Raw genomic sequence first — 71344 nt, 5'->3', positions numbered from 1 at the left:
TTGAGGGCTTGTGAGACGGGAAGGATGGTAGTGCCATCAACAGAGATGGGAAAGTCAGGGAGAGGGCAGGGTTTGGGAGGGAAGACAAGGAGTTCAGTCTTGGACATGTTGAGTTTGAGGTGGCAGGCAGACATCCAGATGGAGATGTCCTGAAGGCAGGAGGAGATGCGAGCCTGGAGAGAGGGGGAGAGAGCAGGGGCAGAGATGTAGATCTGGGTGTCATCAGCGTAGAGATGATAGTTGAAGCCGTGGGGGCGAATGAGGTCACCAAGGGAGTGCGTGTAGATCGAGAACAGAAGGGGACCAAGCACTGAACCTTGGGGAACCCCCACAGTAAGGGGATGGGAGGGGGAGGAGGAGCCTGCAAAAGAGACTCTTCAACTCTTCCATCTTTCCCAGCAGTATCTCAAGAGGAGATCTCCCACCTCCTCTCAAATTCCACCCCCTCCACCTCCTCCGACAATTACTCTCCCTCCCTTCATAGCCTGAGAGCCCATCTCCTCCAAGAGGCCTTCCCTGACTAAGCTCTCCTTTCCTCCCCTCCCACTCCCTTCTGCGTCGCCCAGACTTGCTCCCTTTATTCATCCCCCCTCCCAGCCCCATAGCACTTTTGTCCATATCTGTCATTTACTTATTTATATTAATGTCTGTCTCCCTCTCTAGACTGTAAACTTGCTGTGGGCAGGGAATGTGTCTGTTTATTTTTATAGTGTACTCTCCCAAATGCCTAGTACAGTGCTTTGGACTAAGCCCTCCTTTCCTCTGACAGATTCACAATCTAAGAAGGAATCAGAGTAATCAAAGAAAGCAATTAAATGTCCCCTCTAGACTGCAAGCCCTTTGTGGGAAGGTAGAGAAGCACCATGATCTAGTGGAGAGAGCACGGGTCTGGGTTCTAATCCTGGCTCCCCACATACTTGCTGCTATGTACCTTGGTCAAGTCAATTAACTACCCTGTGCCTCAGTTCCCTCATCCATTATATGGGAATTAAGACTGTGTGCCCTATTATCTTGTATCTATTCCAGGACTTAGTACAGTGCCTGGCATGTAATAAGTGCTTTAAAAATGCCATATTATAGAAAGTAAGGGTGTCTACCAACTCTGTTGTATTGTACTCTCTCAAGTGCTGTTGCATCCCAATAGGCCCATTAGGACAAGGGACAAGGGACAAGGGCTTTCGTGACTCAGCTTTACCGAAGAAATAAATCACAATACTCGGTATCACAGTAAGAAAACAATTATTAGCACACAGAAAACATTAATAGTAAAGGATCCTGCTTCTATTAAGCCCTTAACCCAGGGACGATGAGATCTCTGACACTATTTAAGCCCTTAGCCTGGAAGCATTGAGAATTTCCTCCCATGGGATCCCATTGTTCAGAGCCTTAAGAGGCCACACCGGCATGGGCATTCCCTGGCCAAAAGGTCTTCCGCCCGGGCTGTCCCCCTGCCTTCCTTCCCTTCGGAGGACAGTGAGCAGCCAAGCAGGGGCCGCGATCAGCGTGGGCTTCCTCTCAGAAGGTTCTTTCTGCCCAGGGTGACTCAGTTGTCCTTTCCCGTAACAGCAAGTGGCAGCAGCAGACGTTTCCCCCCAGCCTTTATACTATGCTTCTTGACGGTTACAGGAGCTTCTTCCGCGTAATGGCCCTAATCTACCGATTTCGGTCCCGTCATCTTCTGCTCTTAGAAGACATCTGGCCCGGACCCTTGTGGGTGTGTGAACATTGGATCACTCGGAGACTATCCGTCTGGCTCACCTGTGGTCACAGGAAGCGATAGCCCTAAGGGCATTAAATTTAACACGGTGCTTATGCCAGCTGCAAACTGCACACTTCAAGCGCTTAGCCCAGTGCTCTACATCCATCAAGTGCTCAGTAATAATAATAATGGTATTGGTTAAGCACTTACTATGTGCCAAGCACTGTTCTAAGCACTGGGGTAGATTACAAGGTAATCAGGTGTCCCACGTGGGGCTCACAGTCTTAATCTCCATTTTACAGATGAGGTAACTGAGGCACAGAGAAGTTAAGTGGCTTGCCTAAGGTCACACAGCAGAAACGTGGTGGGGCCAGGATTAGGACCCATGTCCTCTGACTACGAGGCCCATGCTCTTTCCACTAAGCCAGGCTGCTTCAATAAATATGGTCAATTGATTGAATGTACAGTAAACAGATACACCATTTTACTGGAAGCAATTATTAGCTTTGCCTTTCCATCCTTTCAGGGGAGATATTTTCCCTGGCTCTCTTCTTTAGCCTAAGGCAATTGAAGGATGCTTTTGTTCTCTCTTGTGTCTCCTGAGATTCGAAATTGCCTTTCCAGTTTTCACATTCCAATTTTATCCCAACGAAATTGTACCATTCCTTTGTGCTCTTCTAAAGCCTGAGGACCTAATCCCAGTAGACCCTGGGAATTAAAACTGGGAGCCCCATAGATGACAGGGATTGTCACTATTTGTTGCTGAATTGTACTTTCCAAGCACTTAGTACAGTGCTCAGCACACAGTAAGCACTCAATAAATATGATTGAATGAATGCATGAATGAATGTGTCCAACGTGCTTATCTTGTAACTACCCCAGAGCTCAATACAGCGACTGACTTCCCAAACCCTGCCCTCTCCCTGACTTTCCCATCTCTGTTGACGGCACTACCATCCTTCCCATCTCACAAGCCTGCAACCTTGGTGTCATCCTCGACTCCGCTCTCTCATTCACCCCTCACATCCAAGCTGTCACCAAAACCTGCTGGTCTCAGCTCCGAAACATTGCCAAGATCTGCCCTTTCCTCTCCATCCAAACCGCTACCCTGCTCGTTCAAGCTCTCATCCTATCCCGTCTGGACTACTGCACCAGCCTTCTCTCTGATCTACCAACCTCGTGTCTCTCCCCACTTCAATCCATACTTCATGCTGCTGTCCGGATTGTCTTTGTCCAGAAATGCTCTGGGCATGTTAATCCCCTCCTCAAAAATCTCCAGTGGCTACCAATCAATCTGCGCATCAGGCAGAAACTCCTCACCCTCAGCTTCAAGGCTCTCCATCCCCTCGCCCCCTCCTACCTCACCTCCCGCCATCGACCCCCGGCCCACGTCATCCTCCGGGGCCTGGAATGCCCTCCCTCTGCCCATCCGCCAAGCTAGCTCTCTTCTTCCCTTCAAGGCCCTACTGAGAGCTCACCTCCTCCAGGAGGCCTTCCCAGACTGAGCCCCTTCCTTCCTCTCCCCCTCGTCCCCCTCTCCATCCCCCTTATTTTACCTCCTTCCCTTCCCCACAGCACCTGTATATATGTATATATGTTTGTACATATTTATTACTCTATTTATTTTACTTGTAGATATCTATTCTATTTATTTTATTTTGTTAGTATGTTTGGTTTTGTTCTCTGTCTCCCCCTTTTAGACTGTGAGCCCACTGTTGGGTAGGAACTGTCTGTATATGTTGCCAACTTGTACTTCCCAAACACTTAGTACAGTGCTCTGCACACAGTAAGCGCTCAATAAATACGATTGATTGATTGATTGATTGATTGATTGACTGACATGTTGGAAGCCCTTTATTCATTCAGTCATATTTATGGAGAGCTCACTGTATGCAAAGCATTGTATTAAGCGCTTGGGAGAGAATGATATAACAATAAACAGACACATTCCCTGCCCTGAGTCATTGTTCCCTTTGCTCTTCCCCCAACCCAGCCTCAAAGCACTTATGTACACATCTGTAATTTTATTTATCCCTCTCCTCTTCCCCTCTTCCAGTGGTAAAGCACTGATGTACACATCTGTAGTTTTATTTATTTGTATTGATGTCTGTCTCCCCAACTCTCGACTATGAGCTCGTTGTGGGCAGGAAATGTCACTGCTTATTGTTATACTGTACTTTCCCATGCACTTAGTACAGTGCTTTGCACATAGTAAGCGCTCAATAAATGTGATTGAATGAATAAATGAGTCCCAGGCCCAAACTCTATCCACCAGGCCATGCTGCTTTTTGACAGTTTGTCTCTAGAATGTAAGCTGGCTGTGGGAAGGGAATGTGTCCGTTAATCGGTCTATCGTACTCTCCTAAGCACTTAGTACAGTGCTCTGCACACAGTAAGTGCTCAATAAATCCGACAATGAAGGAATGAAACTTAGGTCAGTCTGTCGGGGAGTTAAATTCACACCAAAGCCACTTGGACCATTATCGGATTCAGAGTCCTGTTCACCTGCCCAAGAATCCAGACCCATTTGACTTCTGACTCATAGTGTACTTGGACAAGTCCTTCATCTTCCATTTCTTTGTGCAATCAGCAGAGAAAAGGGTCCGTATCGCAGTTGAATATGCACTTGGAAATGAGTCTGCCAGTAGGGGGCGCTTGTCCTCCATGCGCCCCCACAAAGCTGAGCTGTAGGCGGGCTCATGAAAATATCGGGGATCCTCTTGCTTTAATTCTATTTGTTCTGACGACTTGACACCTGTCCACATGTTTTGTTTTGTTGTCTGTCTCCCCTTTCTAGCCTGTGAGCCCATTGTTGGGTAGGGACCGTCTCTATATGTTGCCAACTTGTACTTCCCAAGCGCTTAGTACAGTGCTCTGCACACAGTAAGCGCTCAATAAATGTGATTGAATGAATGAATGAATGAATGAATGAATCCCACAGTGGTAACCTGCAGGGGAATTCCCCCACCCCTACCCCTAATAAGAATAATAATGATGATGATATTTGTTAAGAACTTACTATGCATCAGGCACTGTACTAAGTGCTGGGGTGGCTACAAACAAATGGGTTGGACGCAGGCCCTGTCCCATGTGGGGCTCACAGTCTCCACCCCCATTCTACAGATGTGGTAACTGAGGCCCAGAAGAAGGGAAGTGACTTATCCAAGGTCACACAGCCAAGTGGAAGAATCAGAATTAGAACCCACGACCTTCCAACTCTCAGGCCCTTGCCCTAACCCCACTCCACACAGCCCTGCAACTTGGACAATTCTGCTTCCTATTGACTTCTCCTGTCAAAAACCTTAGTTTGCCGAGGAAGATAAGAAGGTTCATTATTTTAATTTGGGGCAAGGGCATTCCATTCTCCGTGCATTGTAAAGGGGCCAGATCTAATAATATCTCCAAAGGCAAGGCACAGTAAAAGAGTGTTGGCTTACCTGAAAGGTCAGGGAACTGGGAGTCCAGAGGGCTAGGTTCTAATCCTGGCTCTGTCACTTGACCCCCCCAGACTAAGCCCCCCTTTTCTTCAGCTCCTTCTCCCCTCCGTGTCACCCTGACTAGGTCCCTGCTGTGTACATATCAATAATTCTATTTATTTATATTGATGCCTGTTAACTTGTTCTGCTGTCTGTCTCCCCCCTTCTAGACTGTAAGCCCGGTGTGGGCAGGGATTGTTTCTCTTTATCACTGAATTGTACTTTCCAAGCGCTTAATATAGTGCTCTGCACACAGTAAGCGCTCAATAAATATGATTGAATGAATGAATGAATTTGACTGCTGTGTGACCCTGGCCAACTCACTTAACTTCTCTGGGCCTCAGGTCCCTCATCTGGAAAATAGGAATAAAAGACCTGTTCTTCCTCTCTCTTAGATGGTGAGCCTTGAGTGGGAGGGGGGCTGGGTACCAAACTGATTATTTTGTTTCAACCCCAGCGCTTAGCACAGTGCTTGGCGCACATTATATAATAATAAATCCCTACTATGTGCTACTACTGGTTTAAACAGAATAATGAGAAGATGAGAAGCAGTGTAGTCTAGTGGACAGAACCTGGGCCTGGAAGTTCGAAGGACCTGGGTTCTAATCCCGGCTCTGCCACTTATCTTGGGTGAGTCGCTTCACTTCTCTGAGCCTCCGTTGCCTCATCTGTAAAATGGAGATTAAGAATGTGAGCCCCACGTGGGATGGGGTCTGTGTCCAACCTGATTACCTCGTATCTACCCCAGCACTTAAAACAGTGCCTGGCACATAGTAAGTGCTTAACAAATACCACAGTTATTATTATTATCACTCTGGAGAGACCCAAGATGGCAGACTGCCCAACCCCCATCTGAAAGGTCTGATTTTCTTTCTCTCCTCTGAGTGAGGGTACAGACCCTCAGCCCCCACCCCACCTTCACACACATGAGAAACAGTCGTGAAGCCCGTTGCTGGGTAGGGACCGTCTCTATATGTTGCCAACTTGTACTTCCCAAGCGCTTAGTACAGTGCTCTGCACACAAGTCAGCACTCAATAAATACGATTGTTTGAATGAATGAATGAAGAAGGTGGCAGCAATGACTATTATCCAGCTGGGCATATTTTATTGGGTGTTCAGTACACTCACTGAAATAATAATAATTGTGGTATTTGCTAAGCATTCACTATTTGCAAAGCACTGTGGTAGGTACAAGATAATCAGGTTGGACACTGTCCCCGTCCCAGAGGAGGCTCACAATCTAGGAGGGAGAACAGGCATTGAATCCACATTTTGCATAAAAGGAAACTGAGACACACAGAGGAGTAAAAGATTTGTCCAAGGTCACACAGGAGGCAAGTGGCAAGTCTGGGATTAGACTCCCAGGCCCGGGCTCTTTCCACTGTGCCACCCTACTCTCTCCCCTCTCCCTAGATATTTTTGGTAGGAGGCTTTGAGGGAAATAGGGAAGGTTTTTTCTCCCAGTCCAAACCTATCTGGGCTCAGGATGTGCCATGCCATTGATTATAATGTGTGTACCCATTTGGGCACTGCCAGAAAGGGTAAATGCGAGAGGTTGGGTTTTCCTGAAAGCCAAATTGACCCGAAGAAGGTGACCCTTGTGAAATAAGAGAACTGCCTGAGTTCACAGCACCTTGTCAGTAATCTTAAAACTTCCTTCCTAGTTCCTCTCATTTAAGGTGACTGAATCTGTGTGCTTTCAATGGGGTCAGGGTGGAAGGAGTGTTGGCAACAGAGAGGGACAGAGTGAGATGGGTAGGCAGGAAGGGGGGTGAGAGAGAAGACACAGGGTGGGGAGCCTCACTCTGGCTCCAGCCATAAGATGTAAGCTGTACTGGCCTTGGTGAAATGCTCCCCTGGGCCTCAGCTTGGGGCAGTTGAATGCAGTAGCAGAAGCTATTGTGGCTGCAGAGGAGGAGGAGGAGAAAGACTATAAGGAATCCTCCCATTCTCCCCATCCCATCCTCCCCCTCCTCCTCATCTCCTTTCCTCCTCCTCCTTCTTCCTTCTCCTCCTTCTCCTCCTCACTTTCCTCCTCCTCCTTTTTTTCTCCTCCTTCTTCTCCTCCTCATTTTCCTCCTCTTTCTCCTCCTCCTCCTCAATCAGTCAATCGTGTTGAGAAGCAGCATGGCCTAGTGGCCCAAGCACGGGCCTAGGAGTCAGAGGACCTGGGTTCTAATACCCGCTCCGCCACGTGCCTGCCATGTGACCTTGGGCAAGTCACTTCACCTCTCTGTGCCTCAGTTACCTCATCTGGAAAATGGGAACTGACTGTGAAATCCCTCTTAGGACATCGGCTGTTTCCAAACTGATTAGCTTGTATCAACCCCTGTGCTTGGTACAGTGCCTGGCACATAGTAAGCGTTTAACAAATACCATTTTAAAAAATCCAATCAGTCGTATTTGTTGAGCACTTTACTGTGTGCAGAAAACCGTATTATGTGCTTGGGAGAGTATGAAATAACAGCTTTGGTATACATTACCTTTACCTCCTCTTTTTCCTCATCTTTCTCCTCCTCCCTTCCTCCACCTCCCCTTCCTCCTGGTCTTTTTTTTACCACCACAGCCACATACCCCAGGCTTTTCCAAGAGACTAAACAGCTCCTCAAAATTCTTCTCATTCACACTTTGCCCCCTCACTCATAAGCTCCACCATCCCAGCCACTGAATCCCAGCTCAGAGCCCCTTCCCTGGGGGCTAGGCAGAAATCTCTGAGCGCCCAGACTCGGACCCAATCAGGCCTGGCTACATGGCTCCCCACCTGCCCATCTCCTGGGCATTTAACCCGACTGACACCCATCGTGGTATTTGTTCCGTGCTTTCCTTGGGTCGAGCACTGTGGGAGACATGGGATAGTCAGATTTGATGTAGATGTCCATGGCAGAGGGAGGACAGGTGTCTTCATCCCCATTTTACAGATGAGGAAACTGAGGCCCAGAAAAGTTAAGTTGCTTGCCCAAGGTCAAATGGCAGGCAGGGGCAAAGTCAGAATTAGAACGCAGGCCTTTCTGATTCCCAGGCCTGGGCTCTCTCCACTAGGTCACATTGCGTTGTCAAATACCACGATGAAGACACCAACTTATAGAGAAGCAGCGTGATCTAGTGAAAAGAGCACAGGCCTTGGAGTCAGAGGACCTGAGTTCTAATCCCAGCTCTTTCCATTGCTCTGCCGATTGTTTGCTGTCTGACCTTGGGCAAGTCACTTCACTTCTCTGGGCCCCGTTTTCCTCAACTGTAAAATGGGGATTCAATACCTGTCTCCTTCCTTCTGTGAGCTCCATAATAATAATAATAATAATTTTGGTACTTGTTAAGCGCTTACTATGTGCAAAGCACTGTTCTAAGTGCTGGGGAGGATACAGGTGATCAGGGTGTCCCATGTGGGGTTCACAATCTTAGTCCCCAATTTACAGATGAGGGAACTGAGGCACAGAGAAGTGAAGTGACTTGCCCAAGGTCACACAGCAGACAAATGGAGGAGCTGGGATGTGAGATCGAGACTGTGTCTGTCCTAAATGACTTGGCCCTATTGCAGCGCTTAGGGTTTGACACATAGTAATGCTTAACAACTACCATAAAACAAACAAAATGGAGCCTATTGTTTTTTATCTATATTAATGTCTGTCTCACCCTCTAATAATAATAATAATAATGACATTTATTAAGCGCTAAGTGCAAAGCACTGTTCTAAGCACTGGGGAGGTTACAAGGTGATCAGGTTGTCCCACGGGGGTGGCTCACAGTCTTAATCCTCATTTTACTGATGTGGGAATTGAGGCGAAGAGGTTAAGTGACTTGCCCAAAGTCACACAGCTGGCAATTGGCAGAGCCGGGATTTGAACCCATGACCTCTAGACTGTAAGCTTGAAGTGGGCAGGGCATGTGTCTGTTTATTGCTATTTTGTCCTCTCCCAAGTGCTTAGTACAGCAGTATGGTTTTCAGGGGAAGCAGGGGAAGCAGCGTGGCTCAGTGGAAAGAGCCAGGGCTTTGGAGGCAGAGGTCATCGGTTCAAATCCCGGTTCCGCCACTTGTCAGCTGTGTGACTTTGGGCAAGTCACTTCACTTCTCTGGGCCTCAGTTCCCTCATCTGTAAAATGGGGATTAAGACTGTGAGCCCCCTGTGGGACAACCTGATCATCTTGTAAACTCCCCAGCACTTAGAACAGTGCTTTGCACATAGTAAGCACTTAATAAATGCCATTATTATTATTATTATTACAGTGCTCTGCACACAGTAAGCACTCGATAATTATGATTGAACAAATGAATGAATCCCCTCCACTTTTCCTACTTTGGTGCTATCGTCTTCCTTCTGGACTAGGTGTGATAAGACGATTGGGGTTTTCAGGGCAGAATTCACAAGCGTCTTTTTTTCTGCATTCCCTCTGCAAAGTCCTCTAGCCTGTAAGGTCATCGTGGGCAGGAAACATGTCTGATAACTCTGTTCAATCCATCGGTTGATCGTATTTATTGAGCGCTTACTCTGTGCTGAGCACTTGGGAGAGCACAATGCAACACAGCTGGTAGACACCTTCCCTGCCCACAACAAGCTCACAGTCTAGAGGGGGAGACAGATGTTAATAGAAATAGATCAATGATGGATATGAACTTAAGTGCTGTGGGGCGGAGGGAGGGGTGAGGAAAGGGTGAAAATCCAAGTGCAAAGGCAACCCAGAAGGGAGTGGGAGAAGAGGAAAGGAGGGCTTAATCAGGGAAGGCCTCTTGGAGGAGATAGGCTTTTAAATACCATCATTATGATTATTATTAATAACAGAGATGTGCTCTGTTGTACTCTCCCAAGTGCTTAGTACACTGCTCTGCATATAGTAAGCGTTTTTGATAAATACCATGACATTACCTGCTCTCTGTTGCCAGAGACAGCCCCGAGGGCTTTGGGAGGGCTAAGAGGGATGGAGCTGAGATATTGGGAACATCTTGAGGGGTGTCTGCACCCTCACTCCCCAGAGAGGGGACCCCCCCACCCCCCCGCCAAAGGTTCATGATCGAGGACCTCTTGCCGGCTGAATCCGGGCTCGAGCTCCAGTCATTGTCGTTTTTGGTAAGCGCTCAGCCTGTGCCAAGCACTGTACTGAACTCCCGGGTAGGTCCAAGATCACCAGGTCCCACTTGGAGCTCACAGTCTAACTAAGAGAGAGAGAGCAGGTAGTGAAGCCCCATTTGACAGAGCCAGAGAAGTAAAGTGACTTGTCCAAGGTCATACAGCAGGTAGGTGATGGAGCCGGGATTTGAACCCAGGTCCTCTGATTCTCAGGCACACACTCTTTCCACCAGTCCATGCTGCTTCCCCGAAGAAAGGGAGGGAAGCAGATGTATAATAATAATAATGATGGCATTTGTTAAGCGCTTACTATGTGCAGAGCACTGTTCTAAGCGCTGGGGGGGATACAAGGTGAGCAAGTTGTCCCACGTGGGGCTCACAGTCTTAATCCCCATTTTACAGATGAGGGAACTGAGGCTCAGAGAAGTTAAGTGACTTGCCCAAGGTCACACAGCAGACATGTAGCCGAGCCAGGATTCGAACCCATGACCTCTGACTCCAAAGCCCGTGTTCTTTCCAATGAGCCACGCTGCTTCTCCACGCTGCTGAGATGTATCAGGCTCAGAGCGCTAGGCTAGACTAGGGAAGCAGTATAGCCTAGTGGAAAGAGCACAGGCCTGGGAGTCAGAGAACCAGGGTTCTAATCCCCACCCTACCACTTCTTTCATTTAAGCATTCATTCATTCAATCATATTTATTAAGTGCTTACTGTGTGCAGAGCACTGTACTGTTTGGGAGAGTTCAATATAACGATAAACAGACACATTCCCTGCCCGCAGTGAAGTTTACAGTCTAGAGGGTGATCGTCTGCTGTGTGACCTTGGACAAATCACTTCACTTCTCTGTGCCTCAGTTACCTCATCAGTAAAATGAGGTTTAAGACTGTAAGCCCCACGTGGGACCTGATTATCTTGCATCTGCCCCAGAGCTTAGTTCAGTGCATAATAATAATAATGTTGGTATTTGTTAAGTGCTTACTATGTGCAAAGCACTGTTTTAAGCGCTGGGGAGGATACAAGGTGATCAGGCTGTCCCACGGGGGGCTCACAGTCTTCATCCCCATTTTTTACAGATGAGGGAACTGAGGCCCATAGTAAGCCCTAAACAAATACCACGATCATTACTATCAGGGTCGTTCATTCATTCAGTCATATTTATTGAGTGCTTACTGTGTGCAAAACACTGTCCTAAGTGCTTGGGAGAGTACACTATAACAATAAACAAACACATTCCCTGCCCAGATCAAGCTCATTTCAACAAAAAATGTGGGACCATTGCCTATTTACTGATTTTATTTGCAGTTAATGAGCCCCCAATTTGTACCCTCTTCAGTCTGTATAAATCATTTTTGCCTTGGCCCCCCACCCCTTCCCGAGTGACTTACGTTCTCACCCCCAACCGAGCCCCCCTTCCCCCTCCCCCGACCAACGCTGAGGCTCACAGGGACGGAGCGGCGGGGAGGGTGGGCTTCGGAGCGCTGGAGGACGTGGGCTACCAGCAGGCTTAGGATGTGGGCAACAGGGGGTGAGGGGAGGGAAGGGGCGGGAGCCAAAGAGAGGGAAGGAGAGGGGGGCCGGTTCTGTGGCCTTCTCAAAGGTGCCCTCAACTTCCCCGTGCCCCACGTTTCTGCCATTCCTGATAGAACGGGCCTACCCAGGGGTCTGCCATCACAGACCCAGAAGTCTTTAGGGCTCGGGGTGTGTGTGTGTCATAGGACCCCTCCAGCCCCCGGGGCCCAGGCTCCCCAATCCAGGACTTTCCAATCACCCAACTTGCCCCTTGGGCTGGCCACTGGCTGGCTTCCAGCTTCCCACCTCTTGCTCTCTCTCTTTTGGCAAGGTGAGCACACGAAGAGTGAGGGAAGTTGAAGGACACGAGGGAGAAGTAGGGGTGGTGGGAGAGGGAGGACAAACCCGGGGCGATGATCCCCCTTCCCTTTGGCTCCCCTCCCCGCTGCTGGGACCCAGGGATGTCAAGGGCAACTGTGAGTTCTACAGAGGAGGATTCCTTGTTAGGAGGCTTCTTTCTCTCTCTGGGAACATCTGCTGAGCTTCATTTCTGTCAACTGGATGTACCGGATGACGTTGGTGTCTGCGGGGAGAGGAGAGAACTTGTGAGAAATGACCTAGAGGAGGGGGTGGGGAGGGACAGGGTGAGAAGGGGCTGGCGGCCGTGGATGCCTCTGATCTAATATGGGGTGGGATCCCCTAATCTCTAATCTTCCCTCTATCTGACTCCACCCTCCCCGAAACAACCCACTAGGGTCGGGTCGAGGCTCTGAGCCACTAGGCTACCAAATAATAATGGTGGTATTTGTTAAGCGTTTACTACATGCCAGGTACTGTATTCAGCGCTGGGATGGATATGAGATAATCGGGTCAGACACAGATCTGGTCCAACATGGGGCTCACAGTTTTCATCCTCAATTTACAGAGGAGGGAACTGAGGCATAGAGAAGCAAAGGGACTTGTCCGAGGTCGCACAGCAGACAAGTGTAAAGCAGCATGGCGTAGTGGATAGGGCACAGGCCTCAGAGTCAGAAGGTCATGAGTTCTAATGCCGGCTCTACCACTTTTCTGCTGGGTGGCCTTGGGCAAGTCACTTCACTTCTCTGAGCCTCAGTTCCCTCATCTGTAAAATGGGGATTGAGACTGTGAGCCCCGCATGGGACAGGGACTATGTCCAACCTGATTTGCTTGTATCCATCCCAGAGCTTAGTACAGGGCCTGGCACAGAGTAATCAATCAATCAATCAATCAATCAATCAATCGTATTTATTGAGCGCTTACTATGTGCAGAGCACTGTACTAAGCGCTTGGGAAGTACAAATTGGCATCACATAGAGACAGTCCCTACCCAACAGTGGGCTCACAGTCTAAAAGGGGGAGACAGAGAACAGAACCAAACATACCAACAAAATAAAATAAGTAGGATAGAAATGTACAAGTAAAATAAATAAATAAATAAATAAATAAATAGAGTAATAAATATGTACAACCATATATACATATATACAGGTGCTGTGGGGAAGGGAAGGAGGTAAGACGGGGGGATGGAGAGGGGGACGAGGGGGAGAGGAAAGAAGGGGCTCAGTCTGGGAAGGCCTCCTGGAGGAGGTGAGCTCTCAGCAGGGCCTTGAAGGGAGGAAGAGAGCTAGCTTGGCGGATGGGCAGAGGGAGGGCATTCCAGGCCCGGGGGATGACGTGGGCCGGGGGTCGATGGCGGGACAGGCGAGAGCGAGGTACAGTGAGGAGATTAGCGGTGGAGGAGCGGAGGGTGCGGGCTGGGCAGTAGAAGGAGAGAAGGGAGGTGAGGTAGGAGGGGGCGAGGTGATGGAGAGCCTTGAAGCCCAGGGTGAGGAGTTTCTGCCTGATGCGCAGATTGATCGGTAGCCATTGGAGGTTTTTGAGGAGGGGAGTAATATGTCCAGAGCGTTTCTGGACAAAGATAATCCGGGCAGCAGCATGAAGTATGGATTGAAGTGGAGAGAGACACGAGGATGGGAGATCAGAGAGAAGGCTAGTGCAGTAGTCCAGACGGGATAGGATGAGAGCTTGAATGAGCAGGGTAGCAGTTTGGATGGAGAGGAAAGGGCGGATCTTGGCAATGTTGCGGAGCTGAGACCGGCAGGTTTTGGTGACGGCTTGGATGTGAGGGGTGAATGAGAGACCAGAGTCGAGGATGACACCAAGGTTGCAGGCTTGTGAGACGGGAAGGATGGTAGTGCCGTCAACAGAGATGGGAAAGTCAGGGAGAGGACAAGGTTTGGGAGGGAAGACAAGGAGCTCAGTCTTCGACATGTTGAGCTTTAGGTGGCGGGCGGACATCCAGATGGAGATGTCCTGAAGGCAGGAGGAGATGCGAGCCTGGAGGGAGGGGGAGAGAGCGGGGGCAGAGATGTAGATCTGGGTGTCATCAGCGTAGAGATGATAGTTGAAGCCGTGGGAGCGAATGAGGTCACCAAGGGAGTGAGTGTATATTGAGAACAGAAGGGGACCAAGTACTGAACCTTGGGGAACCCCCACCGTAAGAGGATGGGAGGGGGAGGAGGAGCCTGCAAAAGAGACTGAGAAAGAACGACCGGAGAGATAAGAGGAGAACCAGGAGAGGACGGAGTCTGTGAAGCCAAGGTCAGATAACGTGTGGAGGAGAAGGGGGTGGTCCACAGTGTCAAAGGCAGCTGAGAGGTCGAGGAGGATTAGGACAGAGTATGAGCCGTTGGATTTGGCAAGCAGGAGGTCATTGGTGACCATTGAGAGCGCAGTTTCCGTGGAATGAAGGGGACGGAAGCCAGACTGGAGGGGGTCGAGGAGAGAGTTGTTGTTGAGGAATTCTAGGCAGCGCGTGTAGACAACTCGTTCAAGGAGTTTGGAAAGGAATGGTAGGAGGGATATGGGACGATAACTAGAAGGTGAGGTGGGGTCAAGAGAGGGTTTTTTTAGGATGGGAGAGACATGGGCATGTTTGAAGGCAGAGGGGAAGGAACCAGTGGAGAGTGAGCGGTTGAAGATGGAAGTTAAGGAGGGGAGAAGGGATGGAGCGAGAGATTTCATAAGATGAGAGGGAATGGGGTCAGAAGCACAGGTGGCCGGAGTAGCACTTGAGAGGAGGGAGGAGAGTTCCTCTGAGGATACCGCTGGGAAGGATGGGAGAGTAGCAGAGCGTGTTGAGAGCCGGGGGGGTTGGAGAAAGGGGGGAAGAGACTTTGGGGAGGTCGGACCTGATGGATTTAATTTTGTTAATGAAGTAGGAGGCCAGATCGTTGGGGGTGAGGGAAGGAGGAGGGGGAGGAACCGGGGGCCTGAGAAGGGAGTTGAATGTACGGAAGAGCTGGCGGGGGTGATGGGCATGGGTGTCAATAAGGGAGGAGAAATAGTTTTGTCTGGCAGAAGAGAGGGCTGAGTTAAGGCAGGAAAGGATAAACTTGAAGTGAACGAGGTTGGCATGGTGTTTAGACTTTCGCCAGCAGCGTTCGGCAGCTCGAGCATAAGAGCGAAGGAGGCGGACAGTGGCAGTGATCCAGGGCTGTGGGTTAGTGGTGCGAGAGCGGCGAAGGGAAAGGGGAGCGAGCGAGTCTAGCTGAGTAGAAAGGGTAGAGTTGAGAGCAGTAATCTGATCATCAAGACTGGGTAGAGAGGAGAGGGCGGCGAGGTGGGGTGTGAGGCGCTCCGAAAGATGGGTGGGGTCCAGAGAGCGGAGATCTCTGTGAGGGAGTAATACGGATTTACGGGGGAAAGATGTGTGAGTGAGGAGGCAGGTGAGAAGATTATGATCAGAGAGAGGGATCACAGAGTTGGTGAGGGTGGACACAGTGCAGCGGTAGGAGATGATGAGGTCTAGGGTATGACCAAGTTGGTGAGTGGGTGAGGTGGGGTGGAGGAAGAGGTTGGCAGCGTCAAGGAGAGATAGAAGGCGGGCGGCAGAGGAGTCGTTAGGGATATCCATGTGGATATTGAAGTCTCCGAGGATCAGAGTGGGCATGGAGAAGGAGAGAAGGAATGTGAGGAAGGGGTCACCTAGCAGCGTGGCTCAGTGGAAAGAGCCCGGGCTTTGGAGTCAGGGATCATGGGTTCAAATCCCGGCTCTGCCAATTGTCAGCTGTGTGATTTGGGGCAAGTCACTTCACTTCTCTGTGCTTCAGTTACCTCATCTGTAAAATGGGGATTAAGATTGTGAGCCCCCCGTGGGACAACCTGATCACCTTGTTACCTCCCCAGCGCTTAGAACAGTGCTTTGCACATAGTAAGCGCTTAATAAATGCCATCATTATTAAATACCAGAATTGTTAAGTATTAGTATTATTATTATAAGTGGCAGAACTGGGATTAGAAGCCAGGTCCTTCTGATTCCCAGGCCAGTGCTCCAGACACTAGTCCACACTGCCTCTCTACCTTGATCGCCGGTGAGGGGAGGGGAAGGGAGAAAGGAGGGGGCAGGGAGGAGGGCTGGGCCTTCTTTGAGGCAGGCGGCATCTCCCTTCAGCACTCGGGAATGATGCCAGTGAGACCTAGGCAGTTCTCGGGGACTGGCTCTGCCTGGGCATCTCCATGGCTCTGCCATGGCAACCAGGTGGCAATGTGGAAGGGGAGGAGGAGACCAGAGTTGGATGTGGAGAAGTCACATACTCGTGCCCAGTGCAGAGGAAAGAAGATGGAGCCAAAATAGGAAAAGTGGTCATTCTTAATGCTCACTAGAGAAGGAGTATGGCCTAGTGGATACAGCACAGGCCTGGCTGTCAGAAAAGACCTGGATTCTCATCCAGGCTCCACCACTTAATCTGCTGGGTGACTTTGGGCAAATCACTTCACTTCTCTGTGCCTTAGTTACTTCAGGGGTAAAAGGGGGATTAAGACTGTGAGCCCCAAAGTGGCGTGGTCTAGTGGTTAGAGCCCAGGCCTGGGAGTCTGAAAGACCTGGGTTCTAATTCTGGCACCACCACTTCGCTGTGTGACCTTGGGCAAATAACTTCATTTCCTCTGTGCCTCAGTGACTTCATCTGTAAAATGGGGTTAATTAAGACTGTGAGCCCTGTGTGGGACAGGGACTGCATCCAACCTGATTTACTTGTTTCAGATGACATAGTGGACAGAGCACGGGCCTGGGAGTCAAAAGGTCATGGCTTCTCATTCTGGCTCTGCCACTTGTCTGCTGTGTGGCCTTGGGCAAGTCATTTCACTTCTCTGGGCCTCGGTTTCCTCATCTTTTAAAATGGGGATTGAGACTGTGAGCCCCACTTGGGACAGGGACTGTGTCCAACCCAATTTGCTTGTATGTGCCCCAGCTCTTAGTACAGTGCCTGGCACATGATGATGATCATGATGATAGCATTTGTTAAGCGCTTACTATGTGCCAAGCACTGTTCTAAGCACTGGGGGAGATAGAAGTTAATCAGGGTGTCCCACACGGTGCTCACAGTCTCAATTCCCATTTTACAGATGAGGTAACTGAGGCACAGAGAAGTGAAGTGACTTGCCCAAAGTCACACAGCTGACAAGCGGCGGAGCTGGGATTAGAACCCACGACCTCTGACACCCAAGCCTGGGCTCTTTCCACTAAGCCATGCTGCACCTAGTAAGCACTTAACAAATACCACTTGTATCCACCCCAGCACGTAGTACAGTGCCTGGCATATAGTAAGCGCTTAACAAATGCCACAATTATAATTATCATTTTATTATTATTATTATTCACATGCACTCATTTATTCACATGGAACACATACATGCAAGTGTATGCACTTCTGTGTGTGTGTGTGTGTGTGTGTGTGTGTGTGTGTGTGTGTGTGTGTGTTCCTTGTGAATAAATGGTTTTGCCTGATGGTGTGTGACTTGTTTGTCTCTGTGGGTGACTTTATTTCCACTGGCCTCTTCCCCACATGCTCCATGGTCATAAGACTAAAGCCTCCAGGGATTCTCAGAAGTTTTCAAGAAAAATGAAGACCTAGGCACCTGAAGAATATGAACTTGAGAAAGGAATGCCAAGCAAGACCCCCACCCCCGCCTTCCCCAAGCCGCTGCCTCCCCTGACCCCCCAGCCAGGAACTCTGGCAGACGCAAGGATTAGAACAGGCTCTGTCAGTGCCTCAACCTCCTCACAGACCTCCCTGCCTCCAGCCTCTTCTCTCTCCAGTCCAACCTCCCCTCTTGGGACGGTTTGCTAAGAAATCGTTCCGGTCTAATGAAGGAGACATTGAAGGACACAGAGGGCTAGTCAGCGAGCACCTGTAGACATCACCACCATCAGACCACACTGGTCCAGGTGGGAGGAACTGTTGATCTAGGGGGGTCTCCAGCGTGTGTCTTGCATTCTCACCCCCTACTCAGGTCCCCAGATCCCAACTGCCCCCCCACTCCATCCCCTCCCCTGCAGAGCAACCCCAGAGATCCCAACAGGGTTGCAGAGATCAATAAAGCACAGAGGAACCCGACCAGGACAGAGCAAGGGGATACTCCAGAATCCCGGAAGGCCAGAGAGGTGCCATGAATCTCGTGGAGGTGCAGGACCGTGGCCAGGGAGACAGGGACACAACCAGCACATTGTGAATGGGGGAAAAAGGAGGAAGAAGGACACCCCACAATCGGTTGACCAAAACACTGCAGAGAGGCCCTTCTGCTTCCCAAAAAGTTGCCGGTCAAACTGGGAGAAGTCAACAGCTCTCAATTCTTTGGGCCTTTGTTTTGGAGAGCGGGGGAAGGGAAGGCAAGGCCAGTGTGGAAGCAGAATAGTCTGGGCCTAGGATTAGTCCCTTCTCATCCAAACGTCCGCTCTGAACTATTTTGTTTCTAGGCCCGTTAGATTGTCTCCTGATCCCCTTGTTTAAGTGAACAAGAGTAATTCCGGTGACTAGAGTCCTGGGAAGTGGTGGGATACCAAGAGATGGAAGGTGATGGGCCTTTGGGGCTGGACTCCATTTTGTCTGGCCAAGCCGCCATTTTCTCCAAGTGTGCACATCACATATCCTCCTCTCTAACAATAATAATAATGATGGCATTTGTTAAGCGCTTACTATGTGCCAAGCACTGTTCTAAGCGCTGGGGGGGGGGTACAAGGTAATCAGGTTTTCCCACCTGGGGCTCACAGTCTTAATCTCCATTTTACAGATGAGGTAACTGAGGCCCAGAGAAGTTAAGTGACTTGCCCAAAGTCACACAGCTGACAAGTGGAGGAGCCGGGATTAGAACCCATGACCTCTGACTCTAGGTATCTATCCTATCTAGGTATCTGTCTATCTGTTTACTGGGAAGTTTGGTTTGTCAAGGTCTTGAGACAGTTCAGGATTCCTAATCTGTTTATCAATAGTAATAATAATAGCACTTTATGTGCCAAGCACTGTTCTAAATGCTGGGGTAGATATAAGGTTCTCAGATTGGACCCAATCCCTGTCCCACCTGGGGCTCACAATCTTAATCCCCATTTTACAGATGCACAGAGGCACAGAGAAGTTAAGTGACTTGCCCAAGGTCACAAAGCAGACATATGGCAGAGCTAGGATTAGAACTCAGGTCCTTCTGACTCTCAGGCCTGAGATCTATCCACTACACCACTCTGCTTCTCACTATGCCATGTTTGCCCACCAGATCCTTATCATGGAGAGAACCAGGCAGGGCTAATAATTACCTCAAGTAGAATTTATTGCTGTTTTTATTAAGAAATATACAATGATTTGTGCTCTTTGATCACATGTGAAGCTAGGGTGCTGCACATGTAAAGAAACACTGTATTGCTTAAAGTTGAGTTGGTCTTGACTAATAATAATAACATCGGGGTATTCGGTAAGTGCTTACTATGTACCAGGCACTGTTGAAGCGCTGGAGTGTTTACAAGCAAACGGGGTTAGGTGCAGTCCCTGTCCCTCATGGGGCTCACAGTCTTACTCCCCATTTTCCAGATGAGGTAACTGAGGCCCAGAGAAGTAAAGTGACTTGTCCAAGGCCTCACAGCAGACAAGGGGCGGAGCCGGGATTAAAGCCCATGACCTTCTGACTCCCAGCGCCTTGTTCTATCGACTACACCATGCAAAACCCTGCCCATCAACCATCACTCCCTACTAGAGATAGAAAAGTGTTAGTAGTGATGAAGTTGTCTCTGACATACCGTTACTAACACAAAGTGTAGTCCGAGCAGTTTGCTTCCACACCAGCCATGGACTGACCAGATCCCAGCTACTGACCGCCTACCTGAATGCTCAGTCGGGCCAGGACTCTTTCTCAATCTCACACTGAGGCATTCCTGGGATCTAGAATTCCACTAGCTAGTGGGTTAGTCCCTCTAGACTGTAAGCTCACTGTGGGTGGGGAATGTGTCTGTTATATTGTTATATCGTACTCTCCCAAGCACTTAATACAGTGCTCTGCACACCAAAAGCGCTCAGTAAATACCACTGACTGGTCCTCCCATCTGCTGCGTATCCAAAGTGGACTGTATCCAAAGCGAAGTGTATCCAAATTGGGACTGGACATGGTGGACGACCATAACAATAATGGTGATAATAATAACAATAGGATTGTTAAGTGCATACTATGTGCTAAGCACTGGGGTAGACACAAGATAACTGAATGAGACACAGTCCCTTTCCCACATGGGGCTCACATTCTGAGTGGGAGGAAGAACAGATATCGAATCCCAATTTTGCAATGAGGAAATCGAAGCCCAAAGAAGTGAAGTTTGTTATGGTATTTGTTAAGCGCTTACTGTGTGCCAGGCAGTGTGCTAAACTTATTGAGCACTTACTGTGTGCAGGGCACTGTACTAAGTGCTTGGAAGAGTACAATACAACAGAGTTGGTAGATACGATCCCTGGCCACAATGAGCTTACAGTCAATCAATCAATAAATGGTATTTATTGAGCACTTACTATGTGCAGAGCACTGGACTAAGTGCTTGGGGGAGTACAATCCAACAATATAACAAACACATACCCTGCCCACAGAGAGCCTACAGTTTAGAGGGGACAGACAATAATATGAATAAATAATTAAAAATACACAACGTACAGATACGTACATAAGTGCTGTGAGGTTGGGCTTAAGATCCCAGGCAGCTCTATCCCACTTCCAAAAATTGTAATCAGTAAAGACATGTACACAAGTGCTGTGGGGCTGGAAGGGGGGATGAATAAAGGGAGCAAGTCAAGGCGATGCAGAAGGGAGTTAAAGAAAAGGAAAAGAGTAATTAGGGAAGGACTCTTGGAGGAGATGTGCTTCAGCAAGACTTTGAAGCAGGGGTGAGTAATTGTATGTCGGTTATGAGAAAGGAAGGCATTCCGGGCCAGAGGCAGGATGTGGGCGAGGGGTCGGCGGTGAGATAGTCAAGATCAAGACATAGTGAGAATGTTGGCATTAGTAGAGCAAAGTGTGCAGGCTGGGTTGTAGTAAGACAACAGGGAGGTGAGGTAGGAGAGGGCAAGGTGATGGACTGCTTTAAAGGCAATGGGGAGGAGTTTCTGTCTGACAAGGAAGTGGAGGGGCAAACACTAGAGTTTCTTGAGGTGTAGGGAAACATGGTCTGAACGTTTTTGTAGAAAAATGATCTGGAAGTACAGACTGGATTGGGGAGAGAGAGGAGGCAGGGAGGTCAGCTAGGAGGCTGATATAGTAATCAAAGCGGGATAGGATGAGTGCCTTGGATTAACATGGTAGCAATGTGGATGGAGAGGAAAGGGCCGATTTTAGCGATGTTGTGGAGGTAGAACCGACAGGATTTAGTTAAGAATGGAGTATGTGGATTGAATGAGAGAGAGGAGTCAAGGATAACGCCCAAGGTTATGGGATTGTGAGACAGGAGGGTTGGTGGTGCTGTCTACAGTGATGAATAAGTCAGGGGGACAGGGTTTGAGTGGAATAAGGATAAGGAGGTCTGTTTTAGATGTTAAGTTTGAGGCAGTGGGTGGATAATCAAGTAGAGATGGCTAGAAGGCAGAAGGAAATGCGCAACTGCAGAGGGGAAGAGAGATCAGGGCTGGAGATGGAGATTTGGGTGTCATCAGCATAGAGGTGGTAGTTGAAGCCATGGGAATGAATGAGTTCTCCAGGGGAATGACTGTAGATGGAGTATAGAAGGGATCCAGAACTGAACCTTGAGGGACCCCCACAGTTAGGGGGTGGGAAGCAGAGGAGCAGCCCGTGAAAGAGACTGAGAATGAGTGGCCAGAGAGAAGGGAGGAGAACCAGGAGAAGACAGTGTCAGTGAAGCTGAGGTTGGAAAATGTTTCCAGGAGAGGGGGGTAGTCGACAGTGTCGAAGGCAACTGAGAGGTCAAAGAGGATTAGGATAGAGTAGAGGCCGCTGGATTTGGCATGAAGGAGTTCATCGGTGACCTTTTAGAGGACGGTTTCTGTGGAGTGAAGGGGACGGAAGTCAGATTGGAGGGGGTCAAGGAGAGAATTGGAGGAGAGGAACTTGACAATTCGTGTAGACAACTAGTTTGAGGATTTTGGAGAGGAATGATAGGAGGGAGATGGAACAATAACTGGAGGGAGCCATGGGGTCAAGAGAGGGTTTTTTTAGGCTGGGGAGTCATGGCCATGTTTGAAAGCAGGGGGGAAGAAACCACCGGAGAGTGAACAGTTAAAGATGGCTGTCAAAGAGGGAAGAAAAAAGGGGGGCAAGTGTTTTGATAAGATGTGAAGGAATGGGGTCAGATTATGTATTTGTTGAGTGCTTTGTTATTATGTGCCAAGCACTGTTCTAAGCACTGAGGTAGATAAAAGTTAATCAAGTTGGGCACAGTCCCTGTCCCGCATGGGGCTTCCAGTATAAGTTGTTGTGTCCTACTATGTGCCTGGCACTGGGGTAGTTACAAGATAATCAGGTCAGACGGTTCCTGTGCCACCACAATCTAAGAGGGAGGGAGGCTAGTATTCAATCTCCACTTTGCAGATGAGGAAACTGAGGCCCGGAGAGGTGAAATCACTCCCCCAAGGTCCCACAGCAGGCATGTGACAGAGCCAGCATTAAAACCCAAGTCTCCTGATTTCCAGGCCCGTGCTCGCTCCACTAGGCCACGCTGCTTCCCAACTTCATGCCTATGATTCAGACTGTTGAATCCACTTTCTTAGGGCCAGGAGGGGTGGGGAGGCTGGAGTAAAAGAGGGTGAGGCCAGGAAAAAGGGTGAAGTCAGCATGGTCTAGTGGATAGAGCCCGGACCTAGGAGTCAGAAGGACCTGGGTTCTAATCTCAACTCCGCCACTTGTCTTCTGGGTGACTTGGGCAAGTTGCTTCACTTCTAGGGGCCTCAGTTACCTCATTTGTAAAATAGAGATGAAGATCGTGAGCCCCATGAGGGATATGGATTGGGTCCAACTTGATTAGCTTGGATCTACCCCAGCGCTACTTAGTACAGTATCTGGAACAAAGTAAGCGCTTAGCAAATACAAAATAAAAAAACAAAGCCAGAGGCAGTGGGAGAAGAGGAGGAAAAAGAGAGGCTAAGCAGGGAAGGGGAGAAGAGGGAGCGGTGTTGAGGAAGAAGAGAAAGGGGCATATAGTAAGGAGAGGGGGGAGAGCAGAAGATGAGGAAGAGGGGGGAGGGGTGGGATGTGGGGGGAGGGGAGACAGACACTTTCCTCCTCCACCCACTGCTTCCCCTCAGCAGCCTCCCAAGGTAGACAGAGCCCAGCCCCCCGCCAGGCCTCAGTGGTCAAAATTCCAAGGTCAACCCGAAAACCCAGGAGAGGCTCAATCTATCAATCAATCAATCGTATTTACTGAATGCTGACCATGAGCAGAGCCCCAAACTAAACGCTTAGTTCTAAGCGATGAATGAAATGGAGATGGCCAGTGAGAAGCCGAGCCTGGGCCAGGGCATTAGAGGACCTAGGTTTTAATCCTGGCTCCGCCACGTGTCTGCTGTGAAACCTGGGGTACATGACTTCACTGGGCCTCAGTTCCCTCATCTACCAAGTAGAGATTCAATCCCTGTTCTCCCTCTTACTCAGACTGTGAGCCGCACGTGGGACCTGACACAGAAAGTGCTGAACAAAGACCACGATTATTATTACTATTGTTACTATTATGATTATTTTGAGCTGCTTACCTGTGGGCTGCCGGTACCTGGCTTCCTTCAAGTAGTGGAGGGCCTTGTCGAAGTCACCAAGGTGGTAGAAAGCCACTCCGGACCGATAGAGCGCCTTGAAGTTCTCGCCTTCCTTCTTGAGGACTTTGAGGCAGTAATCTTTGACCCTCTCATAATTCACCAACTCAGCCTGGAGCAGGCAGGCTTTGGGGATAGGGAGGTAAGATGGGAAAGGGCAGTGAGCACCAAACGGGGAAGCCTGGCAGTGAACAGTCCCTTCCCTCTTCTCCCTCCTCCCGCTCCGATTAGGTGAAAAACCTACCCCAGGGACTGGATTTTGGGCCCCCCACTTCAAGGACACCCTTTTGGGGGAGACAGTGTAGCCTTATAGAGATAGTCAAAAGGACCAGGGTTCTAATCCCAGCTCCTCCACTTGTCCACTGAGTGACCTTAGGAAAGTCACTTCACTTCTCTGGGCCTCGGTTCCCTCATCTGGAAAACGGAGATGAAGACTGTGAGCCCGATGTGGGACATGGACTGTGTCCAACCTTATTAACTAGAATCTGCCCCAGTGTTTAGTACAGAGCCAGGCACATAGTAAGTGCTTAAAAAATACCCCCCAAAAAAGGTTACGGATTCTCTTCCATTCTTTATTCACGTTTTTCAACGGTACATATTGAGCACCTGTTGTGGGCAGAGCATGGTGCTGAGCACTTAATGGTGAGTGCACTGTACTAGCTGCTTGGGAGCACTCCATGAAAGTAAAAGACAAAGTCCTGGCTCTCCAGTTCCCTCATCTGAAAAATGGGGATGAAGACTGTGAGCCCCACATGGGCCTGGGACTGTGTCCAACCTGGCTAGCTTGTGTCTACCCCAGTGCTTAGTACGGTGCACGGCACATGGTAAGCGCTTAAATACCACAATTATGAATTATTATTATTAAGGGAAAGCCTTTAAGCAGGTGGGTGGCCTCTTGGCAGGAGGTAAGCCCAGATCAGGAGGCGAAGATCAGACACTGAGCCAGTTTTGCTGGCTCTTGCCCGTGAAGTTGGCAGCGCTGGGCAGAGGAGGCCAGGAATCACGAACTGGTGCCTATATATACCCTGCTCCTCTGACCACAAGTTACCCGCTTCCAGGCTCTAAAGGTGGGAGACAGAGAGAAAGCTCCTGCATCATGGGGCCGGGGGCATGGGGAAGATCCTATTTTTTTAATGACATTTATTAAGCACTTACTATGTGCCTGGCACTGTACCAAGCACTGGGATAGATGTGAGCTTCAAGGTTGGACACAGTCCATGTCCCACATGGGGCTCACAGTCTAATAATTCCCATTTTCCAGATCAGGGAAGTGAAGTTACTTGTCCAAGGTCACTTAGACAAGTTTGGTGGAGTGGCAATTAGAACTCAGGTCCTTCTGGCTCCCAGGCCCATGCTATATCGACTAGGCCATGCTGCTTCTATAAGTTAGGTTAGACATAGTCCCTGTCCACTTGGGGCTCACACTCTTCATGCCCATTTTACAGATGAGGTAACTGGGGTTCAGAGAAGTGAAGTGACTTGCCCAAGATCATACAGCAGACACATAGCAGAGACTGTAAACTTCTTGAGGACAGGGAACATGCCTACCAACTCTGTTATATTACACTCTCCCACGCACTTAGTAGAGTGCTCTGAACGTTGTTAGTGCTCAATAAATATCATTGATTGATAGGGACTCAAGCAGAGAGGTGACCCAGAGAGAGGGAAGAACAATGCTTGGCACATAGTAAGCGCTTAACAAATACCATTATTATTATTACCAGGTTGGGGAGATGAGAGGTTAGTCAGGGAAGACTTCCTGGAGGAAGAGTGATTTTAGTAGGGCTTTGGAGATGAGGCAAGAGGTGGTCCAGAGAAGTGAAGTGACTGGCCCAAGGTCACACGGCAGTCAGGTGGCAAAGCTAAGATGAGAACCCAGGTCCTTCTGACTCCCAGGTCCTTGCTGTATCTATTAGACCACACTTCCTGAAGCCAGGAGGAGTTATTTCAGAATTCCCTTCTCTGCCCTATTTACTGACAGTGAACTGGAAGTCAGGTGACCTTAAATTTTCTGTCAGATTCAACACGAGCTGAGCGGGAGACCTTGGACAAGTCACCTGACCTCTCTATACCTCAGTCTCTGCCCCTGGGAAATGGAGATGAAACTTTCCACCTCCCTTCCTTGCAGGACTGTGACGTGGGTGAAAGGCTCAATTCTTTGGGCTTTCCCACACAAAAGCCACATGAAACATTCCGAGCCATCGGTGCAAAAATCTTGGTGAGAAACGGCCCCCTACGGGGATTATGTTCATTTCCTTGGCTCCCAGTCATGACATACCCATTTTCCCTTCTGCCTCAAATGACAGGGGAAGCTTTGTTTAGGGTTAGCCAAAATGAGAGGGTCCATCTTGAGGTGGCTGATACTGCAGGTTATGAAAACACTGGTGAACCCGTCTCATGTATTTATTTTGTCAGACTTTCCTCCTCTCTCAGACTGGGCTGTCTCTTCTTGAGACATTAGCGAACGTCTGGGACATGAGGAATTGGCTGGACATGGGTGGGCCCGACCAGAAAACCCCCCTCCATAGATGCACGTGGGCTTGGCGGCATGGCGTCATGGATAGAGCCCAGGCCTGGGAGTCAGGAGGCCATGGGTTCCAATCCCGGCTCCATCACTCGTCTGCTGTGTGATCTTGGGCAAGTCACTTCACTTCTCGGGGCCTCAGTGACCTCATCTATAAAATGGGGATTGAGACTGTGAGCCCCACGTGGGACGGGGACTGTGTCCAATCTATTTTGCTTGTATCCACCCCGGTGACATTTTTTTTTTTTAAAAAAAGGACTAAAGTTTGAGGCTGGGGCTGGGAATTTGAGGGTCTTTCCCCTTCTTTTGGCCCGGACATTCAGCTGGGAACTCTTGTGGCATCTGGGGTAAAAGAGAAGCAACGCCCCTTTAAACAATTAATTGAGCACTTACTGTGTGCAGATCATGTACTAAGAGCTTGGGAGAGTACAATACAACAATAAACAGACATACTCCCTGCCCATAATGAGCTTACAGTCTGGGGGGTGGGGGGGGGGGGGGGGGGAGGGGAGACAGACCTTAATATAAATAAATTACGAATGTGCAATTTATCTGTAATTTACACTCATTGGTAATGGAGTGTGAAAGCTCTAAGCTTGTCAAATTCAAAGTTATTGTCCAAACGTGACTTCCAACACAATCTTCCATGGCCCTTTGACTCCTCCACTGAGAGTTACCAGATTCAGGAAAAGTTCACTGCTCTGTTCAGGGAATTTTCCACTCTGGGTGTCTTTTGGTTTGGTTATAGTAAAACCTCTTACCCTTTCCCTATATTCATTCATTCATTCAATCAATCAATCGTACTTATTGAGCGCCTACTCGGCACAGAGAGTATTGATTCCTTGGAGTCAAAGGCTGCTCTCCAGGGATTTTCCAAGCCACTTGATGCTTTCTCCTTCAAATCATTCCCATCCTAGCTATCCCTGGCGTATTCCACCAGAGTTTGACCCTAAGATAGTGTTCAGGGCTCTGAATTTTGTTCCTTATACTTAGTCATTCAGTCAGTCAATCAGAGTTGTTGAGCGCTTTCTGTGTGCAGAGCCCTGTACTAAGACTTGGGAGAGTGCAATATAACAATAAACAGACCTATTCCCTGTCCACAGTGAGCTACAGTCTGGGTGCAGCGGGGGAAGACAGATATCAATATAAATATGTTTTACTTATTACTTAATGTAAAAGCTCAAAGCCTAATACCTTAAGGCTGATCTCCCAAAACCGAGAGGAGGGGACGCAGCCTGGGTATTGTGACCCCTAGGTCGTCCCCCCCCCGGCTTGGCACGGATGCTCCCCAGGATGTGGGCAAAATCCTGTTTCATTTCTGAGGCCTGGTTTCCTGCTCAGTAAAGCGGGAAGAGCAATGTCAATCTTTCTCTAGGGAGGGCTCAAGAGTGAACGTGAGGAAAGTTGCTTTGAGATCCTTTATGAAAAGCAGCATGGCCTAGTGGATGGAGCGTGGGGCCTGGGAATCGGGGGACCTGGGTTCTAGTCCTGGCTCTGCCACTTGTCCGCTGTGTGACCTTGGGCGCTTCACTTCTCTGGGCCTCAGTTCTCTCATCTGTAAAATGGGGATTAAGCCTGTGAGCTCCATGTGGGACAGGGACTATGGCCAACCTGATTCCCCTGTATCTACCCCACTGTTTAGAACGTTGATTAAGCACTTAATAGATACCATAAAAAAAAGCTCTACAGGAATGTGAATCAATCAACTGAGTGCTTACTGTATGCAGAGCACTGTACTAAGTGCTTGGGAGAGTAGCAGAGTAAATAGACACATTCTCTGTCTTCAAGGGGTTTACAATCCAGCTAGAATTTAGAATCTAGGGGATAGACACCTATCCTGGTGTTCGGACAGCTTATTCCTCTGCCCAGGGTAGACTTCTAGGGGATAGATGCCTATCCTGGTGCTCGGACAACTTATTCCTCTGCCCAGGGTAGACTTCCTAGCTGAAAAATCATCGTGGAAATATCCAAGCACAAGGCTTGAAATCTGCACTCCAGGTGAGACATTTCAATCACCTCACACCGCTGCTTCTCCTTGCTCCTCGCCCACACTAGCCGGCTCCCATACTTAGCCCCTCTGTCAATCTACTCACTGGGTCTCTCTCTCATCTCTCTCTGTCTCTCTCATCCTCTTGCTCAAGGACACTCCCACCCCCTTTCCTGGAACTCTCTCCTTCTTCACATCTGACAGACGGCCACCCACCCTGTCTTCAAAGCCCTACTAAAATCACATTTCCTCAAGGAAACATTTCCTGACTAATCTTTCAGCTTCTCGCCCTATTTCCCACCCTACTGAGTCACTCTGAACTTGAGTCTGTACCCTGTAAGCACTTAAATACTCACCCCACCTCCTCAGCACATATATACATATATATACACACACATATACATGTATATATATAACATATCTATATGTATATATATATATATATTTATACATATCTTTTTATTCGGTAGCTTCCCCATCTGTAATTTATTTTAGTATCTGCCTTCCCCACTAGACTGAGCTTCTTGAGGGCAAAGCTTGAGTCTACCAACTCTGTTATGCTGTACTGTCCCAAACCTTAGTAATAATAATTATAATAATAATAATAATAATTGTGGTATTTGTTAAGCGCCATGTGCCAGGCACTAAACTAGGACCCAGGAGAGATACAAGAAAACCAGGCCAGACACAGTCCCTATCCCACATGGGCTCACAGTCTTAATCCCCATTTTACAGATGAGGCAACCAAGGCCCAGAGAATAATAATTAGGGTATTTGTTAAGTGCTTACTCTGTGCCAGGAACTGTACTAAGCTCAGTGGTGTGATACAAAGCAAATTGGCTTGGACACAGTCCCCGTCCCACAAGGAGCTCGAAGTCTTAATCCCCATTTTATAGATGAGGAAACAGAGGCCCAGAGAAGTGAAGTGACTTGCCCAAGGTCACACAAGCGGTGGAGCCAGGACAAGAACCCAGGTCCCTCCGGCCTCCAGGCCCGCATTCCAAACACTAGGCTGTGTTGCTTCTCGTGGGTAGGGATCACATGTATCAGCTCTATTCTACTGTACTTTCCCAAGTGCTTAGTACAGGGCCCTGCTCACAGTAAGCACTCAATAAATAGGACTGATTGATTGACATCAGCAAGAGGGAATCCAAATCTGGTAATTAATCAATCAATCAATCAATCTATCATATTTATTGAGCGCTTACTGTGTGCAGAGCACTGCACTAAGCTCTTGGAAAGTACAAGTTGGCAACATATAGAGACGGTCCCTACCCAACAGTGGGCTCACAGTCTAGAAGGGGGAGACAGAGAACAAAACCAAACATATTAACAAAATAAAATAAATAGAATAGATATGTACAAGTAAAATAAATGGAGTAATAAATACGTACAAACATATATACATATATACAGGTGCTGTGGGGAAGGGAAGGAGGTAAGGCGGGGGATGAAGAGGGGGAGGAGGGAGAGAGGAAGGAGGGGGTTCAGTCTGGGAAGGCCTCCTGGAGGAGGTGAGCTCTCAGTAGGGCCTTGAAGGGAGGAAGAAAGCTAGCTTGGTGGATGTGGGGAGGGAGGGCATTCCAGGCCTGGGGGATGATGTGGGCCGGGGGTCGATGGCGGGACAGGCGAGAACGAGGCACAGTGAGGAGATTAGCAGCAGAGGAGCGGAGGGTGCGGGCTGGGCTGTAGAAGGAGAGAAGGGAGGTGAGGTAGGAGGGGGCGAGGTGATGGAGAGCCTTGAAGCTGAGGGTGAGGAGTTTCTGCCTGATGCGTAGGTTGATTGGTAGCCACTGGAGATTTTTGAGGAGGGGAGTAACATGCCCAGAGCGTTTCTGGACAAAGGCAATCCAGGCAGCGGCATGAAGTATGGATTGAAGTGGGGAGAGACAAGAGGATGGGAGATCAGAGAGGAGGCTGATACAGTGGTCCAGACAGGATAGGATGAGAGCTTGAACGAGCAGGATAGCAGTTTGGATGGAGAGGAAAGGGCAGATCTTGGCAATGTTGCAGAGTTGAGACCGGCATGTTTTGGTGACGGCTTGGATGTGAGGGGTGAACGAGAGAGCGAAGTCGAGGATGACACCAAGTTTGCGGGCCTGCGAGACGGGAAGGATGGTAGTGCCGTCAACAGTGATGGGAAAGTCAGGGAGAGGGCAGGGTTTGGGAGGAAAGTCAAGGAGTTCAGTCTTGGACATGTTGAGTTTGAGGTGGCGGGCAGACATCCAGATGGAGATGTCCTGAAGGCAGGAGGAGATGCAAGCCTGGAGGAAGAGGGAGAGAGCAGGGCCAGAGATGTAGATTTGGGTGTCATCAGCGTAAAGATGATAGTTGAAGCCTTGGGAGCAAATGAGGTCACCAAGGGAGTGAGTGTAGATTGAGAACAGAAGGGGACCAAGAACTGAACCTTGAGGAACCCCCACAGTAAGAGGACGGGAGGGGGAGGAGGAGCCTGCAAAAGAGACTGAGAATGAACGACCGAAGAGATAAGAGGAGAACCAGGAGAGGACGGAGTCTGTGAAGCCAAGGTTGGATAGCATGTTGAGGAGAAGGGGGTGGTCCACAGTGTCAAAGGCAGCTGAGAGGTCGAGGAGGATTAGGATAGAGTATGAGCCGTTGGATTTGGCAAGCAGGAGGTCATTGGTGACCTCTGAGGGGCAGTTTCCATGGAATGTAGGGGACGGAAGCCAGATTGGAGGAGGTCGAGGAGAGAGTTGGTGTTGAGGAATTCGAGGCAGCACATGTAGATGACTCATTCAAGGAGTTCGGAAAGGAATGGTAGGAGGGAGATGGGGCGATAACTAGAAGGTGAGGTGGGGTCAAGAGAGGGTTTTTTTAGGATGGGAGAGACAAGGGCATGTTTGAAGGCAGAGGGGAAGGAGCTAGTGGAGAGTGAGCAGTTGAAGATGGAAGTTAAGGAGGGGAGAAGGGACGGAGCGAGAGATTTCATGAGATGAGAGGGAATGGGGTCAGAAGCACAGGTGGCTGGAGTAGTACTTGAGAGGAGGGAGGAGAGCTCCTTTGAGGATACTGCTGGGAAGGATGGGAGAGTAGTGGAGAGTGTTGAGAGCTGGGGGGTTGGAGAAGGGGGGGGAGTGACTTTGGGGAGGTCGGACCTGACGGATTTAATTTTATAAATGAAGTGGGAGGCCAGATCGTTGGGGGTGAGGGAAGGAGGAGGGGGAGGAACCGGGGGCCTGAGCAGGGAGTTGAATGTACGGAAGAGCTGACGGGGATGATGGGCATGGGTGTCAATAAGGGAGGAGAAATAGTTTTGTCTGGCAGAGGAGAGGGCTGAGTTAAGGCAGAAAAGGATAAACTTGAAGTGAACGAGGTTGTCATGGTGTTTAGACTTTCGCCAGCAGCGTTCAGCAGCTCGAGCATAAGAGCGAAAGAGGCAGACAGTGGCAGTGATCCAGGGCTGTGTGTTAGTGGTACAAGAGCGGCGAAGGGAAAGGGGAGCGAGTGAGTCTAGCTGAGTAGAAAGGATAGAGTTGAGAGCAGTAATCTGATCATCATGATTGGTTAGAAAGAAGAGGGAGGCGAGGTGGGGTGTGAGGCGCTCAGAAGGATGGAGGGGGTCAAGAGAGCAGAGATCTCTGTGAGGGAATAATATGGATTTTCAGGGGAAAGGAGTGTGAGTGAGGAGGCAGGTGAGAAGATTATGATCTGAGAGAGGGATTTCAGAGTTGGTGAGGGTGGATACAGTGCAGCAGTATGAGATGATGAGGTCGAGGGTATGACCAAGTTGGTGAGTGGGCGAGGTGGGGTGGAGCAAGAGGTTGTCAGCGTCAAGGAGAGATAGAAGGCGGGCGGCAGGGGAGTTACCAGGGATATCCATGTGGATGTTGAAGTCTCCGAGATCAGAGTGGGCATGGAAAAGGAAGGCAGAGGAAGGTGAGGAAGGGGTCAAAATCGTTAAAGAAGTTGGAGGTGGGGCCAGGGGGGCAGTAGATGACGGCTACAAGAATCTGGAGGGGGTGGTAGAGGCGAATAATGTGGGCTTCAAAGGAAGGGAAGGAAAGGGAATGGGGAGGTGGGATAGTGAGAAAGCGACATTGTAAGTCGCGAAAGTGAGTCGTTTTTCCTATCTTCGTCATCACCTTGGGTTCTCGAACCCTGCAGCCGATTTACACCCGTTAACTTATCTTTCCCCCTACTTGTCGATAACAGTTCATTGCTCTGCACACAGTAAGCTCTCAATAAATATGATTGATTGAATGAATGAACTGCAGGCTCGGGGGTCCCTGCTGCACATCCACCTTAACATCCTGGAAATGGAGAGTGAGGGGGCAGAGTGGGAGGGAGGGAGTAGGTGCAGGATCCCTGTGCTGGGCCCTTACAGGAGAAGATGCCAGGAGGATACTGGGAGTACCAGGGGTAGGCATGGAAGAGAGAGTCAGGGAGAGTCAGGGCCAAACCGGGGCTGGGCGGGCACACGTGACAGAGCGACCCCCTGTCTTAAGCACCCCTCCTCCAAGAGGAGGGGAGAAAATGCTCTGCACTGATTACGCCCTCATTTCCTCCTCTCCCACTCCCTTCTGCATCCCCCTTGCATGTGGATTTCCTACCTTTATTCAACCCCTCCCTCAGCTCCACGGCACTTGCATCACGGATTTATTTATATTCATGTCTGTCTCCCCTCTGTAAACTGTGAGCTCTTACCGACTCTGTTCTATTGTCCTCTCCCAAATGCCTAGTACAGTGTTCTGCACATAGTATGCACATACTAAATACCATGGATTGATTATTTCCCTGGAATTACTTTTGCTTCCAGTTAGGGCACATCTCAGAAATAAATCCTAGTACAACCAGTAATTTCTAGGCAGTGCATCAGAGGCAAGACCTTCTAGACTGTAAACCCGATGTGGGCAGGGATTGTCTCTTTTTATTGCTGAATTGTACTTTCCAAGAACTTAGTACAATGCTCTGCACAAGGTAAGCACTCAATAAATGCGATTGAATAAATGAATGAAGTCCTGGTACACAAGGACCACCTCGAAGCTTCTTCTACTTGAGTTTCACTAGTAATAGTAGTAGTGATAATATTTATTAAGTGCTTGCTGTGTGCAGAGCACTGTACTAAGCGCTTGGGAGAGCATAATATAACAGACACATTCTCTCCCTGCAACGAGCTTACAGTCTGGGGGGAGAGACAGACATGTCCTTGAGGAGGATTCAATGCCCCTCTTCTTTCACTGCAAAAGGAAATTTTCCTCTTGCCCTTCGGACTGTACCTTCAAGCCAGAGGATTTTTTTTTCTTATGATATTGGTTAAGTGCTTACTATGGGTCAAACACTATTCTAAGCACCGGGGTAGGTACAGGTTCTAATCCTGCCTTGGCCACTTGTCTGCTGTGTGACCTTGGGCAAGTCACTTCACTTCTCTGTACCTCAGTTACCTCGTCTGTAAATGAGGATGGAAACTGTGAGCCCCAAGTGGGACAGGGACAGTGTCCAACGCGATGAGCTTGTATCCACTCCAGCGCTTAGTACAGTGCCTGGCACATAGTAAGCACTTGACAAATACCATAATTATTAATTAGGTCGGATGCAATCCCTGTCCTGCATGGGGATGTTCCCAACTGCTCAGTCCCAGTACTCTGCACACAGGAGGCGCTCAATAAATACAACTGATTGATTGACTGGTCTGGATCCCAACAATGAGAGCAGCAACATGGCTTAGTGGATAACAGGATTGAAACTGGCATCCTTAAAGATGCCCTCCTTATCATCATAATTAATAATACTGATGGTATTTGTTAAGCACTTACTATGTGCCAAGAACTGTGCTAAGCGCTGGGGTAGATAGTAGTTCTTCATGTGAGACCCAGATTCTATACTACATGGAAGTCACAGTCTAAGTAGGAGGAAGAACAGGTATTGAATCCCCATTTTGCAGTTGGCGAAACTGAGAAGCAAAGGAAGGGAAGTTACTAGCCCGAGGTCATGCAGCAGGAAAATGGCAGAGGTGGGATTAGAACCCCGGGTCCTCTGACCCCCAGGCCTGGGCTCTTTCTACTAGGCCATGCTGCTACCCAATTCTCTACTCTGCCAGCAAGCCAGCCCACAGGCAGGAGTAACTGTGAACAGGGAATGTGTCTGTTTATTATTATATTAAACTCTCCCAAGCACTTAGTACAGTGCTTTGCACACAGTAAGTGCTCAGTAAATATGACTGACTGACTGAGTCACATTTTCAAGCAGGTTTCTGTTGTCCTCTAGTGGACTTGTCACTTCACTTCTCTTGGCCTGTTTCCTTATGTCCATTTGCTTTGTTTTGTTTTGTTGTCTGTTTCCTCCCTTCTAGACTGTGAGCCCATTGGATAGGGAGTATCTCTGTTGCCGAATTGTACTTTCCAAGCACTTGGTACACTGCTCTGCACACAGTAAGTGCTCAATAAGTATGACTGAATCTGTAAAATGGGGATTAAGACTGTGAGCCCCATTTGCTTGTATCCACCCCTGCACTTAATACAGTGCCTGGCACACATTAAGCACTTAAATACCAGAGTTATCATTATTATTATTAGGGGCCCTCACAGTCATTAACTTCTAGTCCCTGATTGGCTTAAAACCTCCACACCACCACTTCACAATCAGCTGACTGGATCTGAAAACCAAGCCACAAGAAAAGAAAAAGAACTGTGGAAAGAGCCTACAAAGACCTGGGCATCAGGATACTTGGACTCTGATCTCTGCTTCTCCACTTCCTGTGAGCAAGTTGCTTCACTTCTCTGTCCCTCAGTTTCCTTTTCGGTAAACAGGGGATTTAATACCTGCTCCCCCTCCCCCTTAGACTGTGAGCCCTATGAAGGACAGGTACTATGTCTGGTCGGCTTATCTCCTATTTATTTTCTATTTTTATGGTATTTGTTAAGCAATTACTATGCACCAGGGACATACAGGAAAACTAATCAGATTGGACACAGTCCATATCCTATATGGGGCCCACAGTCTTAATCCCTATTTTGCAGATGAGGTAACTGAGACACAGAGAAGCAGCATGGTGCAGTAGAGAGCGAGCACAGATCTGGGACTTAGAAGCAGCGTGGCTCAGTGGAAAGAGCCCAGGCTTGGGAGTCAGAGGACACGGGTTCTAATCCCAGCTCCGTCACTTGTCTGCTGTGTGACCTTGGGCAAGCCACTTAACTTCTCTGTGCCTCAGTTACCTCATCTGTAAAATGGGGATTAAGACTGTCAGCCCCACGGGGGACAACCTGATTACCTTGTATTCACCCCAGTGCTTAAAACAGTGCTTGGCACATAGAAAGCGCTTAACAAATACCATCATGATTAGAAGGTCATAGGTTCTAATCCCTGCTCCACTACTTGTCTACTGTGTGCTCTTGAGCAAGTCATTTCACTGCAATGGGCCTCAGTTCCCTCACCTGGAAAGTAAGGATTGAGACTGTGAGTCCCATGTGGGACAGGGACTGTATCCAACCTGATTTGCTTGTATCCACCCCAATGCTTAGTACCGTGCCTGAAACATAGTAACCACTTAATTAATGCCATTATTATTATCACATTATATTATGATAATATATTAGTAATAAGTAATGATGATATTTAAAAATAAAATTAATAATAATAATAATGACTTGACCAAGATCACCCAGCAGACAAGTGGTGGAGTCTTGCACTTTATCCTAGGGCTTAGTATACTGCTTGGCCCATAATGAATGCTTAACAAATACCATTATTATTATTATTATTATCATCATCTTCTTCTTCGGTACTCAGCCTTCCCCAGTTGTCCATGGCACTCATGCACACATCTTTATACTCAGTTTTTTCCCCTACCTATAATTTCTTTGTGTCTGTCTCCTCAACTCCCAAATGCCTAATACAATCCATCAGTGGTATCTATTAAGCACTTACTGTGTTTGCAGACCACTGGGTCAAGCTTTTGGGCCCTGCAATACAATAGAGTTGGTAGAGACATGATTCCCTGCCCTCCAGGACCTTGCAGTCTACATAAAAAATGCTCTGCACAGAGGAAGCATTCACTAAGGGCAACTGATGGATGGATTTGAGTGTTTAGTACAGTGCTCTGCACACAGTGAGCACTTAATAAATACAACTGAATGGATGATTGATGGATCCAGGCCACGTGAATAAAGGCGGAGGGCCCAGACCTAGCCCAAGCCTAACTCCATGTCTCAGCTTCAGGCAGGGATTCTCCGATGGCCCCTGAGATTTTTGTTTTTTAATGGTATTCATTAAGCATTTACTATGTGCCAGGGACTGTACTGAGTGCTGGGACAGAAAAAGCCCATGTTGGTCACTTCCACTCATGCTTTTGTTAATGGTATTAGTTAAGCGCTTGCTATGTGACCGGCACCGTACTAAGCGCTGGAGTAGAATACAAGTCCACAGTTACTTCCACTCATGCTTTTTTTAAAAATGGTATTTGTTAAGCACTTACTATGTGCCAGGCGCTGTACTAAGCTCTGGGGTAGAATACAAGCCCATAATCATTTACACGCACGCTTTTTTTTAAATGATATTTGTTAAGCCCATTACGGGGGTGGGGCAGAAGAACCTCCTTCTGAAGTTTTCCCTCCTCCTACCTTTTCTCCAGCTAGTCCTCTCACATTCCTACTGTATTGGACTCTCTTGGGTGCTTAGGACAGGGCTCTGCACATAGTAAGCGCTCAGTAAATATCCTTGATTGATTCATGTTGGTTATCCTGTACAATTTCTCTCCAGCTATTGTCTCCTTCTCACCCTCTCATTTCTCCTCCTCCACTATCCCCCCCATGTGTCTCTCTTCCCGTGTCTCTGTCTCTCTCTGTCACCCTCTTCCCCTCTCCTTCTCTCATTCACTGGTCTCTGTCTCTGGGCTTCTGGGAGCACAGGTGAGGATTGGGGCTGTGGATTCAGGGTTCCAGGGCTGGCCAGCCTGGGAGTGCCTTGTGCTCTGAGGCCAGAGATAATAATAATAATGATGATGATAATGGTATTTGTTAAGTGCTTACTATGTGCCTGGCACTGTAGTAAGCACTGGGGTGGATACAAGCAAATCGAGTTGGACACAGTCTCTGTCCCACATGGGACTCACAGTCTCAATCCCCATTTTCCAGAGGAGGTAACTGAGGCTCAGAGAAGTAAGGTGAATTGCCCAAGGTCACCCAGCGGACAAGTGGCGGAGCCGGAATTAGAACCCAGGTCCTTCCGACTTCCAGGCCCGGGCTCTAGCCACTAGGAAACTCTGCTTCTTTGGGGCCACTGGGCTCTGGGAGGAAGGGGGGAAGGAGGGGCAGGGGAAGCAGGGGACGGGCATTTCAGGGGGTGGAGGTGGCAATGCTAGGGAGGCCCTCCCACCTCCCAACACAGAGCGACCCAGCTCCCCCAGTGCCCACCAGCCCCTGAGCTGGGGGAGGGGGATGGGGCTTGACAAAGACCCCCATTCATTATTGTTATCAGGGGTTCCATTCCATCAGCCTTCCGCATGACATCATGGCACTGTATTGCACACACACACGCCAAGGAGCATAATGACCTCGTCGTGTCAAAGCAGGAGGGAGACAGGTATGGCCCAATTTTTCCCTGCCTTGAAAGGGAAAAATATCTGAAGCCGGCACCAATAATCATCGACAATAATAACAATTACAGCCTTTATCGAGTGCTTCCAATTGGCCGAGAGCTGTCCTAAGCACTGGGGTTGATATGAATAGTGTGGCTTAGTGGATAGAGCAGGGGCCTGGGAGTCAGAAGGACCTGAGCTCTAATCCCGGCTCCGCCACTTGTCTGCTGCATGACCTTGGGCGAGTCACTTGTCTCCTTGGGGGCCTCAGTTCCCTCATCTGGAAAATGGGGATTAAGAGCGTGAGCCCCATGTACAGTACAGTACCTGGCACATAGTAAGCACTTAACAAACACCATAAAAAAAGGCTTCCATGTCAGAGCTGAGCCTGGACCAGTCATTTGGCAGAGAGTTCTGCCAAAAGTCAAAAAGTCAACCAGCACATTGACCGAAACTCAGGTCAGTGTCTTTTGTATATGCCTCCCTCTGCATCAACGTGTCAGTGCTCTCCAGCTGATGGGGTGACCTCCCGTATCTGGCCTGAAACGCCCTCCCTCTTCATATCAGACAAACTACCACGCACTCCCTGGCTTCAGAGTCTTATTTCAGGCTCATCCCCCCAAAAAGGCCTTCCCTGACTAAGCCCTCCTTTCCTCTTCTCCCACTCCCTTCTGCATCACCCTGATTTGCTCTCTTTATTCACCCCGCACCTCAGCCCCACAGCGCTTTTGTCCATATTTGTTGTTTATTTATTTCTACTAATGTCTGTCTCTCTTTCTAGATTGTCAGCTTGTTGTGGGCTGGGAATGCATCTACCATTTCTGTAATGTTGTACTCTCCCAAGGGCTCAGTATCAACTATCACACAGAAACTCCTCACCATTGTCTTCAAAACACTCCATCACCTCGCCCCCTCCTACCTCACCTCCCTACTCTCCTACTCCAACCAAGCCCACACACTTCACTCCTCTAACGTCAACCATCTCACTATGCCTCGATCTCATCTATCTCTCCGCCAAACACTCACCCACATCCTGCCTCTGGCCTGAAATGCCCTCCCTCTGTGCCCAACCTGATTAACTCGTATCTGTTCCAGGGCTTAGAACAGTGCTTGGCACATAGTAAGCGCTTAACAAGTACCATTATTATTATTATTATTATTATTATTGTAGTGCTCTGCACACAGTAAGTGCTCAATAAATACCACTGATTGATTGATTCTAATGCTTCACTCTGATACAATCAGGCTGCCCCGTTCTTCCTCCTGCACCCATTCCTTGTAAACATTTTGTTTCTGTTGGTCTCCCCGGATGGATTAGCAGTGTTTTGAGGACACACAGGTTGTTTGCTTCTCCCAAACGCTTAGTACAGTTCTTCACATGCAATAGCCTTTCCATATTTTGCGACCAACCCTTTACCCACATCCTGCCTCTGGCCCTGAACTCCCTCCCCCTTCATATCTGTCAGAACATCGCTCTCTCCACCTTCCAAGCCTTTTTCAAATCACGTCTCCACCAAAAGGCAGCATGGCCTAGTGGACAGAGCATGGGCCTGGGAGTCAGAAGGACCTGGGTTCTAATCCCTGCTCTGCCGCTTGTCTGCTGTGTGACCTTGGGTCAGTCACTTCACTTCTCTGGGCCACAGTTACCTCATCTGTAAAATGAGGATTAAGGCTCTGAGCCCTATGTGAGACAGGAACTGTGTCCTACCAAATTAGCTTGATGTACCCTAATGCTTAGAAGAGTGTTTGACACATAGTAAGCACTAAACAAATACCATTATTATTATTATTATTATTATTTCTGGGAGCCTCAATTACTGTGTGTGTGTGTATGTATGTGTTTGGTAGGAGGGAGTAAGGCTGTGTGTGTGTTTTGCTTGTACTCTCCTCTAATAAGGGACTACTGGGACGCTAAGCTGAGGCTGCTGAAATACACCGAGAGCACATCAGAAAGCTCTGGCCTCAACCAGAATGCCCTCAAAATGTGTTTTGCATTTCTCGCTATTGCTGTAGCCATCTTTTTGGAGTGTCTGCATCGAGAAGCAGTGCAGCCTAACAGAAAAACAGCACCAGCCCGGGAGTCAGAAGACCTGAGTTCTAATCCTGGCTCTGCCACTTGTCTGCTGCTGTGTGACCTTGGGTGAGTCATTTTACTTCTCCATGCCTTGGTTCCCTCATCTGGAAAATGAGGATGAAGACTAGTAGCCTCATATGGGACAGGAACCGTAGTGCCCCAAGGGAGCAACGGGACTTGGGGCTTGCCTGGTGAACAGGGGAGAGGCAGAACATGCTGACCATGAGCATTAGCAGGTGGGAGGGTCTGCCCCGGGTCTCCCCCAAGGTGGTCTCATCTTCCCAGTGGGCTGAAGGAGGGACATGAACCTGAATTTGAGAAGACCCTCTCTGCTTCCATTAGGAAAGCCACCTTTTCCCATCAGCCCTCTCTCCAACTCAAGAGAGACTATGGTACACAGTAAGTTGACCCAGGGAAAAGAAGAAGTGTGGCCTGGGAGTCAGAGAAACCTGGGTTCTAATCCCAGCACTGCCCCTTGCCTGCTCTGTGACCTTGGGCAAGTCGCTTCACCTAATTGTTCACTTCTTTGAGTTTCAGTTTTGTCAACTGAAATGGGGATTAAACATCTTTCTCCCTCTCCTACTTAAACTGTGACCCCGACAGTTTCTTCATCTGCGAAATGGGGATTCAATTTAGATTGTGAGCTCCATGTGGGATGGGGACTCTGTCCAACCTGACTGTCTTCAATCTACCCCAGCTCTCACTACAGTGCTTTGCTCATAGTAAGCACTTACCACATACCATAGTTGTCATCGTAATCATCATGATGCCTATGTTTCCCTGGAGACTCTCAGGACTCTTGGACCCCAGGGAATAACCAATAACGTTTATTGAGAGCTTCCTCTAATCGCACTGTACTACACTGTACTGAACTAATCGCTTGGGAAAGTACAAAAGAGTTAGTTGTACTCTCTCCTGCTTAGACTGGGATCTCCATGTGGAACATGGGACCCATCATAATGATATGTAAGGGGAATTAGCTCAAATGGTAGAGTGCTCGCTTAGCACATGAGAGGTAGTGGAATCAATGCCCGCATTCTACAAAGTTAGAGAAGCAGTGAGGCTCAGTGGAAAGAGCCGGGCTTGGGAGTCAGAGGTCATGGGTTCTAATTCCAGCTCCGCCACTTGTCAGCTGTATGACTTCGGGCAAGTCACTTAACTTCTCTGAGCCTCAGTTATCTCATCTGTAAAATGGGGATTTGAGACCGTGAGCCCCACGTGGGACAACCTAATAATCTTGTATCTACCTCAGTGCTTAGGAAGGTGCTTGGCACATAGTAAGCACTTAACAAATACCATCATTATGAGAAGCAGCATGGCTCAGTGGAAAGAGCTTGGGTTTTGGAGTCAGAGGTTGTGGGTTCACATCCCGGCTCTGCCAATTGTCAGCTGTGTGACTTTGGGCAAGTCACTTAACTTCTCTGTGCCTCAGTTACCTCATCTGTAAAATGGGTTTTAAGACTGTGAGCCCCCCATGGGACAACCTGATAACCTTGTAACCTCCCCAGTGCTTAGAACAGTGCTTTGCACATAGTAAGCACTTAATAAATGTCATTATTATTATTATATGAATGGTTTGCCCCAGTGCTCAGTAAAATGCTTGGCATACAGTAAGTGCTTAACACAAATACCATAATTACTATTAGGAGTTGAGATGATCCCTGCTCTCAAGGTACTTATATTAAAGCAGTTTGTCCCTCTTTTCTGTTTTGTTGGTCTGTCTTACGATGACATATGTGTCATACGTTTCTTATTGATGCACCCCACTTCTCTCTAGTGAGGCTTTCTGGAAGTTTTTGTTTTTGTTTTAATTTTTGAGTGGTATTTATTAAGCGCTTACTGTGTCATGCACTGTTCTAAAAACTGGGGTAGATCAAATTGGCCACAGTCCCTGTCCCACATGGGGCTCACAGTCTAAGTCGAAGGGAGAACTGGTACTGAATCCCCATTTTACAGGTGAGGAAACTGAGGCCCAGAGAAGTGAAGTGACTTTCCCCAAGGTCACACAGCAGGCAGTTGGCGGAGTCAGGATTAGAAGCCAGGTCCTCTGACTCCCAAGCCCGTGCTCCATCCACCAGGCCCCTCTTGCTTCTCACTAAGTTGTTTGAAGACCAGAGCTGATAGGCCTTCAAGAAGTCATTTAACCTACATCCCCTGCCTCCAGCCCAACGTATACCTCTCCCACTTTCTAATAGAGTCCCATAAACGCTTAGACCTGTGCTTTGCACATAATAAGTGCTCAATAAATACCACTGAATGAATAAAAGCTACCCCGGGGCATTCAGTTCAGTATTTCACTAGCTTCCCTCACATGGACTGTAAGCTCATGTGGTCAGGGAATGTGTCTGCTGGTTCTCTCCCAAGCACTTAAGTCCAGTTTTCTGAACGTAGTAAGCGCTCAATGTGAATAAAGGTGACCCACCTGACCTTTCCTCATGTCATTAGGGGATATTTTTTTCTTCTCAACAGAGAAGAGCTGTGTCTTTTACAGAGCCCAGTGAGATGGGGGAGACCTATCCCAAGGTCATGCAGTGTCTGTACTCCACAGCCCCTCTGCTATCTTGGCTTTCACTTCGGATTTTCATCTCTCTATCTCATCTGAGAGCATTAACAAATCAATATTTTTTTTTTGAAAGGTTTGAGGCCTGCAAAGGCCCAGATCAACTGCAGTGTTACACCAGTGGGGTTTCAGTCTTGGCTGTTGCTGTTGATTCAGGTTTCAGCTGGGCTGATTGAAGCCCAGAGGAGGCCTGTTTTTTGGTATGTTTGTTTTTTTAATGGTATTTAAGTGCTTACTCTGTGCTAAGCATTGCGCTAGGAGGTGGGTCGATACAGTGCAGGCAGAGCTGACCGTCCCTGCCCCACCCAGGGCTCACAGTCTAAGTGGGAGGGGGACATACTTAATCCCCATTTTGCCGACGTCAAAACTGGGGCACAAAGGAGTGAAGTGACTTGCCCAAGGTCACAGAGTGGGCTCAGGGTGGAGCCTGGATTAGAACCCAGGTCCTCTGACTCCCTTTGGCTTCCTTGAGCCGGAGAAGGGGTTGATGGGACAAGATCCCTTTCCTAAGGGTAGCAGAGAGGGTCGTTTCAAATTCACGACCACCCCCTTCTCCTGGAAACATTAACCAACCTCGGCTTCACTGACACTGTCCTCTCCTGGTTTTCCTCCTATCTCTCTGGCCACTTATTCTCAGTCTCCTTCATGGGCTCCTCCTCTGCCTCCCACCCCTTAACTGTGGGGGTCCCTCAGGGTACAGTTCTGGGTCCCCTTCTAGTCTCCATCTACATCCAGTCCCTAGGAGAACTCATTCACTCCCACAACTTCAACTACCACCTCTAAGCAGATGATACCCCAGTCTCCATCTCCAGCCCTGCTCTCCCTCCCACTCTGCAGTCTTGCATTTCCTCCTGCCTTCAAGACATCTCTACTTAGTTATCCTCCTGTCACCTCAAACTTAGTAAGTCTAAAACAGAACATCTTATCTTCCCACTCAACCCCTGACCTCCCCCTGACTTTGAAGGCCCCACCATTCTTCCTGTCTCACGAGCCCGTAACCTTGGGTGTTATCCTTGACTCCTCTCTCTCATCCAACCCACATATTCAATCCATCAATAAATCCTTTCAGTTCTACCTTCAGAACATCGCTAAAGTCTGCCCTTTCCTCTCCCTCCAAACTGCTACCACATTAATTCAAGCACTTATCCTCTCCCGCCTTGATTACTGTATCAGCCTCCTTGCTGACCTCCCAGCCTCCTGTCTCTCCCCAGTCCAGTCCATACTTCACTCAGCTGCCTGGATCATTTTTCAACAAAAACATTCAGGCCATGTTTCCCCACGCCTCTAGAACCTCTGGATCCGCATCCAACAGAAACTCCTCACCATCAGCTTTAAGGCACTCAATCAGCTCGCCCCCCTCCTCAACCTCACCTCAGTGCTCTCCTAATACAACGCGGCCCACACGCTTTGCTCCTCTAATACCAACCTTCTCACTGTACCTCGATCTCGTCTATCTCGCCGCTCACCTCTTGCCCTCTTGCTTCTGGCCTGGAAGTCCTCCCTCTTCATATCCGGCAGACCACCCCTCTCCCCTCCTCCAAAGCTTTAGTGAAGGAACATTCCCTTCAAGAGGTTTTCCCTAAGCCCTCCTTTCCTCTTCTCCCATTCCCATTCTGCATCGCCCTCACTTGCTCCCTTTATTCATTCCCCTCTCCCAACTCCCAACCCCACAGCACTTATGTACAGATCTGTAACTCAATTACTTATATTAATGTCTGTTTACCCCTCCAGACTGTAAGCTCGTTGTGGTCCAGGAATGCCTCTGTTTATTACTGTATAACACTCTCCCAAGTACAGTGCTCTGCCCACAGTAAGTGCTCAATAAATACAACTGACTCCCTCCTTCAGCCTACTGGGAAGATGAGATGCCTCGGAGAAACCCAGGGAAGAGCACAAGGCAGAGGATAGACCATCCCACCTGCTGGACCCCTGGTGCCGGGGTAAGGCTCATGGTCAGCACGTCTGCCCCTCCCCTGTTCACCGACCCCTGGTCCACGTCCCGCTTTTGGCCTGGAACGCCCTCCCTCCCTCAAATCCGACAATTACTCTCCCCTGCTTCAAAGCCTTATTGAAGGCCCATCACCTCCTAGAGGCCTTCCCAGACTAAGCTGCACTTTTCCTCATTTGTCCCTTCTCCCTTCCCGCCCTCTCCCAATCCCACAGCACTTAAGGACATATCTGTAATTTTATTTATTTGTATTGATGTCTTTCTCCTCCGCTCTAGTCCGTGAGCTTGTTGTGGGCAGGGAATGTCACTATACTGTTGCATTGTACTTTCCCAAGTGCTTAGTACAGGGCTTTGCACACAGTAAGTGCTTAATAAATATGGTTGATTGAATGAATGAATGAATGAACGAACCAGGCAAGCCCCTGTGGCCCGCCCCGGGCCGGTTTCCAAACTAACATTCTTTCGCAGGTTTGCCCGGCCCCTTAGGTGGTCTCTCTGTGCCCCATCCTGGATAATAATAATAGTAGTAATAATAATAATAATAACAATATTTGTTAAGCGCTGACTATGTGCCAAGCACTGTTCGAATTTCTGGATGCTTGTGGTGATGCCCCGTTGGGGCTTCCAGTCTCAGCTCCCGATGGGCCAGGGATCGATTGTCTCAGTGATCCAGCCCCATCCCAGGGGCCTTCCCGGTTTCCACTCCCTCCTCAGCCTCCGCCTTGCCCTCCGCCCTTCACACACTGCCAGATGCCAGCCTGAGGCCGAGGGAGCTCAGACAATAATAATAATAATAATAATAATTGTGGTATTTGTTAAGCACTGAGGTATTGGGCTAAGCAGTGGGGTGGATACAAGCAAATCAGGTTGGATGCTATAGTCCCTGTCCCACATGGGGCTCCTAGTCTTAATCCCCATTTTCCAGTTGAGGGAACTGAGGCATGGAGAAATGAAGTGCCTCTCCCAAGGTCACACAGCAGCAGACAAGTGGCAGAGCCAGGATTAGAACCCAAGTTCTTCTGATGGGACACGCTGAGATCAGAGTGAGGCCATCCCCCTCTGTGACCAGCTCCATTCCCGGCTGGAGACCGATAGCGGCTCTTCACTTTTATCCATGGTCGCCCCAGCTCTCAACATTTTGGCGGATAAATGGGCAAACGGCGGGTTCCAGGAGACAAGTTACCGTGTCTGCACTGCCCATCTCCAGGAAGAATCACACTCCTCTTTCTGAGACTTGTGGCCACAGCTGTGAAAAGTGAGGCCAAGCGGTAGAAACCCTCTCTGGGCCAGGGTGGGGGACTAAGTCTCACAAGCAGAAACAATCCATTCTCCCAGTAACAGCTAACCTAATGGAGTCAAGGATGAACCTTGAGGGGAAACCCCCCAGGATGGACTCAAACAGCCCCCGAGGTGACTTGTGGTGCTGATGTATTCCGCGGCCCCACTCCTGTCCTCCTGGATAGGCTCTGGATCCAACTGCATTTCTCTGACCACAAAAATCTTTGCTTTCTTCCCTTTCTCTTGGGGGTCTGGGAGGTCCGGACCGGATAGTGAAATGGTCCGGCTTCTGATTGCTTTGTTCCCTTTTTAAAAAGAGGATCTGATTTCACTGATCCTGATAACTGGAACTCACAGGGAGGCGGTGGGTGGGAGGAAGCCTCAGGACTTCTGGGAAAATCCCCCTCCGGGAGTGTGGGCAAAAGCTGGGAATGTGGGGAGGGCAAGGGGGAGAGGAGGAGAGGAAGAGGAAGAGAAGCAGCATGGCCTGCTGGAGGAGAAGACCAAAGGCCTGGGAGTCAGGAAGACTTGGGTTCTAATCCCAGCTCTGCCGCGTGTTCGCTGGGTGACCTTGGGAAAGTGACTTCACTTCTCCGTGTCTCATCTCAGTTACCTCCTCTGTAAAATGGGGATCAAGACCGTGAAACCCATGTGGGACGGGGACCAGGTCCAACCCGATCATCTTGGAATTACCCCAGCGCTTAGTGCAGTGCCTGGTGCCTAGCAAACACTTAACAAATACCCTTAAAAAAACAAACAAAACAAAGGGTGGAGACTAGAGGTCCCTAATTCCTACTCACCCAAAGAATATTTGGGGGTGGGGTTGGAGAGGGGGAGAATAGAAGCTTCTAAAATGCAACCGTATCTGGGGTGAAGAAGCAAAAGCATCAGCCGCCTGGCAGGCAGCCTAATGGATCTGGGGGGAAAAAAAGACGCCGTTTGCTGATATTTCCAGCTTTTAGGAGGGGAAGACAGGCAGTCCTGACTCCTCCTCCTCCATGGCTTCTTTTTCTTTACTACTACGGCAGCCCTGGGCCCAAGATGTTTGCCGGAGAAAAGGAGAGACTCGTAGGGCCCTTGGGTGGGTTTAGAACTGTAGCCCACCCAGTGCGCTGTCAACAAGAAGGGGGGGACCCCTCTTCCCCCACCCTCGGGGATCTGGCCTGCTCAGAGCTGCTAGTTGGGGTGATCACCGGGGAGGGGCGGAGAGGGGGAGCCCCCTCTGCCAGGGTTCTGCCTGGAGGGACGGGGCAGTGCCTCACATTTTTTGGCAAGGAGCAGAAACAAAGAGAGCGCACGTGCTTGGAATACTCCACAGGCCACCATTATGCAGCCACACCAGTTCCCTCACACAGTCGCCCACACCCCAAGGCTCACACATTCCTCCCGCCCCCCCACCCCCCGATTCTGCCTCCCCTCGGCCATTCCCAAAGGTTAAGGGAATCTGCCACAACAGCAGATTGATTCTTCCAGGATCTCTCCCAGGTGGAGGTGGACCATGTTGACCCCGACATACCACTGCCTCCCTCTTGAAGGGACCCCAGGAATGGGCACCCTCTTTCCTTCTAACTAATAATAATAATAATAATAACATTGGTATTTGTTAAGTGCTTACTACGTGCCAGGCATGGTGTTAAGTTCTGGGGTGGATCTGAGCAAATCGGGTTGGATACATTTCCTGTCCCAGGTGGGGCTCACGGTCTCAATCGCCATCTGACAGATGAGGGAACAGAGGCCCACAGAAGTGAAGTGACTTTCCCAAGGTCACCCGGCAGACAAGTGGCAGGGCCGGAATTGGAATGCATGACCTTCTGATACTGAGGCCCTTGTTCGATCCACTACACCATGCTGCTTTTCTCTGTCGTATTGTAGTCTCCCAAGTGCTTAGTACGGTGCTCGGCACACAGTAAGCGCTCAATAAGTACGGTTGATTGATTGGCCTCCCACTGCCCGGGTTTGGGGGGGGGGGGGGTCTGTCCCTATTTCATCTTAAGGGCCACCCTCCTCCTAGGGCAGCAGCACGGCGAGAGCACAGGCCTGGGAGTTGGAAGGTCATGGATTCTAATCTCACCTCTTCCACTTGTCTGCTGGGTGACCTTGGGTGAGTCATTTCACTTCTCTGGGCCTCAGTTCCCCCATCTGTAAAATGGGGATTAAGACTGTGAGCCCCACATGGGACAAGGACTGTGTCCAACTTGATTTGCTTGTATCCACCCCAGCACTCAGTACAGTGCCTGGCACATAGTCAGTGCTTAACAAATATCATCATTATCATTATTATTATTATTAGAGTAGAGGGAGGATGCTGAGGTAGTGGGTAGTGGCTGCTTTCAGGTTCTCATTTTGGCATTTAGTCTAAGATACGATTTCCCCCACCTGCCTGGGTGAGCAGTATACCCTTCTCCAATCTCCTCCTAGATCCCTCTAGACTGTAGGCTTCTTGTGGGCAGGGAAAATGTCCGTTGGTTGTTGTATTGTACTCTCCAAGGCACTCAGTATGGTCTTTGTATAGAGTAAGTGCTCAATAAATACGATTGAATTGAATCCTTTCACCTCCAGTGTGGTTCGGTGTAAAGAGCACAGGCTAGGGAGTCAGAAGACGAGGGTTCTAATTCCGGCTCCGCCACTTGTCGGCTGTGTGACTTTGGGCAAGTCACTTCACTTCTCTGTGCCTCAGTTACCTCATCTGTAAAATGGGGCTTAAGATTGTGAGCCCCATGTGGGACAACCTATCTTGTCTCTACCTCAGTGCCTAGAACAGTGCTTGGCACATAATAAGTGCCTAATACCATGATCATCATTATAATAATAATAATATTTTTTTTTGGAGGGAACTCCCAGCCCCAAGAAGTAAACGTTTGACTTTGCTGAAAGACAGTAAGCTCATTGTGGGCAGGGAATGTATCTACCGACTCTGTTATACTGTCTTCTCCCTAGTGCTCAGGGACACTCTGATTACCTTATATCTACCCCAGAGCTTAGAACAGTGCCAAGCACATAGTAAGCGCTTAAAAATACCATTATTATTATTATCATTATTACAGTACACTGCCCATTTAAGTGCTCAATCAATACCCTTGATTGATTGATATTAATGTCTGTCTCCCCTTCTAGTCTGTAAGCCTGATTTGGGCAGGGAATGTGTCTACAAACTCTGCCCTATTGTCCTCTCCCAAGCGCTTATTACAGTGCTCTGCACATAGTAAGCACTCAATCAACGCCCCTGATTGATGGATCATGGGGAGAAACTCCAGCTTGAACCCTGATCCTTCAAATAGGAGGAGTCCCTGCATCAGCCAGGCGTCTCCAGGATGGGGAGAGGGGCTAGGACGGTTTGGGAAAAGGAGAGAGCAAAGCTGCCTTCTCCCCCCTGAGAAGGCTGGAACTTATCTGTGGTGTGACCTTGGGCAAGTCACTTCTACTTCTCTGGGCTTCAGTTCCCTCATCTGTCAAATGGGGATTGAGCCTCACGTGGGACAGGGGCTGGGTCCAACCCGATTTGCTCGCATCCACCCCAGCGCTTAGTACAGTGCCTGGTCCATCGTAAGCGTTTAACAAAAAAGGCAATTATTATTATTATTCCCAAAGGGCGGTTTGCCCTCTGCCTGAAGGAGAAGAACAAGCGGGGGAGGGGGAGGGGGGTCTTAGAGGGGTCGTCAGATGGGAGGGAGGCGTCGAGCCGCTGTGATCCACGGAGGCCGGTGGCCGCGGTGACCCTCCAGCCCGGAGGAGACCGGTCCAGTCCTGTCTGGGCCAGGCCGGGGATGCCCACCCACCTACCCCTCACGGGTGTACCGGTTGCCGCAGGGTGGGTCAGACCGGCCCATCCTCGCCCCTCCCAACCCCCACCTGCCCGCCCAAGTTATTTGGGGCGGGGGGAGGGCGAGGCCAGCCTCCATCACTTCCTCCATAACAATAATAATAATAATAATAGTATTTATTGAGTGCTTACTGTGTGCAGAGCACTGTACTAAGTGCAAAGCACTGTTCTAAGCGCTGCATCCACCCTGCCTCCACCCATCCATCCATCCCTCTTCTATCCATCCATCCCTCCTCTGTCCATCCCTCCATCCTTCCTCTATCCATCCCTCCATCCCTCTCTCCCTCCCGGGGTGAACAGGGAGGGTGCCGGTTTATTGTTCCACTGTCCTCTCCCAACCGCTTAGTCCCGGGGCCTGCCCGCAGTAAGCACTCCGTCGTCGATGCGACCGAATGAATGACTCCGTCCAGCGGGGGTACGTACTGAGCGCTTACCGGGGGCGGGCGCTGGCCCGGACGCCTGGGCGACGACCCCGGCGTGGGTGGCCCCGAACCCCGCCCCTGGAAGGGGGTGGCCCCCAGAGCTGGCGGGGGGGGGGGGGGCCCCCCAAGTCACCCTAAGGGGGCAAGGGCCCGTCCCCGGGCGGGCGGGGGGCTGACCTGCCAGGCTGTTGTAGCAGTCGACCTCTATGGCTTCGACGATCTGGGCCTGGCGGTGGGCGGGGGTGGCGGGGGTCCCGGGGGTCCGGGGGTGGTCGGGCAGCCCCTTGAGCTCCAGAAGGGCGCGGTGGTACTTGCCGATGGCCTCGCGGAATTTCTTGTCCTTGTAACACTGCGCCCCTTGGCTCTTGAAGTCCTGGGCGCGCTGGATCACCATGTCCCCGCCCGCGGACCCCGCCGCCCGGCCACGGCGCCCCGAAGCCCCCTCCCCCTCCTCCTCCTCCTCCCGCCCCTCCTCCTGCCCCTGCTGCACCTTCTGCTGCACGTCCTGCGGCCGGTCCTGCGGCCGGTCCTGGGGGCCCGCCGTCGCAGGGGATCTGGGGGCGGGGGCGGGGGGCAGCCTCCCCGAGGCCCGGCTTTTCCTCTCCATGTCCGGGGGTCCCTGGGGGGTCCCTGAGGGTCCCTGGGGGTCCGGCCGGGTTCAGCGCCGGCCCATCTGAGGACTGGCCGTCGCCCCCCTGGTCCACTGCCTGCCTCTGCCGCCCATTCTGCTCGCCAGTGGCCCGAGGCTGCTCCTGCCCACCCGCCTGCCCACCCTCCTCTCTCTCTCTCTCCCTCCTCCCTCTCCTCCTGTTCCCTCCGCCCCTCTTCCTCACCCTTTCCGCCTCCCGCCCTGCTTCCTCACTTCACCCTTCCACTTTTCCCTCCTCCCTCACCTGTTTCTCCCCTTCTCCTCCCCCTTTTCCCCTCTTCTCTCCCCCTCCTCCCTTCTTTCCCCCTCGCCGTTTTTCTCTTTCCCCCCTTTTCCCTCTTCCTCCTCCCTCTTCTTCACCCTTTTTCTCTTTGCCCCTCCCTTTCTTCCCTCTTTTCCTCTTCCCCCTCCGCCCTCCTCCTCCTGTTCCCTCCGCCCCTCTTCCTCACCCTTTCCTCCTCCCGCCCTACTTCCCCACTTCACCCTTCCACTTTTCCCTCCTCCTCCCTCACCTTTTTTCTCCTTCCTCTCCCCCTTTTTCCCTCTTCTCTCCCCCTCCTCCCTCGCCCTTTTTCTCTTTCCCCCTTTTTCCTCTTCCTCCTCCCTCTTCTTCCCCCCTTTTCTCTTCCCCCTCCCCCTTTTTTCTCTTTCTCCTCTCCCCCTTTTTTGCTCTTTCCCCCCTTTTCCCTTCTTCCTCCTCCCCTTCTTCTCCCCTCCCCCTTCCCTCTTTTCTTCCTTCCCCTCCTCCTTCTCCCCTCTTTCCCCTCTCCCCTTTTTTTTCCTCTTCCCCCCTTTTACCCTTTTCCTCCCTCCCCCAAGGCCTCCCTTCGTCCTCTCCGCCCTGCCCTTTCTGGCTAGGAATGAATGAATGAATGTATGTATGAATGAATGAATGGTCCGATCGCTCGAGGGGGTCGGGGGGGAGAGGTGTCTCCCCCGCCCCACCCCGGCTGCCGTTCATACAGTCGGCCTCTGGAACACGACAGGAAAACACCAAAGAAATCAACGTGAGGCCGGCCGGCCGCCACGCAACACAACACGACACACGACACTACTACACAACGTGAATCGGAGCAGGGGGAGAGGGGAAAGGCGACAAAAAAAGCCCCGCCACCTTCTTGCTATTTCAGTCCGGCACTTGGGGCCTTAAAGGAGCCGCCTGCCTTTTCAGGGCTCAGGGTGGGCTTTGGGAAGGGGGTAGGGGGGACTGTACTGAGCGCTTCTGCTGGGGTGTGCCCGTCACTAGGCGAGCAAGGTGCCGGGAGTTGTGTTTGTGGGGTCTGGAGGGAACCTGCAAGTCGGGTGTGTGGGTACGGAGTGGAGGAGAGGAGGTGCAAGACACAGGCAGAGTGTGCGTTCTCCTCTGAGTCATCAAACAAACAAAAAAAGAAAACACCTGTTCCACTTGGTCATCCAGTTCACCGGTTAACTCGTTAGAGGCAGAGCGCCTGTCTGCTCGTTCTGTTTTTAGTGTGCTCTCCCAACCGCTTAATACAGTGCTCTGCACTCAGTAAATGCTTAATAAATATTATTGGTTGATTGGTCCAGCTAATCAATCAATTAATGGCATTTATTGAGCCTTTATGGGGCGCAGAGCACTGTATTAAGCGCTCGGGAGAGCAGCTAAGACATAGCTATACCTTTAAAGTGTTATTCCCCGTTCTAAATTGCCTGTGCTCTCTGGAGACAGCTAATTGATCCTTATGAGACTAGCAGACAAATACGTAAGGGGCAGAAACAAAGTGTGTGTGGGGTGGGGGGCGGTAGAAAGTTGAAGTCTGCAAACTTGGCCGCTGTCTCAGCCTACTGTTGTCCTGTAAAGCGGGATGGGGGGCGGTCTCGGAATTTCAGCATGGGACCGGGGTCGAGGTTGGGGTTCTTGGCCCCTGGAAGACCCGGCCTTAGCCAAAGAAGGTCAGGATGAGGGCTCCTGGTGGCTTCCACTGGACTTTCCTCCATTTCTGTATTTTGGGGTAGGGGCTCTGAGGGAGTGGCGAGTGTGAGGTCCATTACCAGGTGGGCTACCCTTGCCCAGCGCCTAATAATAATCATTACTGTGGTATTTGCTAATCGCTTTCTGTGCACTAGGCACCGTTCTAAGCCCTGGGGTGGATACCTGCAAATCTGGTTGGACACAGTCCCCGTCTCAAGCCCCATTTTACAGATGAGGGAACTGAGGCACAGAGGAGTGAAGTGACTTGCCCAGGGGCACACAGGAGACAAGTGGCAGAGCAGGGATCAGAACCCATGACCTTCAGACTCCCAGGCCCATGTTCTAGCCACTGTGCCATGCTGCTTCCCTGTGCCACACTGCAGCCCACCTTGCAGCCTTGTCCATATTGGAGGTCGTATCTGTGTTTGTATTTTTTCAGATAGTATATAAGCTCTTACTCTGTGCCAGGCACTGTACTAAGCACTAGGGTAGATACAAGATAATAGGGTTGGACACTGACCCTGTCTCACAAAGGGCTCACAGTAGTCACCCTTGTTTTACATACGAGGTAACTGAGGCCAAAGTGACTTGACTTACCCAAGATCTAACAGCAGATAAGTGGTGGACCAGGGTTTAGAACCCAGGTCCTCTGACTCCCAGAGATGTGCTCTTTCCCCTAGGCCATGCTGCATTTCACTGAGCTCATTTTTATGTCCATCAGTGGTATTTACCGAGTACTTACTGTGTGCATGGGAGAGTACGTCATTCATTCATTCAATCGTATTTATTGAGCGCTTACTATGTGCAGAGCACTGTACTAAGTGCTTGGGAAGTACAAGTTGGCAACATATAGAGATGGTCCCTACCCAACAGTGGGCTGAGTACTTGGGAGAGTACAGTGCAACAGAATTGACAGTAACCTTCCCTGCCAACAATGAGCTTACAGTCTAAAGAGGGAGACGGATGTCAATATAGATAAATGAGTAATTTATACTATATAATTTAAATATGTGCACATCTTTATAGTTCACTTTAACACTGCCTCTGCCCTCTAGACCCTAAGCTCACTGTCTCCCCCTCTAGACTGTAAACTCATTATGGGCAGGGAACGAGTCTGCTTTTTATTGGTAGTCACAATAGTAATCGTAATAGTAATGGAATTTGTTAAGCGCTTAACTATGTGCCACATAGTGTGCATTGTGGTGGATATGAGAAAATCAGGTTGGACACAGTCCCTGTCCCACGTGGGGTTCACAGTCTTCATCCCATTTTACAGATGAGGTAAATGAGGCCCCCCCTCTCAGGGTCACATCTGGGGAGTTTCCAGTACTTTACCAATCTCTGCCCCGGGAGAGAGAGTCAAGCAGAGGCCTGCCCATTCCATTCCTAGCTTGGGCAATGGCTAGCGAGCGGAAGGCAATCTGCTACAAGTCAAAACTCACCCGTGCTGGGCTGCAGCAGCATGGGAGAGAGTCATTCATTCATTCACTCAATCGTATTTATTGAGCGCTTACTGTGTGCAGAGCACCGTACTAAGCGCTTGGGAAGTACAAATCGGCAACATATAGAGATGGTCCCTACCTAACAACAATCTAGAAGGGGGAGACAGACAACAAAACAAAACATGAAGACAGGTGTCAAAACTGTCAGAACAAATAGAATTAAAGCTATATGCACATCATTAACAAAATAAATGGAATAGTAAATATGTACAAGTAAAATAGAGTGATAAATCTGTACAAATATATATATATATATAGATAGATAGATATAGATACAAGTGCTGTGGGGAGGGGAAGGAGGTAGGGAAGAGGGGGTGTGGGGAGGAGGAGAGGAAAAAAGGGGCTCAGTCTGGGAAGGCCTCCTGGAGGAGGTGAGCTCTTAGTAGGGCTTTGAAAGGAGGAAGAGAGCTAGCTTGGCAGATGTGTGGAGGGAGGGCATTCTAGGCCAGGGGAAGGACATGGGCTGGGGGTCGACGGCGGGACAGGCGAGAATGAGGTACAGTGAGGAGGTTAGCGGCAGAAGAGCATAGGGTGCAGGCTGGGCTGTAGAAGGAGAGAAGGGAGGTGAAGTAGGAGGGGGCATGGTGATGGAGAGCCTTGAAGCCGAGTGAGAAGTTTTTGCTTGATTCATAGATTGACAGGCAGCCGCTGGAGATTTTTGAGGAGGGGAGTAACATGCCCAGAGCGTTTCTGCACAAAGATAATCCGGGCAGCAGAGACTCGACTTTACTCTGCAGGAGGAGGCAATGGTAAACCGCTTCCGATTTTAACCAAGAAAACTCTATGGATCCACTACCAGAACTATTGCAGATGGAGAGTGAACAGGGAACATGTCTGCCAATTCTGTAGTACTGTACTCTCCCAAGTGCTTAGTACAGTGCCCTGCCCGCATTCATTCAATCATATTTACTGAGCGCTTACTGTGTGCAGAGCACTGTACTAAGTGCTTGGGAAGTACAAGTTGGCAACGTATAGAGACGGTCCCTACCCAACAACGGGCTCACAGTCTAGAAGGGGGAGACAGACAACAAAACAAAACATGTGGTCAGGTGTCAAGTCATCAGAATAAATAGAAGTAAAGCTAGATGCACATCATTGACAAAATAAATAGAATAGTAAATATGTACAAGTAAAATAAATAGAGTAATAAATCTGTACAAACATATCTACAGGTGCTGTGGGGAGGGGGAGGAAGTAGGGTGGGGGGGATGGGGAGGAAGAGAGGAAAAGGGGTTCAGTCTGGGAAGGCCTCCTGGAGGAGGTGAGCTCTCCACCTGGACTGCGGTATGTCTTTCTGCTGTGCCCATGTCCACAAAAGGAAATCTTCGTACCCATGAAGTTTTTCTCTGTTTTTTGGGTGGGGCGGTTGGTATTTGCTAAGCGCCTACTCTGTGCCAGGCAATGTGCTAAGCGCTGGGGCAGATACAACAGCATGGCATAGTGGATAGAGCCCGGACCTGGGCATCAGAAGGTCATGGGTTCTAATCCTGGCTCCGCCACATGTCTCCTGTGTGACCTTGGGCAAGTCGTTTCACTTCTCTGGGCCTCAGTTGTCTTGTCTTACGCCGTCGGGTCGTTTCTGACCCATAGTGACACCATGGACACATCTCTCCCAGAATGCCCCGCTCTCCACCTGCAATTGTTCTGGTAATGGTATCAGAGAGTTTTCTTGGTAAAAATCTGGAAGTGGTTTACTGTTGTCGCCTCCTGCGCAGTAAAGTCGAGTCTCCGCCCTCAACTCTCTCCCGTGCTGCTGTTGCCCAGCACGGGTGAGTTTTGACTTGTAGCAGATTGCCATCCACTCGCTAGCCACTGGCCGAGCTGGGAATGGAATGGGTAGGCCTCAGCTTGACTCTCCCTCCCATTGCTGAGACTAGTGGAGTACTGGAAACTCTCCAGGTGCGAACCTGAGAGGGGAGGCCTCAGTTTTCTTATCTGTCAAATGGGGATTGAGACCGTGAGCCCCATGTGGGATAGGGACTGTGTCCAACCTGATTTACTTGTATCCACCCCAGGGTTTAGTACAGTTCTTGGCTCACAGTCAGCACTTACCCCAATTATTATTATTATTATTATTACAACATAATCAGGTTGCACACAGTCCCTGTCCCACATGGAACTCTCAGTCTTCATCCCCATTATCCAGATGAGGGAACTGAGGCCCAGAGAAGTGAAGTGACTTGTCCAAAGTCACACAGCAGACAAGTGATGAGAACCCAGGTCCTTCTGACACCCAGGATCTAGCCACTAGGCCATGCTGCTTCACGATGGGGAGGAGTCTGCCTCTCTAAGCTCACCTCTGCATGGGACAGTTCTGTAAGCCTGTTGAATAACCCTCTCCCTAAGCTTTGCCTCTTCTGTCCTTGAAGTGGTTGTCCTTGCAAATGGTAAAAGTATATCTTTGAATCACTCTTGCTGTAACCTCAGCCATGCAGGTCTTGGTCTCATGCCAACTAGAGCTATATTTGGAGTGTTTCTAACTGCGTCCTACTTCACAATTTACCTGGGAAAATTACAGTGTTTCCATGAATCAATCAATCAATCAATCAATTGTATTTATTGAGCGCTTACTGTGTGCAGAGCACTGTACTAAGTGCTTGGAAAGTACAAGTTGGCAACATATAGAGACGGTCCCTACCCAACAGTGGGCTCACAGTCTAGAAGGGGGAGACAGAGAACAAAACCAAACATATTAACAAAATGAAATAAATAGAATAGAGATGTACAAGTAAAATAAATAAATGGAGTAATAAATATGTACAAACATATATACATATATACAGGTGCTGTGGGGAAGGGAAGGAGGTAAGGTGGGGGGATGGAGAGGGGGAGGAGGGAGAGAGGAAGGAGGGGGAGAGGAAGGAGGGAGCTCAGCCTGGGAAGGCCTCCTGGAGGAGGTGAGCTCTCAGTAGGGCCTTGAAGGAAGGAAGAGAGCTAGCTTGGCGGATGTTGGGAGGGAGGGCACACCAGGCCAGGGGGATGACATGGGCCAGGGGTTGACGGCGGGACAGGCGAGAACGAGGCACGTTGAGGAGATTAGCAGCAGAGGAGCAGAGGGTGCGGGCTGGGCTGTAGAAGGAGAGAAGGGAGGTGAGGTAGGAGGGGGCGAGGTGATGGAGAGCCTTGAAGCCGAGGGTGAGGAGTTTCTGCCTGATGCATAGGTTGATTGGTAGCCACTGGAGATTTTTGAGGAGGGGAGTAACATGCCCAGAGCGTTTCTGGACAAAGACAATCCGGGCAGCGGCGTGAAATATGGATTGAAGTGGGGAGAGACAAGAGGATGGGAGATCGGAGAGGAGGCTGATACAGTAGTCCAGTCCATCACCGGCTTTTACCCAACTCCAGAAATGTTAAGTGCTTCAGGCTGGAAAGGGCTTAGTCCAGTGCTCTGTACACAGTAAGCGCTCACTAAATACCACGCGTGGAAGGATGGATCATTGGGGCTGATGCTATTGTTCATGCTATCTTGGCCAGTTCTAACGGTTCTGTAGTTTCCCATCTAAGCTCTGATCATAGCTCAAAACTTTCTCTGAAACTTCTGAGGAGGACTGGTAAGTTGGGCAGTTATTTTTGAATTTTACAAATAGGAAATAGTGACCATACTTCCCCTGATCGAGAAGCTGTAGAACCCCATATCTGTTAAAAAAAATACACATCATATTTTCCATATTATAGAAAGGTTGCCTTTCGATAGGCCCCAATCTGAAAGAGCAGCAAAAGCCAGAAGAACACTCTCATTTTGATGCTAAGAATGCTAGTTTTTTGTTTCTTTTGACTTTTAGCTGTGTTCAATCGGTGATATTTATTGAGAGCTTACTGTATGCAGAGCACCGTGCTAACCGCTAGGAAGAGAACAGTATGACAGAATAGGTAGACATGTCAGTTGTTGGAGGCCCTATCCTCGTCCTGAACATCTGTTGGATGCCTACTATGAGTGTGAGGTCTTTCTGGGTATGTGAAAATATATGTAAAAATGAGATAAGCCAGTCCCTGCCCATTAGGAGCCCACTCTAGGCAGGAGAGGGAAAGACAAAATGCAAACAATGGAACCCACTCATGATCTGTGAGATTGATCACAGTAACACAGACATTCTCCTCATCCCCCCTCTCCCCTCCCTTCTGCCCTCCCCCGGCCCGCCCCCCACTTCCCAGCCCAGTGAAGAAAAATGCCAACAGTTCAAATCTTCACCCACCCATCCTTCTTGTGGGGGTCTTGCCTCTGCAGTGGTCAACAATGCAGAAGAGGGGGATTGGGAACCTAAACTCTCAAACTCCCAAGCAGCCAGTGTGTCTCTCTCTTCTCTTTCTTTCTCTCTTTCTCTAACTCTCTTTCACTCTTATTTTTCTCTTTCTCTCTCTCCCTCTCTCTTTCTCCCTATCTTTTTCTTCCTATCTCTTTCTCCCAATCTTTTTCTCTCTTTCTCCCCCCGGCCCCAACCTTCTTCCTCTTCATGTAGCATCTCTAACAACATTTTCTCCCTCTGGAAAAGAATTTCCTGTTCTCCAAAGTGGCTGAAGCAATTAGTTTGTAGTAGGTTTTGTAGTCTTTGCAAAGCCGTTTGTCTAATATTAAGGTAATTTGAAGATAAAAAAAGGTAATATTTTGAGAGTATCATTCAAGTGAAGAGTGTGATGAAGCGATGTTATTGGCTCCATCTTGGTTGTGGTGAAATTGTTTATGCAGGCCCTGGTGGTGGAGCAAGATATAATAATAACAATCATTATGGTATTTGTTAAGTGCTTACTATGTGCAATGTTCTAAGGACTGGAGTAGGTACAAGGTAATCAGGTTGGACACAGTCCCTGTCCCACATGGGGCTCACAGTCCCAATCCCCATCTTACAGATAAGGTAACTGAGACCCAGAGAAGTGAAGTGACTCACCCAAGGTCACACAACAGACAAGTGTCAGAGCCAGAATTAGAAACCATGATCCCTGACTCCCAAGCTGGTATTCTTGCCACTAGACCATGATATCTCATGTTGGCAGTGTGTCTTCTAGACTGTAAGCCTGTTGTTGGGTAGGGATTGTCTCTACTTGTTACCAAATTGTACTTTCCGAGCGCTTAGTACAGCGCTCTGCACACACTCAGTGCTCAATAAATATGATTGAGTGAATGAATGGCAGTGTGTCTGATTTTTTACCTGCAGTTTTTGTCTCCATTTTATTTTCCAATTTTCCACATCCAGGAGATCTGTCCAGCCTGCTTCCCGGCTGGCTGGGAGCCTGAGCCCAGAATAAAATGGAAAAGGCCGAGCAAGAGCCAGCGGAGGAAGGTCGGATGAGACTAACATTGAGTGGGCAACCCACCACCTGCAAGGAACTGTGAGAGGCCCAGGACCACAGAACGAAGCCAGCAGGGCCTAGTGGATAGAGCCAGGGCCTGGGAGTCAGAAGGACCTGGGTTCTAGGCTGTGAGCTACTGTGGGCAGGGACTGTGCCTGTTAAATAGTTGTAATGTACTCTTCCAAGCGCTCTGTACAGTGCTTTGCACACAATAGGCACTCGATAAATATGACCAACTGAGTGACCGATTCTAAACCCAGCTTCCCTGCTTGTCTGCTATGTGAACTTGGGCGAGTCAGTCAACTTCTCTGTGCTCTCATCTGTCAAATGGGTATTAAGACTGTGAGCCCCAAGTGGGACAGGGACTGTGTTCAACCTGATTAGCTTGGATCTATCCCAAATGATCAATCAACCATGTTTCTTGAGCGCTTACTGTGTGCAGAACACAATTGGACAATAAAACAGACACATTCCCTGCCCACAACAGGCTTATGGTCTAGAAGGGGAGCTTAGAATAGTGCCTGGTGCATAGTAAGCACTTAACAACCACCATAAAAAAAAACACCAGGAGATCCACCCTCCCCCATCAGAGCTCTGACATTGGGAGATCACCCCAGAACTTATTGTTCTACTGTACTCTTCCAAGAGTTTAGTACAGTGCTCTGCACACAGTAAGTGCTTCATAAATACAATCGAATGACTGAATGAACCTGCTCTTGGGAATGACCCTGTTTTGGATTTCCCTCCTCCCCATCGGCATTCCGTTACCCAATTCATAATAATAATAAGAAGAAGAATAATTATGATACTTGTTAAGCACTTACTACATGCCATGTGCTGTTCTAAGCACTGGGTAGATACAGGTTAGTCAGGTTGGTCCCATAGAGGGCTCACACTCTTAATCCCCATTTTACAGATGAGATAACTGAGGCCCAGAGAAGTGAAGTGACTTGCCCAAGATGATACAACAGTCATATGGTGGAGCCGGGATTAGAACACATGACCTTCTGACTCCCAGGTTCGTGCACTACCCACTAAACCACGCTGCTTCTTCATCCCACGGAAACTCCAACAATCGGGTTGTCCCTAGAGGCCCGAAGTCTCCCCTCCCAGTAATCTGTTGGCTGATTAGAAACTTGAATCCAGAAGACTCCCTCCCCCGACATCCCCCGACCCCAGTTCACAGGCTCACATCCTTGGGGTTCATGCAAGTTGAGCCCCCTGCGTTTGAGCCGGAGGAAAAGGAGCATTTCTAGATTTGCACCGTAGCTCCTGCAGACTTTACTGCTGCAACGATCTGTCAACAGTGGAGCTAATCATCCATTATTTATTTCCCTCCTTACATAATGCCCTAACCTCGCCACACAAAAATGGATGGGAGTGTGGGCACCGGACAAGGCAGAAGGTGACCAGGAGAAATGCAGCAGCCCTGGGGATTTGGGGCTCTGGGAGGAGGAGGAGGAGGAGGAGGAGGAGGAGGGGGAGAGCGAACCCAGTGAAATAACAGAAATAACAGGGAAACCCCTTCTGCTTCTTCCTGGCTCATGTCTCCTGTAACTGGTTTCCTCAAACATCCCTGGCACGCTCATCAAAAACTTCCTTCGGCGGAGGGGTGGGGGGAGGGGGGTTTGGTTTTTTTATATATGTAATGGTACTTAATCTCCATTTTTTAGATGAGGGAACTGAGGCCCAGAGAAGCAAAGTGACCTGCCCAAGGTCACCCAGCAGAAAAGTGGCAGAGCCAGGGTTAGAACCTAGCTCCTCTGGCTCCCAGGTCCATGCTCTTTCCATTAGGTCATGCTGCTTCTCTTCTTCTTCTCCCTCCTACCATTTTTAATAGTAATAATAATAATAATTGTGATATTTGTTAAACATTTTCTGTGTGTCAGGTACTGTACTAAGCATTGGGGTAGATACAAGGTAATCAGGTTGAACACGGTCCCTGTCCCACACAGGGCTTCCAGTCTCAATCCCCATTTTACAGATGAGGTAACTGAGGCCAAGAGAAATGAAGCAACTTCCCCCAGGTCATAAGCAGACAAGTGGTGGAGCTGGGATTAGAACACAGGTCCTTCTGACTCCCAGGCCTGTACTCTATTCACTAGGCCACACTATCCTTTTTTGGGGGGGATTGTTAAGTGTTTACTATGTGCCAGGCTCTGTACTACAAAGCACTGAGGTAGATCCAAGCTAAACAGGTTGGACAGCAGCCCACATCCCACAAATCCTAATCTCTATTTTACAGCTGAGGGAACTGAGGCCCCGAGAAGTGAAGTGACTTGCCCGAGGCTATACAGCAGACAAGTGGTGGAGCTGGGATTGGGTAGGGACTGTCTCTATACTTGTACAGTGCTCTGCACACAGTAAGTGCTCAATAAATGCGATTGAATGAATTAGCACCCAGGTCCTTTGACTCCAGACAGATGTGGGCATTGAATGAAACTGAGACTGTAGGCCCGAAACGGGAGTCCCTATGGGCCATGGGCGTACTCAAAAATGGCCCAAGTCACATGCTTCTGCGCATTTCAGTAAATACCACTGATCGATGGATTGATCAATTGACTGTAAGATCGTTGTGGGCAGAGAAATAGTCTGCTAACTCTGTTATGTTGTATTCATTCATTTATTGATTCAATCATATTTACTGAACGCTTATGGTATGAAGAGCACTGTACTAAGCATTTGGGAGAGTGCAAGATAACAATAAACAGAAACATTCCCCTCCAACAGTGAGCTCACAGTCTAGAGGTGGGGAGACAGACATTAATAGTGATAAATAAATGACAGATATGGACCTAAGTGCTGTGGGCTGGGACGGGGGAATGAATAAAGGGAAGTAGTCAGGGTGACTCAGAAGGGAGTGGGAGGAGAGGAATGAGGGCTTAGTCAGGGAAGGCTTCTTGGAGGAGATGCACTTTCAGTCAGGCTTTGAAGTCGGGGGAGAATCACTGTCTGTCGGATTTGAGGAGGGAGGGCGTTCCAGGACAGAGGCAGGATGTGGGCCAGGGGTTGGTGGCACATAGTCTCCCAAGCACTTAGTACAGTGCCATGCACACAGTAAGTGCTCAATAAATACCATTGATTGATTGACTGTAAGCTCGTTGTGGGCAGAGAATGTGTCCACAAATCCCATTCTATTGTCTTCTCCCAGGAGCTTAGCTCAGTGCTCTGCACACAATAAGCACTCAATAAATGCCATTGATTGACTGTAAGCTAGATGTGGGCAGAGAACATATCTACCAACTCTGTTTTACTGTATTCTCCCAAGGGCTCAGTACAGTGCTCTGCACACAGTAAGTGCTCAATAAATGCCTTTGATTGATTGATTGATTGATTGGAGCATGTTAGATCTGTTTATTACTGTGTAAACTACTCGAGAGAAGCAGTGTGGTCCAGTGGAAAGGGCTTGGGTCTTGGAGTCAGAGGATCTGGGTTCTACTCCTTGATCTGACCCTGACCTGCTGTATGACCCTGGGCAAGTCACTTCACTTCTCTGTACCTCAGCTTCCTCATTAATAAAATAGGGATTCAATACCTTTTCTCCCTCCCCCTTAGACCTTGAGCCCCATGTGGGACAGGGACTGTGTCCAACCTGATGACCTCGTATATGCCGCAATGCTTTTGGGTTTTTTATGGTATCTATTAAGTGCTTACTGCTCATTCAATCATATTTATTGAGCACTTACTATGTGCCAGGCTGTACTAAGTGCTGGGATAGGTACAAGATAATCAGGTTGGACACAATCCATGTCCCATGTGGGGCTCAAAGTTTCAAACCCCGTTTTACAGATGAGGTAACTAGGCACAGGGAAGTGAAGTAACTTGCCCAAGGTCACACAGCAGATGAGTGGTGGAGCCAGGATTAGAATTGAGATCCTCCTGACAGCCAGGCTCGTGTTCTTTCCACTGGAGTATATTGCTTCTCTAGGCCTCGGTGGTTCAATCAATCAATCAATCGTATTTATTGAGCGCTTACTGTGTGCAGAGCACTGTACTAAGCGCTTGGGAAGTACAAGTTGGCAACATATAGAGACAGTCCCTACCCAAAAGTGGGCTCACAGTCTAAAAGGGGGAGACAGAGAACAAAACCAAACATACTAACAAAATAAAATAAGTAGAATAGATATGTACAAGTAAAATAAATAAATAAATAAATAAATAAAGTAATAAATATGTACAAACATATATACATATATACAGGTGCTGTGCAGAAGGGAAGGAGGTAAGATGGGGGGATAGAGAGGGGGACGAGGGGGAGAGGAGGGAAGGGGCTCAGTCTGGGAAGGCCTCCTGGAGGAGGTGAGCTCTCAGTAGGGCCTTGAAGGGAGGAACAGAGCTAGCTTGGCGGATGGGCAGAGGGAGGGCATTCAAGGCCCGGGGGATGACGTGGGCTAGGGGTCGATGGTGGGACAGGTGAGAACGAGGTACGGTGAGGAGATTAGCGGCGGAGGAGCGGAGGGTGCAGGGTGGGCTGTAGAAGGAGAGAAGGGAGGTGAGGTAGGAGGGGGCAAGGTGATGGAGAGCCCTATAGCCGAGGGTGAGGAGTTTCTGCCTGATGCGCAGATTGATTGGTAGCCACTGGAGATTTTTGAGGAGAGGAGTAACATGCCCAGACCGTTTCTGGACAAAGACAATCTGGGCAGCAGCATGAAGTATGGATTGAAGTGGGGAGAGACACGAGGATGGGAGAAGAAGAGATGAGAGAAGGGCGGATACAGTAGTCCAGACGGGATAGGATGAGAGCTTGAACGAGCAGGGTAGCGGTATGGATGGAGAGGAAAGGGCGGATCTTGGCAATGTTGCGGAGCTGAGACCGGCAGGTTTTGGTGACGGCTTGGATGTGAGGGGTGAATGAGAGAGCGGAGTCGAGGATGACACCAAGGTTGCGGGCTTGTGAGATGGGAAGGATGGTAGTGCCGTCAACAGAGATGGGAAAGTCAGGGAGAGGGCAGGGTTTGGGAGGGAAGACAAGGAGTTCAGTCTTGGACATGTTGAGTTTTAGGTGGCGGGAAGACATCCAGATGGAGATGTCCTGAAGGCAGGAGGAGATGCGAGCCTGGAGAGAGGGGGAGAGAGCAGGGGCAGTTGGTGTTCGATCCCCCTTTCTCCCTTTCTCCTTTTTTCTCTGTCTCTCTCTCCTCCCTCCACCCCACTCCCACTGTTTGCAGCTCAGGTGTCTTCTAAGTCACCCAGCCTCTTTACTCTTGGCACAGAGTAAGGAATCTATAAACACAGTTTCCCTCATCATCACTCTCTGTACCTCTTAATCCATTGCCATTCTCCAGAGGGCATAGTACAGTGATTGCTTTGCAATCCCTAAGTGCTCAATAAAGACCATTTATTGACTGATAGAGCTCAAAGCAAAGAGGCACCCTCCCTTACATAAAGTAAGCCACCGGTAGGAAATAAAGGAGAGAGAAGGTTTCCATTTGAATGAATCTGACTGGATCATACGCCACTTACTACGTTATTCATGACGCAATAATAATAATGATGATGATGGTATTTGTTAAGCATTTACTATGAGCCAAGCTCTATTCTAAGCACTGGGGAAGATACAAGGTTATCAGGTTGTCCCACGTGGAGCTCACAGTCTAAATCCCCATTTTACAGATGAGGTAACTCGGGCACAGAGAAGTGAAGTGACTTGCCCAAAGCCACACAGATGACAAGTGGTGGAGCTGGGATTAGAACCCATGACCTCTGACTCACAGGCCCATGTTATTTCGACTAACCACGCTGCTCGCGTTGCATTGCGTGGGTAGGGTATTCATTGGTGGAGCGGAGGTTTTTGTCTCCCCATCTTCCAAGCCTGATTAAGGTCACATCTCCTACAAGAGGCCTTCCCTGATTAACCACCCTTTTCCCCACCTCCCTCTCCCTTCTGAGTCGTTTCTGTGCTGGAATCTGTGACCTTTAGGCATTTGATATTCACTCCACCCCATCTCACAGCCCTTATGTACGTATCTTTAAATTATATAGTCTAAATGACTGTTTTATTCGCTCAATGTCTAGCTCCCCCTCTGGACCGTAAGCTCATTATGGACAGAGAATGTGCCCATTAATTCTACCGTCTTGTACTTTCCCAAGCGCTTAGTAAAGTGCTCTGCACATAGTAAGTGCTCAAAAAATACCACTGATTGACCTCAGATGTGTGCGGTGGCACAGAAATAGGCATCAGAGCCCCGTCCTAATCGTGACAGCAATCTGCAGATGGAATGCGTCAGCGCCAGGATTTTAAAGAAGAGATTTAAAAGTACCAAACAAACTCCAGCCTGGAGTTCAGGTCTGCTTCCAACACTGATCCCATTTTGTTTTGGTTTTTTTGTACTCTCCCAAGCATAGTACAGTGCTGTGCACACAGTAAATGCTCAATAAATACCATTGAATGAATGAATGAATAACCGTTGATTTTTAAATCCCAAGAGCGGAGGAAAGAGCGTGGGCCTTTAATCCCAGTTTTGACACTTGTATTCTGTGGGACCTTGGGCAAACCCTTGTAAACTCCATGTTGGGAGGGATCTTGCCTACCAACTCGGCTGTTTTGTACTCTTCCAAGTGCATGAAGTAAGCGCTCAATAAATACCACAGATCAAGTGATCCTCTGTGCCTGTAACCTGTAAAATGAGGATTAAATCCACTTCCCTCCAGTTCAGACAGCGAGCGCCATGTGGGGCAGGGACTGTGTCCAGCTGATTACTTTGTATTATCCCCAGTCCTCAGCACAGTACCTGACAAAGAGTAAGCACTTACAAGAAGAAGCAGACTCAATAACCTTCAATGCTCCTAGTTGCAAAGATCATTATCTGTCTTTTTTTTGGTATTTGTCAAGTCTCTTCTATGAATCCATGTCTCATCATGGCAGGAGAGTCTGTGTCCACTGATGGAGCTTAGAGCTATGCCATATAGGGCTACCCATAATGGAAAGATCTAAGCCAAAGCGTCAGATGAAATTGATTCACCTGTGCTGGGCAGCAGCAGCCTGGGAAACAGTCAAAGGTGGATAACAATAATAATAATAATAATAATGGTATTTGTTAAGAGCTTACTATGTGCCAAGCACTGTTCTAAGCACTGGAGTAGATCAAAGCGTTGATCAAAGACAATGGCAGAGACTTGAGTTTTTACTGCGTGGAAGAAGGCAGTGGTAAACCACGTCCATATCTTTACCAAGAAAACTCTATGGATACACATACCAGAATGAGTTTGTGACAGAAGATGGGACGTTCTGAAGAGGGTGTGTCCATGGAGTCGCTATGTGTCTGAAACAAGCTGATGACATTTGAAGAAGATGAAGATTTGTTAAGTGTTTACTCTGTACCAGGCACTGTATTAAGCTCTGGAGTAATAAGAATCAATCAATCGATCATATTTATTGAGCGCTTACTGTGTGCAGAGCACTGTACTAAGCGCTTGGGAAGTACAAGTTCGCAACATATAGAGACAGTCCCTACCCAACAGTGGGCTCACAGTCTAGAAGCGGGAGACAGAGAACAAAACCAAACAAATTAACAAAATAAAATAAATAGAATAGATATGCACAAGTAAAATAAATAAATAAATAAATAGAGTAATAAATATGTACAAACATATATACATATATACAGGTGCTGTGGGGAAGGGAAGGAGGTAAGACAGGGGATGGCGAGGGGGACGAGGGGGAGAGGAAGGAAGGGGCTCAGTCTGGGAAGGCCTCCTGGAGGAGGTGAGCACTCAGTAGGGCCTTGAAGGGAGGAAGAGAGCTAGCTAGGTGGATGGACAGAGGGAGGGCATTCCAGGCCAGGGAGATGACGTGGGCCGGGGGTCGATGGCGGGACAGGCGAGAACGAGGCACGGTGAGGAGATTAGCAGCAGAGGAGCGGAGGGTGTGGGGTGGACTGTAGAAGGAGAGAAGGGAGGTGAGGTAGGAGGGGGCGAGGTGATGGAGAGCCTTGAAGCCAAGGGTGAGGAGTTTCTGCCTGATGCACAGATTGGTTGGTAGCCACTGGAGATTTTTGAGGAGGGGAGTAACATGCCCAGAGCGTTTCTGGACAAAGACAATCCGGGCAGCAGCATGAAGTATGGATTGAAGTGGGGAGAGAAATGAGGATGGGAGATCAGAGAGAAGGCTGATGCAGTAGTCCAGACGGGATAGGATGAGAGCTTGAACGAGCAGGGTAGCGGTTTGGATGGAGAGGAAAGGGCAGATCTTGGCAATGTTGCAGAGCTGAGACCGGCAGGTTTTGGTAACGGCTTGGATGTGAGGGGTGAATGAGAGAGCAGAGTCGAGGATGACACCAAGGTTGTGGGCTTGTGAGACAGGAAGGATAGTAATGCCGTCAACAGTGATGGGAAAGTCAGGGAGAGGGCAGGGTTTGGGAGGGAAGACAAGGAGTTCAGTCTTGGACATGTTGAGTTTTAGGTGGCGGGCAGACAACCAGATGGAGATGTCCTGAAGGCAGGAGGAGATGCGAGCCTGGAGGGAGGGGGAGAGAGCAGGGGCAGAGATGTAGATCTGGGTGTCATCAGCATAGAGATGATAGTTGAAGCCGTGGCAGTGAATGAGGTCACCAAGGGAGTGAGTGTAGATCGAGAACAGAAGGGGACCGAGAACTGAACCTTGAGGAACCCCCACAGTAAGGGGATGGAAGGGGGAGGATGAGCCTGCAACAGAGACTGAGAATGAACAACCGGAGAGATAAGAGGAGAACCAGGAGAGGACGGAGTCTGTGAGGACGGAGTCTGTGAAGCCAAGTTTGGATAGCGTGTTGAGGAGAATAATAATAATTATGGTACAGTCTACAGGTGAAAGCAAATGTGGCCCAGTGGATAGAGCCTGGCCCCGGGAGTCAGAGGGACCTGGGTTCTAATCCCGGCTCTGCAATTTATCTGCCGTGTAACCTTGGGCAAGTCACTTCACTTCTCTGGGCCTCAGTTCCCTCATCTGTACAACGGGGATTGAGACTGTGAGCCCCCTGTGGGACAAGGGACTGTGTCCAACCTGATTTCCTTGTATCCAGCCTAGCATTTAGTACAGTGCCTGGCTCATAGTAAGTGCTTAACACATACCAGAATTATTATTATTAGCTTGTGACTAGCGCAGTGCTTAGTACGGTGCCTGGCACATAGTAAGCGCTTATCAAATACCATAATGAGGAAAAAAAGGGCCTCAGCCCAGGTTGAAAGCCAGAATCTCCTAATCGCTGTTGGCATCCGCCCAAGTGGGGCTCGCCAGAGGGGCGGGACCTCTCTTGCATATTTTGACCTGTGGGCAAGGGCACTGCCAGGAGAGGTGAACCACCCGGGGTGTGCCAGGCTGTTCGTGCCACAGCTTGCCACCCTGCCCCAGCACCCTGCAGAGGTCGAGGCTCTGGGGCATGTGTTGCCCTCCCGACATGCTGAACCTGACTGGGCCGTGTTAAGGACTCAGGTTAGCCTCCCCACCAGCGGGGCCTTCTTGGGTTTCAGGGGCATCCTATCCCCATGCTCACCCCTGATCTATCCCGCCTTGCCTCCTCGCTGACCTCGCTGACGCCTGCCTCTCCCCACTCCAGTCCATACTTCACGCTGCTGCCCAGATTGTTTTTCTACAAAAGTGTCCAAGGCCACATTTCCCCACTCCTTAAGAACCTCCAGTGATTGCCCATCCACCTTCGCATCAAACAGAAATTCCTCACGCTCCACTTGAAAGCACTTAATCACCTTGCCGCATCCTACCTCACCTCACTGCTCTCCTACTACAATCCAGCCCGCACAGGTCACTCGTCTAATGCCAACCTAACTCAAACTCACTGCCGACCTCTTGCCCATGTCCAGCCTCTGGCCTGGAATGCCCTTCCTCTTCACATTCGACAGATGGTTACTGTCCCCACCTCTGAAGCCTTGTTAAAGGCACCTCTCCTCCAAGAAGCCTTCCCTAAGTACTCATTTCTTCTTCTCCCACTCCCTTGTGTGTCACCCTGATTTTCTCCCTTTATTCACCCCCCCCAACCATCCCTCAGCCTCATTGCACTTACATCGATATCCGTCATTTGTTGATTGACATTATCGTCTGTGTCCCCCTCTGGACTGTACTCCCCTTGTGGGCAGGGAACACGTCTACAACTGTGTTATACTGCAGTATCAATAGTGGATAGAGCCCAGGCTTGGGCATCAGAAGGTCGTGAGTTCTAGCCCCAGCTCCGCCACTTGTCAGCTGTGTGACCTTGTGACAGTCTTCCCAGACTGTCAGCCTTCCCAGACTGAGCCCCCTCCTTCCTCTCCCCCTCCTCCTCCTCTCCATCCTCCCCGCCTTACCTCCTTCCCTTCCCCACAGCACCTGTATATATGTATTTATGTTTGTACGTATTTATTACTTTATTTATTTATTTTACTTGTGCATATTCTATTTATTTTATTTTGTTAATATGTTTTGTTTTGTTCTCTGTCTCCCCCTTCTAGACTGTGAGCCCACTGTTGGGTAGGGACTGTCTCTATATGTTGCCAACCTGTACTTCCCAAGCGCTTAGTACAGTGCTTTACACACAGTAAGCACTCAATAAATACAATTGAATGAATGAATGAGTCGCTTCACTTCTCTGGACCTCAGTGGCCTTCTCTGTAAAATGGGGATTGAGACTGTGAGCCTCATGTGGGACAGGGACTGTGTCCCAACCCGATTTGCTTGTATCCAACCCAGTGTTTAGTAGACTGCCTGGCAAACAGTAAGTGCTTAACAAATACCATGATTATTATTATTACTACTCTCCCAAACACTTAGTAGAGTGCTCAGCACTCAGTAAGCGCTCAATAAACATGACTGATTGATTGACTGGTCCTCTGACCCAACAACTGACCCCAGATCCCTCTCTCACCCTGAAGGGGGAGTTTGGACTCCACCAGAAGACGGTTTCCCTGCCTTGCTCCTGTGGCACCCAAGCGCTGGGATATTATTGTGCATGGGGAGGGTCTGGCTTCCCCTCTGGAACTGCCATGGTCTCTGGAAGGCCTGAACTTCCCCAGTGGGGACAAAGAATCTAACCAGCCTGAATCTGAACCTATCACCCTGCTTTACTTTCACCCCCGGAAGCTTCTCAAAGCTGGTCTGTTTCAGAAGCATACTGCCTTGCCTCTCTCCTCTCCAGACTTTGAACCAACCCTCACCAGGGTGAGATTTATCACTGGGAAGAAACCATGAGATCAATCGGGGACAAAACCCAGGAGCCCAGAAACAGCATGGCAGAGTGAGAAGCAGCATGGTGGAATGGATAGAGCATGGGCCTGGGAGTCCAAAGGTCATGGGTTCATCCCAGCTCCGCCACTTGTCTGCTGTATGATCTTGGGCAAGTCACTTCATTTCTCTGGGCCTCAGTTACCTCATTTGTAAAATGGGGATTGGCACTGTGAACACCACATGGGACAGGGACTGCATCCAACCCGATTTGTTTGTATCCACCCCCTGGTGCTTAGTACAGTGCCTGGAACATAGTAAGCACTTAACACATACCTCTATTATTATTATTATTTTTATCATTATTAAACCAATGCTTGCCAGGGTAAGATTTATTACTGGGAAGAAACCACAAGATCCATCTGGGGCAAAACCCAGGAACCTGAGCTCCCAACCCTCCTCCCCTCTCTGTTAGCCCAGGGCTAGAAGAAACTGCTCAGTGGGAAAAAATTCTGTCACTGTAGTTACCAACACAAGTGGGTTGTTCCCACCAGACCTCCTACTGAGTAACTGTAAAATGGGGATTCAATACCTGTCCTCCCTCCTCTTATTTAAGACAGTCCCCAAAACTGATTATTATGTATCTACCCCATCGCTTGGTACAGGGCCTGGAACACAGTAAGCGCTTAACAAATACCGCAATTATTCATTCTCCGGTAGACTGTAAGCTTGTTATGGACAAGGAATGTGGCTGCTATTGCAGTGTACTCCCCCAGTACCTTGAGTAGATTTTTTTTAATGGTATTTGTTATGCACTTACTATGTGTTAGGCACTGTTCTAACCTTCTGGGGTTGATATAAAGTAATCAGGTTG

The 71344-nt window shown here is 49.2% G+C and overlaps 1 protein-coding gene and 1 non-coding gene across 2 annotated transcripts; both read right to left on the bottom strand.

Moving 5' to 3' along the window:
* Nucleotides 1-11403: 11403 nt before the first annotated feature.
* TTC9 (tetratricopeptide repeat domain 9) lies at nt 11404-50366 on the bottom strand. The gene is made up of 3 exons (XM_038765431.1): nt 50150-50366; nt 23771-23953; nt 11404-12327 (listed from the first exon to the last, which is right to left on the bottom strand). Exons 1-3 carry the CDS (start codon nt 50364-50366, stop codon nt 12248-12250), a joined length of 480 nt encoding a protein of 159 aa, XP_038621359.1. The 3' UTR covers nt 11404-12247.
* A 5469-nt stretch (nt 50367-55835) lies between these two features.
* On the bottom strand, nt 55836-55973 carry LOC119944958. The gene has a single exon (XR_005456096.1). It is a non-coding gene; the product is annotated as a small nucleolar RNA SNORA7 (small nucleolar RNA).
* Between the last annotated feature and the right edge of the window lie 15371 nt (nt 55974-71344).

Source organism: Tachyglossus aculeatus, chromosome 23, assembly GCF_015852505.1.
Source record: "Tachyglossus aculeatus isolate mTacAcu1 chromosome 23, mTacAcu1.pri, whole genome shotgun sequence".
NCBI lineage: Eukaryota > Metazoa > Chordata > Mammalia > Monotremata > Tachyglossidae > Tachyglossus > Tachyglossus aculeatus.
The sequence above is the reverse complement of the archived record's forward strand: the minus strand, read 5'-3'. Positions and strand labels throughout refer to the sequence as shown.

What these genes read in the sequence shown, in the direction of transcription:
- TTC9 (XM_038765431.1), bottom strand. Translation starts at nt 50,366, where the DNA reads ATGGTGATCCAGCGCGCCCAGGACTTCAAGAGCCAAGGGGCGCAGTGT. An exon ending in CTGCTACAACAGCCTGGCAG is followed by an intron (nt 23,954 to 50,149) that starts GTCAGCCCCCCG and finishes CTATCCCCAAAG; the next exon opens with CCTGCCTGCTCCAGGCTGAG. An exon ending in CAGGTACCGGCAGCCCACAG is followed by an intron (nt 12,328 to 23,770) that starts GTAAGCAGCTCA and finishes CTCTCCCCGCAG; the next exon opens with ACACCAACGTCATCCGGTAC.